General features: G+C 42.6%; 3 protein-coding genes across 3 annotated transcripts; all 3 read right to left on the reverse strand.

The window, feature by feature from the left end:
* Window positions 1–21,457: 21,457 nt before the first annotated feature.
* On the reverse strand, window positions 21,458–28,921 carry LOC147456557 (uncharacterized). Its single transcript, XM_086513861.1, has 6 exons — window positions 28,875–28,921; window positions 28,705–28,785; window positions 23,892–23,914; window positions 23,238–23,303; window positions 22,471–22,592; window positions 21,458–22,381 (listed from the first exon to the last, which is right to left on the reverse strand). The coding sequence occupies exons 1-6, from the start codon at window positions 28,919–28,921 to the stop codon at window positions 22,340–22,342; spliced, it is 381 nt and encodes a 126-aa protein (XP_086369987.1). The 3' UTR covers window positions 21,458–22,339.
* On the reverse strand, window positions 28,554–54,428 carry GB1 (GTP-binding protein 1). The gene is made up of 6 exons (XM_086514989.1): window positions 54,080–54,428; window positions 53,854–53,994; window positions 47,753–47,861; window positions 47,575–47,636; window positions 29,096–29,199; window positions 28,554–29,026 (listed from the first exon to the last, which is right to left on the reverse strand). The coding sequence occupies exons 1-6, from the start codon at window positions 54,170–54,172 to the stop codon at window positions 28,924–28,926; spliced, it is 612 nt and encodes a 203-aa protein (XP_086371115.1). The 5' UTR covers window positions 54,173–54,428; the 3' UTR covers window positions 28,554–28,923.
* Window positions 54,429–65,803: 11,375 nt separating this feature from the next.
* On the reverse strand, window positions 65,804–67,034 carry LOC147456559 (uncharacterized). Its single transcript, XM_086515503.1, has one exon. It carries the CDS (start codon window positions 67,032–67,034, stop codon window positions 65,832–65,834), a length of 1,203 nt encoding a protein of 400 aa, XP_086371629.1. The 3' UTR covers window positions 65,804–65,831.
* Window positions 67,035–72,089: the final 5,055 nt, after the last annotated feature.

The following is a 72,089-nucleotide window of genomic DNA, read 5'->3' on the forward strand; positions in this document are numbered from 1 at the left end:
AAAACGGGCGCATGGATAAATTTTTGCAAACAAACTCCAAAGTTAGCGGAGGTTTGACAGTTAGATTTTCCTCTTCAAGCTCTATCTACTGATATATAGCACGCCATGAGATTCCTCATATTTTAGAAGATTCTTTTTTTGATTCACTTATGATGTGACAACTCTGTCAGAATCTAAGTGAATCAATAAAAGAATCTTCTAAAATATGAGGAATCTCATGACGTGCTATATATCAGTAGATAGAGCTTGAAGAGGACATTCTAACTGTCAAACCTAAGTCAACTTTGGAGTTTGTTTGCAAAAATTTATCCATACGCCCATTTTGGTAGAGAGAGGTAAAGTCAAACTCCTTAAAGGGCCCCTTTGTGAGTCCAAATTTTACCTAATGTTCCCTCTCTCCCTCTTTCCCTCTACCTCTCTCTCTCCCTCTTTCCCTCTACCTCTCTCTCTTTCTTTCTCTACCTCTCTTTCTCCCTCTCTATTTCGCTCTTTCTCTCCCTCTTTCTATCTCTTCCTCTCTTTCTTTCTCTCTATCTCTATTCCTCTCTTTCTCGCCCTCTCTATCTACTCTCTCTCTCTCCCTCTATCTCTCTCTCTTTCTTTCTCTACCTCTCTATCTCTCTTTCTCTCTATCTCTATCTACTCTCTCCCTCCCTATCTCTCTCTCTCTTTCTTTCTCTCTCTCTCTATCTACTCTCTCTCTCTCTTTCTCTCCCTATTTCTATCTCTTTCTCTCTCTCTTTCCCTCTCTCACTCTATCTCTCCCTCTATCTCTCTCTTTCTCCCTCTATCTCTTCCCCTATCTCCCTCTATCTCTCTCTTTCTTTCTCTCCCTCTCCCTCTACTCTCCCTCTTTCTATCTCTTCCTCTCTTTCTCTATCTCTCTTTCTTTCTCTCTATCTCTATCTCTCCCTCTTTCTTTCTCTCCCTCTCTCTCTCTCTTTATCTCATTAATTCTCTCTCTATTTATCTACCTCTATCCCTCTTTCTCTCTCACTCTCTTTATCCATTTCTCTCTCTCTCTATCTAACATTTCTCTCCCTCTTTATCTATTTCTCTCTCTCTTTCTCTCTCTCTCTCTTTAATTCTCTCTCTCTATTTATCTACCTCTATCCCTCTTTCTCTCTCACTCTCTTTATCTATTTCTCTCTCTCTATCTAACATTTCTCTCCTTCTTTATCTATTTCTCTCTCTCTCTCTCTCTCTTTAACATTTACCTCTCTTTATCTAACATTTTTCTCCCTCTCTCACTCTCTTTATCTATTTCTCTCCCTCTCTTTAAATCTCTCTCTTCTCTCTTCATTTATCTCTTTCTCTCTCTCTCTATTTCATCTAACACTATCCAAACAATCATTTCCAAAACGTGCGTGACAAATCAATCATTTTCAAACGTGCGTCAAAGCAACCATCTTCAAAAGTGTTTAGCAAAACAACAATTTCAAACAAGCCATGCAAAACAACCGTTTCATAATGAACGAGGTATGTTATAATGGATTCTCTATTTTCTCTATTTTTTTATTTATGTGTGTGTGTGTGTATATGTGTGTGTGTGTGTGTGTGTATGTGTATGTGTGTGTGTGTGTGTGTGTAGTAGAAAACAAAAGGGGAAGAGGGAGGATGTGCTTTTGTGTTTACCTCTTCTTTGTAGCGCGATTGAGCTTCGAATAGGTTGAGCGTCCAAAGAAGATGGCAGAATACCCCCTTGCCGAAACTTGCACGAAACCTTCTTCGACGAAACTTAAGAAGCTTGGAGAAGGAGAGAGGGAAGGGGGAGGGTGGGGGGAGGGGGAGGCTTGTTGAAGGAGAGAGAGATGGGGAGTGGGGGGGAGGGAGGGAGGGGAGGGGAGGGGGGGAAGCTTGGGAGCGATGGCGGAGAGCAAGAAACGCAGGGTAAGGCAGGGTATGCTGCAAAAACGCGGAATACTCTCCCTTCTTTCCTTTTTTTAGCGCAAGTTATTACCGTGGCTATTACCGCGGCCAGTCATTTCAAACGGATACATACGCCGAATCCGAGGTTGCAGAGGGGGGGGGGGGGGGGTTACAAACCACCCCCCCTACCCTTAGCTATACATTATTTCATTTTTTAGCCTTTTGAGTTTTTTTATGAAAATTTTTAATTTTTTATGGATACTTTATTTTGTAGTACTTTTAAATATTTAATAATTGAATTTTTAAAATCTCTTTTAGTTAAAAAATAATTTTAACACTTATTGTCATTTATTCCCTTTGAATTTAACGATATGTAATTTTTATAATGGAATTAAGTGTTTTCTTAATTATTTATTTTTTATGACACATGACTAAATAAACAACCTTTCGCGTGTGCAGGACATCGATTAGGATGATCGTGGTCCTCCTAGAGGCCCAGAGCGAGATCGTTGGCTCAAGGAAAAATTACTTTGTCCTTGCGCCAAGTGCAAAAGGGCAATTCCTTGCTTAAGGCGCATTGCTTTGGAGCACATGGAGAACGAAGGGCTTTGGCATCCTCGAAAAAGCGCTCGGAGAGATGATAGCACAACTCAGTCGTCGCTTGAGGAGGTACCCCATTGGTCTGTGTTCGGTGGTGGTGCACCGACGCGCAAGGCCGAACGGCAGAGGCAAGAGCGACTGGGTGATTTGGGTGCACCGCATGGTGATCCTGTTGTTGGCTCTATGTTGGCAGCTCTTACGGCATCTTCTTCACACTTTGAGATAGAGGATGAGTACATGTTCGACATGTGTGATGAGTTACTAGCTCATGAGCGTGACGTATGCGAAGAAGATTGTCAGCCCTGCACTAAACGGGCTGCCGAAACGGAGGATAGATTGATGACGAGCAACGGTGCATGGTACTCGATGCTCCGAGCATCGTTGGAAGTACTCAACTTGCAAGCAATATTCGGTTGGAGTAATGCAAGTGTCGATGCAATACTTCTGTAAGTATGGAATGTGGCTTTTATATACTCTCTCCCTCTCTCTTTATGGTGTCGTCTTCTAGGAATTATACTAATACGCATGTTTGTTGTAGTTTGATGGGCAAAATGTTGCCAGCTGATCACCACATGCCTCCAAATCATCGACGAGCTAGATCGTATGTCACTGCACTTGGAATGGAGTATGAGCGCATCCATGCGTGCATCAACGATTGCATGCTATACCGTAATGAGCATGCACATGCTACCTCATGTCCCGTGTGCGGGGAGGCACAATACAAGACAGGTGTGAGCGGGGCACACCTACCTCGCAAGGTATTAAGACATTTTTCATTAATTTCTGACATCCAACACATGTTTAAAAGCAGGCCTACTGTGGAGCTTCTTGCGTGGTACGCAAACCATCGCTCAAATGATGGAATGATGCATGTCCCTGCCGATTCACCTGCATGGAGGCACATCAAAACTCAATGGCCAAAGTTTGGGTTGGAGCCTCGACACTTGAGTCTTAGGTTAGCAAGTGATGGTGTCAACCCCTTCGGCACTAAGTCTACTTCATGGAGCACTTGGCCTGTGGTGATCGTCAACTACAATATTCCACCATGGGAGACAACCAAGAAGGGCAATATACTTATTTCCTTGCTTGTGCCAGGAAAGTACAAAGTGTCAAATATTGACATTTACCTCGAGCCCCTCATCGAGGAGTTGGAGGAGTTATGGAGAGGCATTCCTGTTGTTGATGTCTCACTTGCAAAGGGGGGGAGAGACGCTCAAGTGAGGGGAATCCTTATGTGGACTATGCACGACTATCCTGGGCTTGGAGAGATTTCTAGTAACCCCCTGTCCTCTATCTCTCTTTCCCTCATTCCCTCTCTCCCTTTAGCTCCCTTTAGCTCACTTTAGTTCACTCATCTCTCTAACCATATAATGTGTGCAGGGTTGTCCACATCGGGCCACAATGCATGTCCTACTTGTGGGCCATCGTTGGTGACGGAGAGGCTAGATTCCTTACGCAAGGTAATCTATCCAAAAAACCATTGTATCTTACCCCAAGGACATATTAAGCACAAGGCTCCAACAAATGGGAAGGCTCCTCTAAAGCTCACAATGGCAGATTGGGCAACCATTTGGGAGGAACACCGCAACAACAATCCGGCTCCGTGTCCTCCACCAAAAGTATGTCAAGGTATTCCATATCTTTAAGGCTTCCATATCGGAAGGACTTAAAAATACAACACCTCTTGGATCCCATGCACATATTCAAGAATTTAGCCCAAACACTATGGGACCGCATTATTGGCAAGAAGGACTCTTTGGGTGCGGGGGATGATTTGAGGCTTTTAAAACGTCTCCCCGTCTCTCCCACTCCACCGCGTGCCCCAAATGGAAATATTGTGCTTCCTAAAGCACCATGGATGCTAGCAAAAGAAGAATTAGACAAGGTGAAGGGTACCATTGCCTCTATTCGCACACCAACAGGATACATAAGGTCACTAAAGGGAGCTTTCACAAAAGCGAAGAAGGATGGAAGTGTTCAATTGTATGGGTTGAAGTCCCACGATTGGCACAAGATGCTTCAAGTAATCTTCATCCTCCCTATTCTATCTATAGTTTGTGTGTATGACTATCACTCACTTTCCCTTTTCCTGATTTACATTGTAGTTCATTCTGCCGGTGAGTATGTGTATATGTCGGGACAAGAAAGTCAGGGACGCAATTTTCAAATTAGGAGAGCTAGTAAGGTACACCACAAGACTCCACTCGACTATACCTTTTTTATGTACACAATAATTTCAACTAGCACTTTGTGTATCCTTGTGTGTTTTCTTGCAGATTTGTGAGCTCCAAGGAAATCAAAATAGATGCTATCCCTGCTGCTCAAACACTTGCAACAGAAACTGTGTATGCCATTGAAGATGCATTTCCTCGATCGGTCCTTCTTAGTCAAATTCACCTCTTGGTTCACGTGGTGGAGGAGATAGCTATATATGGAGTAGTGCACGCATGATGGATGTTCTCCTTAAAGAGGTTTTTAAAGACTCTCAAAGATTTTGTGTGGCTACGGTCTCAACCAGAGGCATGTATGGCCGAAGGGTGGATTGTTCAAGAGGAATTTGTTTATATATCAGAGTATTTGGCACAAGTTGATCCTTCAATGCCTCGCATGTGGTCAGACGAGGAAGATTCAAGGATGACTTCACACTTGACAAGTGGAAAGGGGAAACTACTTAACATGGATATAAATCTATCGCAAGTGGTCGATAACTTTTGCGTTCTCAATGCAAAGATTATGACCAAATGGGTGGACTTGTGGACAGTGGCAAAGTCCACGCGTTTGCAAGAGAGGGAAGCATGGAAACAAGCACATGGAGGAAGGAGGGCACCCCCAGTGCCTAGACACCTTGCATGTTTCCCAGATCTCATTAGTGTAGAGTGGATTCATGAGAGAATGATCGAGGCAAAATCGCGCGGAGAAGACATCACCAACAAAGAATGGGAGTATGCACGAGGCTGCGTACCAAAGGTAGAGTACTCATATATCTAAACCATATTGTTTCTCTATTTGTTGAAATCATCTTTAATATGTATTTGATACATTAACATATATTTTTCTATTTTGTAGTGCTTTTCCTTTAACTCTATGTGGTCAAAGGGTCGTCACTTTCGTACGCGCCACATTGACGAGCGTAGAACCACCATGGATTGTGCCATCATGGGCAACTTTGACATAGACGGTGATGAAGCCAGGTACTGCGGAACTATTGAAAGGATACTAAAGGTTAATTTTAGAACCTTTCATAGCTTCATCTTCGAGTGCAAGTGGTTTTCAAATGTGTCTAGACGACATGAGAATGGCCTCTACATGGTGGACTCTAGTGTGCATCACACAGAGAGGTGTGACAATTTAGTTTTACCACGCAATTGTGAGTAGGTGAGTGACATGTACCTTTTTTATTCTTATTTACTTGTTGTAGCATTAGTTATACCAATCTTACTCACTTTGAGCTTCTATTTTATAGGTCATCTATATCCCAGCAATCCACCAACCAAAACTTTGGTTCGTAATTTCTGTAACACCTCGGGGAAGAACCATTTTTTCCACTAATGAAGTGGAGACTATCTTCGACCCTCTTCCACCTCCGACTTTGGATAAGGTGGAAACAGAGGAGAGGGAGGTCAATGAAATCAAGTCCGGCGGTAGCAAGTCTTAGCGAGGATGATTGTCATGATGATGAAGATGATGAGATAGAGGATGACGAACTCGAAGATGCTGAACCTGGCAATGCATCCACAAACGACAATTCCGTTTCTCTCTTTATTGATTTAGGAGCCATGGGCTTAGAATTGGATGATGCTTCATGTAGAGATCTTTTGGAAGATGATTCATAAACATTTTGCAGGTATGAAGTTTTTTGATCATGTAATGCATTCACCTCTCTCTCCCTCCTCTTCCTCTCTTTCGATTTGAGAATATTCTTAATTATGTTAATCAATTGACAATGATTATTTTAGTTGTAAACAAGGGTAATCTTAGGCTGGGTTCAGACGAGGCTGGAGGAAGAAAGACTTTAATTTCTGCAGGTCTACCGCCACCTCGTCTAAACGGTGTTGGAGAAAGAAGAGCGAAAAACAAAGAGAGGTGGAGAGACATTAGGGCCAAAAACGTCTAAAAAAGGGCTGTTTGGTAATCCACGGATTAAGAAATAGGCCAATACTCACTTGACACGTATACAAAAGTATGGCATTCCTGTCTCCTCTAGCTTGAGCTTTTGTGCTTCCACTTTAGCGGAAAACGTCTAAATGTCACTTTGATTTGGCTATATTGCCTATACTTGATGGCGTTCCTGTTATTTTTTATGTATAACATCATATTCTGGGCCTGATGTACAAGTGCTCTTTTCTATTTAATATTGTACAATACTAAGCTAGAAGATACGAAATCTTTCTTTTCAAACAGTGATGATGACGCCTATTAATAACATCATATTCTGGGCCTGATGTACAAGTGCTCTTTTCTATTTAATATTGTAAAATATTAAGCTAAAAGATACAAAATCTTTCTTTCGAAACAGTGATGATGACGCCTATTAATGACATCCGTATTCTTTTAATGTCTACTTTTCACTTAGCCTCTACTTCTAAGCACTGCATCAAGAGCTTGCACTCAGCACGTGCGTACATAATATCTACATCAACATGGGATAACACCTGAAGACATCCTTTCTCACATTGTTTTGAATCAATGACCACATTGTGCGATTGTGGCTTGATTGAACTACACTCTACCCCCACTCGCCCCGTTTCGTTAGTGTACCCACATCGTGCGCAAAAGGACTCAATGAATTTTTCACTCCTGCCCCTATCGCACAGGTCCAACTTTTGCCCATAGTGCTCTTGTCATTTTAGCTCCTGCCCACACCACGCGAAGAGGGCATCATACAGCTTGTCACTCCCCCCCTCATCGCGTCGTTCTGGCTCCATGCACACACCATGCACAAAAATATTGAGTGACCTTATTATTTGGACTATTTTTCTAAATCATGTGCAAAAGCGCTCAGAAACTTTGACACTCCCCATGTTGCATCATTTTAGCTCCTGCCCACACCGCGTGAAGAGGGCATCATACAGGTTGTCACTACCCCCCTCATCGCGTCGTTCTGGTTCCATGCAAAAAAAATCTTGAGTGACCTTATTTTTTGGACTTATTCTTCTAAACCATGTGCAAAAGCGCTCAAAGACTTTGACACTTGCCATGTTGCATTATTTTTGCTCCTACCCAAACCGCGCGAAGAGGGCATCATACAGCTTGTCACTCCCCCCCTCATCGCGTCGTTCTGGCTGCATGCACACACCATGCAAAAAAATATTGAGTGAACTTATTATTTGGATTCCATTGGTTTTTCTTATATATACAAGACATTAGCAAAAGGCCTATTTGATGCCACACGATGCCTTGCTTGCACAACGGGATAGGAGGTATTTTTTGAATCTCACTAACCCCTCATGTTGTGTGGGTCATTTTTGGAACACCAATTTGGTGCCACACTATGCCTTACTTGCACAACAGGATAGGGAGTTAGTTTTAGAATCTCATTACCCCAATCATGACATGTGGGTTATTTTTGCATTATTTTTGCTCCTACCCAGATCTATTAAGCATATTGGACCCAAGCATAGTCACAAAATTTTTACAATATATAACACTTGTAACTTTTAAAAGCTATATTATTTGAAACTTTTGAAATCACAGATGAGTCCGAAATGCCCAAAAATCTCAAAAACGACTGGCTATATGCCTCGTTCTGACACCCGGAGAGGTCGGTATGGCCCAAAAAGGCCTCCGGAGGTACTATCCCGTACGGTGCGAGGAGAGGGGTAGCCAGACTCCGGAGAGGTAGGTATGGCCCAAAAAGGCCTCTGGAGGTATTATCCCATACGGTGCGAGGAGAGGGGTAGCCAGAGTCTGGCTACCCCTCTCCTCGCACCGTATGGGATAGTACCTTCGGAGGCTTTTTTGGGCCATACCGACCTCTCCGGGTGTCAGAACGAGGCATATAGCCAGTCGTTTTTGGGGTTTTTGGGCATTTTGGACACATCTGTGATGTTAAAATTTTGTCATTTTGCTCTATTTGAAAGTTTTAATTATAAGTTGAGTCAAAAGAGCTAAAGCAACAAAGTTTTATTAACATGGCTTAAAGGCAAAGGGACTTTGGAGGGTGATGAAGATTCATATAATGATGGTGCATGCCAATGGTTTCTAGATGTCATGTTATAGGATCATGGTCACATGGAAGTCTACATAGAAGAGTGCAAAAATTTCAAGCTCAAGTTTGATCTCACACAAATGTTAGAATAGTTAAAGGGAAACTTGTCTTAGGAGTTATAGATGAGTAAAATGATTGTGTGGCAAAGGGGAGATAAAGTGTTAATCCTTATGTTGCAATGCTAGAGGAACATATGTTGTAACTTTACAAGGTATTATATTGTGAAAATGAATGTTTTGCAAGGAGATTGAAAGTAAATTTACAAGGAGATTTACAGTAAATCTACAAGTAATTATATTGTAACTTTGCATCTAAATAGTCTCCTCCTTGGAAGGATTGTGATGTTCACACAGCAAGGTGGTTGTTGTTGGCTCTTTGATCTCATCCTCTATAATTGCCTCCCTTGGTATCGACTTAGTTATTTTAGTGCATTGCTTCTTCTTTGTCATCCTCTCTTTCGTGTTGATATGAAAAATGAAGTTTGTGCTTGATAATGTGACTTCTAAGAAAACTAAGTGAATCTTTTAGCTTTCAAACCTCCTGTTGAAGAATCCTGCATAAAATTTTCTGTACTTTTAGAAATAGTTGGATCCTTCTCCAAATGCAGATGCCCACCATGAAATCTATTTATGAGAGTAAGGCTTCAAATTTTTCTATTTACCTTCGAGTTCGTGGATCAACAGGATACAAGTTGACTTATGTCCATATCCATTTTCTTGCTCTGTTGGCTTTGTAATGCTTGAGCTCGGACGCCTGCAACCTTTGATACACAACCCTCACGGTTTCTTACACTTGGTTGAGCTTGATTTTCATATGGAACAACTTAATGAGTTTCTAGGCAGAGTGCAAATGGTGAAAAAGCTTGTGAGGCTGAAGGGAGCTTCTAACCAGAGCAAACTAGTGAGTTTGGAAAACTTGTGAGGCTAAACTGAGCTTCTAGGAAGAGCAAGACTAGTGAGAAAATTTGGAAATCTTGTGAGTGTGACGAGAGAAAAATGGTTTCCATGCAGAGTAGAAATGATGGGAAAAATTTGTGAGGTTGAAGCGAGCTTGTGACCCAGCAAAACTAGTGAGAAAAATTGGAAATCTTGTGAGGGTGAAGAGAACAAAATGGTGGTTCTCTTGCAATGGTGAAGAGAGAAAAACCACAGTGGTCCTTCTAGCTAGACCAGATATGGCAGTCCTCTTGCGAAGGTAGAGACATCTTGAAAGCTTGTGAGGGTGAAGAGAGCCTAATGAAATGGCTTGAGAGAAAGAGTAGTGAGGAAAACCATCATTCAAAAGTGAAAATTTCGTATTTGCCGCCAAGCCAACAAAATAGGTCCAGTAGGGGAGAAAGTAGTGTGAAAATGACATCTTTTGTTCATATTGAAAGATCTGTACCGGGATACTCTTTAAATGCTCAAGATATGCTTTGAATACCCAAAACGGTCAAATTTGGAGCCGTTTTGACCGTCAAATGCTCCGCTAATTAGCAAGCTAACGAATTCCTTACACAGCTCTTTTTGAGGCCCTTTTGGCCCTAATGAGGCCAGCAGCTCTTCCGGGGGGGGGCGGAAGAAAATGGCGGGCCAGGAGGAAGGTTATATCTACTACAGCAAATAGGCTTTTGCCACGCAACTTAAACGCCCCTATGGAAAGCAATTCCGCCGTAACGTCTAGACCGGGCCGTATATCCCCCGCCTCCTTCTCCCCCCCTCTTTCTCTTTCTCTCTCTCTCTTTCTTTCTCTTCATTTTTATATTTGAAAATTACATACAATACTCTTTAATTTTTATTGAAAGGAGGGAAACACCAAAATTTGAAGGGGGGGGGGGGGGGGGGGGGGGGGGGGGGGGGGAGTTAATCCAAATTTTGAAAGTTTAGGCGCTAAATTTGGGTAGCGGATATAACGACGCTAATGGACACGGTAATAACAGCGGTATTTACGTCGGATACAATCGCGGTAATAATTTAAACACAAACCTCCCCCCGCCCTCCTCTCTCTTGTTTCTCTCATTGAATTTACACCTTCTCTCTACAAAACGCGGTAAAACAACGGTGTAAACACTTGGAGATTTTCATAGTGAAGCCAGTCTTTAAGTCAAACCATGAAGGCAAAGGAATATGAGACCATATAGTTTTGGTTTCCAACTTTACCTATCCTTGTGAATGCAAAAGTACTGTAACACCTTATCAAGATACCCAGTAACGAAATAAGCCCAGTAATTGTAAGCAATCGGGCCAAAACCCCAAAACAAAATAACTAACAACAATCCAATACTTGTAAGCAGCAGGATCAAGCCCCTTAGTATACCATAAGCCAGAACGTGCATGCATTGTAACCAGTAACGAGTTTTAAACAAGAAGAAACCCAGTGTAAACCCACCCTCATTAGAGGTTCCTTAGAATGAAAATGGTGTTTAAGCAGCAAGGTTAACCACAAAGAAACCCCCCAACCATTGTTTTTAAAAAAACCCGTAACATTACGCATTTAGGACAAAACCCCTATTGATTAGATTAATATTGTGCGACCTGTAAAAAAAGCCAGTAAAAAACACAAGGAAACCCGTCTGTACCATAGATTATGTTGCTACAATAGTACTCTATCAACAATCAGGGCCCTATATTGCCAAGCCATGTGGTAACAACATAACCCAATATTGTAAGAACAGTAAAACGCAGAAGGGTAAACAAGCAATGCCAAAAATATCATCATCATATACACTCATCGACCAACCAGGACCATAACCAGGATCCGTTTATGCAGGGCTACAGAAACCACATCAAGAACCACCATATCAAAACAGGCTACAGCATCATTAACATGGTGAAATCGCACCCCTCTCTTTTTAAAAAAATTGGTCTGCAAGAAAATATGCAAGGGCGGAGAGGCCAACCTAAGAAACCTATGTTGCGAGCTCATACTTCAGTGTAAAACAGCCACACAATTGCTACTTAATGTAAGCAGAACAACAACCAAAGCTAAGTGAGGGGAAGAGATGCGTCCTCACTTCTTTAAATAGAGGAAGGAGCACGGCCGTCAGTTCGATGTAACGAGCAGAGCGCCATGAATGGAGAGACCCCCTCAGCTACAGCGAGGCCGCCTATAAGCAGAATGAGAGAGCTACACAAAGCACCTTCACGGCAAGTAATATTAAAGGTAGTAAACCATCCCCCTTTTGTAAAAAACCACCTTGTATCCCAAAAGGGTTAATTCCCATGGTGGACTTCTAATAAAGTGAAGCTTAAAGTTATGCTAATGGTCCTTGAGTAATACAATGTGTGTGTGTGTGTTGGGGCGGGGGGGGGGGGGGGGGGGGGGGGGGGGGGGGGGGGGGGGGGGGGAGGAGAGAGGAGAGGAGAGAGAGAGAGAGAGAGAGAGGGGGGGGGGGGGGGGGGGAGGGGGGGGGGGGGGGGGAAATGTGCAAGTTTACCTGTTTTGCTAAAGCACCGAAACTCAGATCTGAGATCTGAGTTTTTGACGTTCTCGGTTTATTTTTACCCCTGTCCGGCGTCGCTATGAATGTCGATATAAACGTCGCTATGCAACAAAGAAAATAGTGACGCCGTGGATTTTAACTTTTGAACGTCGCACTGCTAGCGTCGCTAATATGAAGAACCTCTTGTGTGCTTCAGTTGCATTTTGAAGGCATATGACAATAAAAGAAGTTGAGATAAGGGGAAAAAGTTCATGAGATGAGCTGATTAATATGCAAATACATTTGAAAAGAAACATCAAGCTTGGTGAATCTTTGGTTGACATATATGCCAAATGTTGTTTAAACAGAGCTACTAATGCTTCTCTTCTTTGTCTGAAGGACGAATCACATACTACATACATCTTGGAGCACTGATGGATCGAGCTATGCAGATACACATTCTAATGCATAAGATTAAGGCTTGGAGATCAAGCTCAAAGATTGCGAAAGAGAGGGAGAGGACACAAGAGATATAATATTATTTTGTTGCTATGGGCAGCAGGTTATGTATTAGTGCAATTTAATAAATATACATGTATTCCTTTTTTTTTAATTCTCCAATGCACTTTGTACTTGTTTACTTCAGCTAGTGCTAGAATGCTTGAATATGTCGATCTATGTATGTTATGTTATGTTCTGTTCTATAGGAACACACACCAAGCAAGACTAGTTGTGGCATCTTGTGTTATTCCATGAGGACATATTCCGATAGCTTGGTCGTGATTGTCAATGATACTCATGGCAATATCGGCATTAATGTTAATACAAAAACATAGCTGGTCGTGATCAGCAATTAGTTGCACATCGGCAAGTTGTACGCAAAGGTATAAAAGCGAGATCAATAATGATGGATCGAGGGACACCCAGATGCAGAGGTATCTCCGGTCAGGCCTTCTTATTTAACTGCTCATACAGCCCGAACGTCCTCCCGAACAGCCTCCTTTCCCAGCTAGCAAGCCCGCCAACCTAGTGTTGCGCTGGGCGAGATGATCATGTGCCTGCTGCTAATGAGATTTCCAGGTACAACTATCCATCAAAGTCGACGTGGCTAGCAGCGAGTAGCACCTGTATTTCAGATACATCAAATCAGCTTGTCATCATCCTTGTCGACGTCGCTGCAGTACCGTCAGCTCCAGTAAGGAATTAGACGTGTTGCTTACTGTTGATGAAGGCACAGCTATAATGACCCGCCGGAGTCGCAAGGTGAATAGCCACGACTCTGACAAGCAGACGTCCGGTACTGCTCCGGCCGCTGCCATAAGGCCAGCTGCAGTCAACAGCCCTGGTTCGCATGTCCAGGACCAAATCAAAGCTGCAGTGGCTCCTGCACGTAGAGAATTCCAATATTGGGTGGTAAAGCATGACCCGCGTCCAGCTGTTGCACCTCTGCAAAACAGTACAACAACGTCACAACAAGTAGCGGTCGCGCATGCACAGCAGAGGCATGCGAAGCCCAGCAACAGAAGAGGCAGCGGTATCACGTCGTCAAAGGAGCATATGGAGAAGCACAACAATGAAAAACGCAGCATTAATACCACAAACGCAATGGCTCTACCGGATCTTCAATCTACTACTCCCATGCAAGCTGGCGGACGCCATCCTCTCTTGCAGAATATCGTGTGTCAACCAGCAATAGCAAGAGCATCTGCTGCGCATCCGCCAGCTAAATTAGCTGGTATTGATCGCGACGATCTTATTGCTGCGCCTAGACCTAAAGCCGAGAGAGAGATCATGATGGCTAATAATGCTCAGCAGCAGCTGTACAAGCTGGCGGCCATGCAGGTCAGGAGTCCCTTGGTTGTAATTACCAAAGAAGCGCAGGAATGGACGCCCTTGGAGACAGCATGCAGCAGTACCGTTGACAGTACGTGGTTGCCCATGGTCACCATATCCAATCTGCAGATAATAGGATCCCTTGGAGAGGGAGGCTATGGGCAGGTATTTAAAGTCAGAGGGAGTCATCAAATTAACAGCAGCGGCGAGCTGGAGCTGCTACCGTGCGGGGCAGTGCAGATCATGGCCTGCAAGATCTTGGTAAAGGAGCTCTCTGCTCATGAAACGCTCCGCAAGCACCAGCTTCGGATGGCTGGAGCAGAGATCCGCATCATGAGGCGCCTATCCACTCACGCGATCGCAGCAGTAATGCCGATGAGGCTCCGTAGCGTGCATGTGACAGACGGCGATGGGAGGCCTTGCGTGGCCATGGATTTATGTGAAAAAGGCGGAACCCTACGTGACATGATGAAGGAGAGGAGGAGGCAGGGGCTGTACATGACGTGCCATGAGGGGGCGCTGGTGGTGAAGGCCATGGCCACCGCTCTCAGGTTCTGCCACGAGGAGAACGGAGTGCTACATCTAGATGTGAAGCCAGAAAACATTCTGCTGCAGAGGAAAGGGAGGCTGGACACGGCTAAGCTGGCGGACTTCGGGCTGGCGATAGAGCTGCCTGCGCTTGCAGGCGGCAGCGGGTGGGCGAAGTTTGTAAAAGAAAATCATGAGAAGGGGGCCAGGGGCACGCAGGGATACTGCGCCCCAGAAGTGATGAGAGAGAGGATATATTCGGCAGACGCCGATGTATGGAGCCTGCTGGAGATGCTCACGGGAAAGCAGCCTCCTAAGGACATTGTGACTTGCTGCAGCTGGGACGCCATCGTCGACGAGGCCAATCATGATGAGCAGCAGGCAATGGTCATCAGACGACAGCGCATTAATTGGGCTATGCACTTGGGTAAAGTAGATCTGTGGCACAAGCTCGTACCTCGCACCCGCGACCTCCTCACAGCCATGCTCTGCCCGCACCCTCCAAAGCGAATCACTCTCGCCCAGATCATGAACGATCCCTGGCTCGCCACGTTCTTGGAGCCTTTATGATTAATAATTGCCTTCATTTTCAGTCTTTCAAGCAGGAAGAAAATTGATTCCCCTCAAGAAAAAGATTAGACTGTGTGTTCATGAAGTCTCACTAGATCGATCAAACCAGAACGGTACCTCCAAGTACTGTTATGAGCCAAAAAGGGACAACTTTCTGGGGAATTATTGAAGAAAAGGGTGGGCATGGAACGGACCCCCTCTAGCAAAAGCTACTTCCAAGTGGTGCTTAAGGCCTTCATGCATTTCTTTCTGGTTTTTTCACTCATTAGCCGGCCATTTGGAGGTCTGTGCATGCAATTCTTATGTAAATGTTCTTGATTCCAATCGATGTAATATAGGTTAGGCCCTCTCTCTCTCTCTCTCTCTCTCTCTCTCTCTCTCTCTCTCTCTCTCTCTCTCTCTCTCTCTCTCTCTCTCTCTCTCTCAAATATGAGGGCACCCGGACAAGGTGGGCGGCCGGACAGTGCATAGAAAATGCATATGCAAAGGATGGCCACCTCGGAGGCACACTAGCCAAACATGCATGCCCTAGACCTGTGAAGCAGTAGAGTGGTGTAAGTCTAACACCCCCTCTCAACACCAAATGTTGAACAAACCGCGTCAACCCAAAGATTGAGGCAAATGATGAAGATGTCTGTTGTGATGTCCAGTGAAGGATACTCCATGAGTGAGCAGCAGTCTGGGGTATCCCGACCATTAAGAGATCTCCATGGGAAAGTGTCGTCACGAACAGTGTAGCAAACTGCCATATCCGCCAATACGGGGGGAAGATACAGCGTAAAAATCCCGAACTGAGTGTGAAAACAACTCCTTGTCATAAAAGAAGTTCCAATAGACCTGTAGGTGTCCTGCCCAATAGGATCTATGGTGATTGTAGTCAAACCATCTGGAGAAAATGGGGAAGCCTAGGAACCGACATTAAAACGACCGGTACGAAAGCCTGTCAATGCATGAACCTGCAACCCAGTGTGGCCAAGTGGCTAAGCTATGTAAAAATCCAGGAAGGCTAGATGTAGCAATTTGTATTCTAAACGTCCTCCAAAACAAGGAAAACCAGACTAAACAGTCTACATTGTTGAAGCTCTCGTAGGATACAGCAGTCACCGAGAGATCGCACGGACCACCATTGGATGGTGTCCTGTCAGTAGGTGTAGGGTAATTCAAGATGAGGGAAAAGCTAGACTCAACAGTGTGCGCTATGAAGGGCCTTTGAGAAGAGGTGTGGTTATACCAAGCTGTCTGCACAATAATCATCCTGGAGAAGAAGGGAAGCTAGACTGAGCAGTCTGCACTTGGAAGTGAAGTGGCCAAACCAAGATGTCTGTGTCATCTTGCCTATATCTCCTGCCTCTGGTCCTCCGGTGTCAACCAAACAAATCCACCCCACCAATGCAACCAAACTGCATCTCGTTGTGGCTCTCAATGTGAATGAGCTGGGAGTGGCCTATTGCCCAGGTCGGGGGATAAGTCTAAGGTTACCGAGGGTGAATGTAAGTAACTTTGAAGGTAGCAATCCAAATGATCGGGAGTGTAGAAGAGCAACTGCACTACCATCCAAGCCAAGCTTCGGGTGAGACTAATTGTAGTCGCATAATGATGCCTGATCTCCCGCATCTAGCAGGTTCACTCTCAAAGAGAGTCCAAAGAACTAAAGTCCCACTCCAGTATGTAGATCCGAGCAATAAATTGTTGAATCGGAGGGAGAAAGAGAGAGCACACTGAGCACACATATATAGTGGGGACTCCTAGCGTAGGGGTTGGTATATATAGCTCCAACACCCCCACTCAAATAGGAGTCCCTAATTGTGGATGAAAAAAACCTTGGGGGTACAAGGGAAAAACCCACAGCACCATATACATGGACTGTTATATTAACAATTATCAAAGTTTACAAAATTCATTTTTGAGGAGCTACATCACTCCATAATATACAATGTGCGCTTTCAAGCATCTTTTAATGATTCTACATATACAATTGAATTGATGGAAAATCTTCAATAACTTTGAGCAACTTCAATATCTCTGAGCCCTGTACATGCTACTTGATGTGACTTTTATCCTGTAAACAACATCAACTCAAGAAACATGTCGAAATATGAAGGTTAGAAATAATTACATCACATTCTCCTTAGAGACGGTTCGCGACGTCGCTCTAGAGATGACGGAGAAACAAATACTGATGCCACGGGTACACATATTGTTGGAGCTATATATACCAACCCCTATGCTATATATAGCTAGGAGTCCCCACTATATATGTGTGCTCTGATACCATGTTGAATCGGAGGGAGAAAGAGAGCGCCCTGCACACTGAGAACACATATTTAGTGGGGACTCCTAGCTATATATAGCGTAGGGGTTGGTATATATAGCTCCAACATAAACCTGTCCAAGAAGAGATCCAGGACCCTCTCCCTAAGTCCATGTAGAGGCTCTGGTGTAAGCAAGTGATTTGATGTGTCGAGGTCAAGTGGTAAGTGTCTGTCCACCCAAGATGGTGATGTCCTCTCTGGGAATGTCGGAATCCCATATGCCATGAGCATGGCCATATCTCGTGTGAACTCCTCTAATGAGTGCATAGGTGTTTCCATAGCAAACCAAAAGTCATCACTCCCCTTTAGAGTGCACAACAGTCGAATGATGGCTGGAATGAATGGATATCCCAAGGATCGTACGCTCGTAGATGATCAAGCGGATGTCGAATTAGCATGTACAACAGCAGTCAGTGATGAGAGATCACAAGAACCACCATCGGATGGTGTCTTGGCAGGAGGTAACTTCATTCGTTGTGAAAAACACAAGCCAAGAGGGTGTTGTCCACCCACAACAGCTGCAAGGTGATGAAAATACTATTGTCCAATGATTTTCGACATGCTCATATGCTGCCCGTACGCTCTAGAGCGGTGCAAGGGGTTTGGAGAGGATGGTGAATCCTTAGCACAACCCTAAGAGGGCTGAAAATAGAGAATACAACAGTGAATGCTAGCGGAAATTTGATGTAAATGGAGAGGATTTTTTACGACGATGCACCAGATGATGTAGGGTCCAGAAGCTCAATGTTGCCCCTCCATGCTGAAAACAATGATGCTCACAAAAAACGCAGATGGGCTGCAAAAACTGTGATGGATTGAAGGGGATTTTCAATGACAGAAATGTCCAGAAAGTGTAGCGCTGATAGTAGAAACAGCAGATCTGATGGTTGCTTGCAAAAACACAGATGGCAAAGCGTTCCTTCACGATGGAAGTTTTCCACATGGTGGCACCATCCTTTCTTGCAAGCAGATTTTCAAAGGTGTTGATGCTTTCCAAAAATGATGGGTGTTGTGATCCCTTGGGAGGAGAACCTATTGCAAAAGGTGATGCACTCGGTCCTAGACTATGGAAAGCTCTTTGTTGATACCATGTGAGAGTACGTGTGTGCAAAAGAGAGAGAGAGAGAGAGAGAGAGAGAGAGAGAGAGAGAGAGAGAGAGAGAGAGAGAGAGAGAGAGATGCTAGGTATGGTGGAAGGGGGGGGGGGGGGGGGGGGGGGGGAGAGAGATCAGCCCCCATGACTACCATGAGCAAAAGACCCAATACAACAACCAGATGATGGAAGTGGGTACCCCCTTGGCCCATAAAATAGGTGCCCAAGGGGAGGTAGGGCAAAGCCTGGAAAAATCTCGCACAAACCAACAAGAAATAAATGAAATGTGAGGGCACCTAGACAAGGTGGGCGGTTGGACAGTGCAAAGAAAATGCATATGCAAGGGGTGGCCAGCCTAGAGGCACACTAGCTATACATGCATGCCCTAAACCTGTGAAGCCGTGCAAAGTGGTGTAAGTCAAACAATGACAACGTTGACCACCTTTTGTCCTACCATATATGGTCACAATCCCTTTGACATAATCTTTTACTTTAACAACATCCAATATGCATGGAATCCTTTGCTTATAAACTTCTTGATTTTTATCATTTCTTTGGCCAATTTTGAAAGGTCTTCCCCACTCACTAGTAGCCAACTTCCTCCACTTATACGAGTTTCATGGCAACACTCTAGATGTTGTTTCACCGAGCTTGGGAGTTGGTTTAAGGATTCTTGCATGCTTTAGTTTTACCTTATGCAAGTTGGTTTCCTTCAGTATATCTTCTCTCTTTAAGGCCCTTGATGCTTCCCAAACCTTACGCTTGCTCCCTTCTAACTTTATTGGCTCTAATATAGTGTTAATAGATTGAGTGAAAGACCCTGCCATGCTGAGAGATAGATTTTATAGGGACAGAGAGAGACACATTTTATAGGGACACACAAGCGTGCGCGCGCGCGCACACACACACACACACAGAAGCAGCAGCACGGAACAGCAACAGCACTTCATTCTGATGCTTCAATTTGCATTATATTTCCTCAATTCTAGCAATTTCTCCTCATCCTTTTTATCATTAAAGATTAGGTATGATCTTATCTAAAGTTGGCCACAACTTTTAAATGCATATGTACTTATGCAAATCCACTCACTCGCAAGGGTGAATTTTCACACACACCCACTCTCTCTCTCTCTCTCTCTCTCTCTCTCTCTCTCTCTCTCTCTCTCTCTCTCTCTCTCTCTCCTACTTCTAACAAGAATTTTTGTCAAATGCCACCACTTTAGTTTGTACATCTATCAATAGCAAAAGAGATGAGGTGGAGTACCTCTGGTTTTATTTCATTTCTAAATCGAATTAGCTGCCATCCAAGTGGTGCTCTGTAAAGTACGTTTAAGCTCCAAATAAAAAAATTGGTAGAAAGGATTATGCATATACTATACAAACTTGAAAGTTTGCAATGACCATTTGTAAGAGCTTTGAAGGTGACCAAATTATAGCATCACATTCAATATATACAAAATATAGCTTTTTGCCAAAAGAAAATTTGGTAGTTGATGAAACAAGAAACTATAATATCCATGTCCCCTCAAACGAGAGCAATTGACTCCCAAATGAAAAATCACTCTTTAGACAACTATTAATTAATGGACATCTATGAATAAAATTCATTTGAGAGTATTCTTAATATGTAATTAAGGCTATTGAGAAAATCTCAATCTCTCTCTCTCTCTCTCTCTCTCTCCTCTCTCTCTCTCTCTCTCTCTCGCGTGCTATCACTTGTCAAGCGGAAAAAAGCAAGTGAGGGGCCTAAGATGAGTGATGGCAAACGAGCTTCACATGTGGTGAACTTTTTGACATTTACCTCAGTAAGTATTATGTTCACAAAGACAGACGTGGATCACATGTACAAATAGTAACAACAAAGCACCTCCACTTGTTTAAACCAAAGAATAAGCATAAAGCTCCACAATTTTTTGAAATTATATGCACTCATTCACCTCCTAAAACAAAAGGATGAAAAGAAAACCATATAGAGTATCAAATTTAGGTTCCCTATTAGTGAGATGGCAATATAATTTTAGACTATACCTCGAACAAGCATTCACATGTGATGAGATTTTGGACATCTAACTCTGTAAGAATTTCTCCCACAAAAGAGCTTAAAGCCATAAATGAATTGCATGTGTATATTACGAAAAGAAACATCAAAGAACTTTCCTTGTTTAGACGAAGGATAACGATAAGCACTATAAAGTTGTATAACTCCTATGCACTTATTCACCTCTTAAAGATGTGGGATGAAAAGGAAACTATGTAAAGTAGCCAAACTAAGGTTCCCTACTAGCAAGAGGGCAAGATATCTCTAAATTATACCTCCACATGTCACGCGATTTTTGACTCGGTAAGTATTTTGATCACAAAAGAATTTGAAACTATATGTCAATCAGACTCCATAATGCACTTCTTCAGTTCCTAAATCAAAAGGCATAAAGCAATCAACTTGAGGATCCCTACTATTGAGATGAAAATATTTCTTTAAAGTATACATCACACAACCAAACACGTGTGTAAGAAGCTTATTAAGTATTTTTTCAACCAAGGAACTTGAAGCCATAAGTGATGATACATGTGTATATTATGAAAGGGAACACCATAGCACCTCCCCTTGTTTAAAGCAAAGGATAAGCAAAAACCACTAGAAATTTGCATCACTCATATGTACTTATTCACCTCCTAAAACAATAGGATGAAAAGGAGACCTATTAAGTAGCCAAATTAAGAATCCAACACCAAGCACTCCTACACTTACTAGTGATGAAGATATTCGTTGAGAAATCTTATATGAAATGAAGCATCTTTGGAGGTTTATTCAATAGATTATTTTCAACTAGTAGTGAGATGGCAAGATACCTCTTAATTACACCTCACACAAGCATTCACAGTGTTGAGCTTTTTGGCCTTACCTCATTGTCATATTTTGGCCACAAGTTAATCACATAATTATGTTTGGAAAAGTAACAACAAAGCACCTCCCCTTGTTTACCAATGATAATCATGACGTACTACAAAGTTATTGAGCTCAAAAAAAAAAAAGTACTACAAAATTGTCAAAATCATGAGCCAAGTTAGTTTTTTGGACTTTTGCACAAAATTATAAAGTGAGCATCCACCTTCCTCACACTCATCATCTATAAAATCACATTTCATTTGTTTTCTTTTTGAAGCAACCTCAAAATCATTATTGCATGACTCATTTTGTGCCATTGCTTGAGCCTCCAATTCTCCATAAGAAGGAAGTGTATTAAAAATGTGCTCCCAAAAAAGAGCAAGTTATTCAAAGCTTGGTGATGAACAAAATAGTTCTTTGAAAAAAGTGAGAATTGATCATAAAAGTAGACATCATAATTATTTGAAATAAAAAAAGAAAGGCATCATTATCAGCCAAAATACTAGAGAGCATGAAAAGGGTACATTAAAGAGCTATCCCATGCAAAATCTTATTTCTAAAGATGTTATCACAAGCTACTAACGCTCTCTAATGAAAAAAATTTACTAGTCATTCTCCATAAAAGGATTTCTAAGTGCCTTACTTCAAACTCCTTTGTGCATCCTCTTTGTTACATTGCTTTTGACCCATTTTGTCTCTTCTCTCTAGACAATATGGCAGGCTCCACCATATTTTTCACGATGGTTGCATCATTGTCAAAGGCAAAGCATGTATATCCTAAAATCATTACAATATATGACAGTGGTGCCATGCCACAACCCATCTCAATTTCCAATCCACTTGGAGCCTAACAAGTGCAAAGTACACACCCCATAAAGCCCATGCTCTTTTAAACGGCACCATGAACCAAACAAGAAGAGTGTGGGTGTTGGGTCTCCTTACTCTCTGACATATAATGAGCCCGAAAATCTTCTTCATTTTCAATGAGTGCGCTTTGAATAGACCTTGTTGTTCTCAACAAACAAAGATGGAGAGTAGCCTATTCTATGGGCAAATAAGAGTATGTTGCAACACACCTACACTAGAAATTAAAATGAAATATATTAGTCCATAGCCATTGAACATACTCATCTGGAGCTTAGCACACACAAAGCTACTACAAATACTCACACTATAGGGATTCTCCATTTGCATGTAGCCTCCATAAGGAATCTTGTTTCCTATCACCACTCTCCTTGAAACCACAAGACCTTGACAGTATGCATACTTCTCTATCCAAGAGAGACATATACCTACAGACTCATCAAACATGATGAATGTAAAAAGAATGCACATATACATCTAAGCAAGAGGTAATGCAAAGACGAGTGCCTTGCAATGGGCTGATAACAAGCCTTCCAACAACATATTCAAGACTAGAATGTAAAATTGAGATCATGATCCTCTATCAACGCATCCCAATCAAGAAGATCTTCTCCAACATTTATTCCCACCATGCAAAAAGTCTATGAGGACAAGTTTTGCAGCCCACTTGATAGTTTTTCCTCCATGATGGTAATCATAATCCGGACTAGCGTGCAAACAAGAAAACTCATGCAACTTCCCATTATCTTCATTTCTTTGTCCTTTCTCAAAGTATGTACCCGTCTCAATGTGGTCACCAACACAACATCCAAAGATGGAAGAAACACTTGTCGCCTTCTAAGGCTCTATCTAGGAAGATCCTCCATGAATGGACGTCGCAACCTCTTTTGCAAGGCTTACATCACGTGAAAATTATACATATTAAAATACTGTAATATATGTGTGAACAACACTCATGTCACATATTAGGACATGTATGTGTAAAGAACACTTACTCATGTAAATATACCCAAAGACTAAAGAGACGCGTTCCAAAACACTCACAAAACAAAAGCATTTCAAATACAACTCACCAAATGTATCCTCTTCTTGAATCATTTGTAAAATCTCTTTGTGAGCCTTGTCTTTATTTAAGTTATCTACAACAATACAAAAAAAGTTCAGCAACCCCTATATTTTGGAGAGCATTTGGAAACGCTATCAAAACATAGCGGTGAGGACTACTTGCTCATCGCTATGTCTTTTATAGCATTTGAAAATGCTACTTAAAAAAGGAGTGGTAATGAGGACTACATCCTCACCGCTATGTTTATTACAGCATTTGGAAATGCTATTGAGAACATAGTGGTGAGCAAGCCATAAACACAAAATTAAGCTTAAAGAGAATTTGTAGTCCAACAAATTAAACATAGCCAATAACGAGCCTTTTAAGACACTCTTTCAAATTGATACTGTCTTTGAAAATGTCTCAAAGATGATGCACTGACCACTATGCCCTCAAAAACTTAACAGTCTGGCCTTCATGCTATATTTGGAACAAAAGAGTGAGAATGAAGTGTTCATCACTATATTTTGGATCGCGTTTGGACACGCTTTCAAACTAGCCATGAGCATTCCATGAAAACATATCTAGATCAAAATTCAAAGATGTTCCTTTGTTTTACGATTTGAAATGTAAAGGATGAAGTCCTCACTACTATGTATTTTACTGGATTTGGAAATGTTACCCAAAACATGGTGGTGAGAACTTCTTCAACAAAAGCATATTGACAAGACTGAAGTGCTCACCGCTATGGTTTTTATGAGCATTTGGAAATGTTGTAAAAAAAACATAGCATTTTATACATGTGAGGATTCTTCTACATGTGATTTGAAGTGTAAAAAATTGTTTACTTGTCAAGTTTTTCTTCTAGTTAGGCGTCTTTTCCAATCTTTGCTTGTGTGTTCTACAACACGTTTGTCAGTTGTGTGGTTGTTGGTCTAAAAAACATAGCAACCTAAAAAACATACTTGCATTGGAAATTTTGGAGCCCTTTTTAAATTACAACACATACTCAATCTTAGGTCTCAACTTTGGATTGTGTCAATTCAATTACAATGCAGTTATACTGACCTATAGGGCATAGCTCTTCATGAGTCTTCCCTTGTATGCAAATGCAACATCTCCTTCGGATTTAGGGACTGATGAGGCTTCTTAAGTTTGCAAGTCTCTTTAATGGATTTAAAACATAATCTAAAACGCATGTACTTTGTAACAAGTCCCCCCGCCCGCCCCCCCAACACACACACACACACACACATAACTTTGCAATAACCTATAAGATTGCAAGTGACATGAGATTCTATGCAGTCTTGATGAAGCCTATTCCATATCCACCAAAAGTGAAAATGGTGAATGCATAATATTATAAGAATGGAGTCATCGATTACACCAATCTAGAATTTTTCTATAATCAAGTCTCTTGAATGCATCCAAGACATAATCTTAAACACATGTACTACGTAACAAGCCCCCCCCCCCCCCCCCCCCCCCCCCCCCCCCCCCCCCCCCCCCCCCCCCCCGCCCCCACACAACACACACACACATGAAAAACTGAGCATTTACCTAAGCGACTACAATTCAAAAGAGATTCTATGCAGTCTTGATGATGCCTATTCCATAGCCACCAAAAGTGAAAAAAAGGCATGCATGTACTCTCTCTTGTAATTAAGAGGAATTGTATCATATTGGTGAATGCATATTATCATAGAAATAGAGTCATGGATTACATCAATCTAGAATTTTTCTACGATCATAAACCATAATCTTTGCTTTGAAAATGAAATTTGTTCGTCTTTGAAGAACCAACTCTATGCAAAAATTTACATGTTGCCCTCAGATTTGATGTCCACGGGCTGATTAATTATATGCAACAATTCCTCTCCAATTATGAAGTGATAAACACTTATAAATAAATCCGTTTGCAATGATTTAACCTTGAGCAATGTTTTTGGGCTTAATAGCAAAAAGTTTATTTTTCCAAAAGTGCTCATAGCAGGAGGCTACTACTTTGGTAGGAGTAGTAAAGGTCAGCAACTTGATATCATCATTTGACAAGGCCAAAACTCAAATGTGCCACTAATGTTTTTAGTAATTTCCAAGTTGATTGCCCAGGTATTCTAGAGATAGCACCACCATTGGCTGGCTAAGAGCATTGAGGCACCCCATCCCGAATGTTTAATTTGATACACATAAGCTAACTCGGTTTTTTTTTTTTTGGTTTTTTTTTGGGGGGGGGGGGGGGGGGGGGGGGGGGAGAGCTTTGTTAGTGCATGGACACATTAAGACTTTGACAAAGAGCTTCCCTCAGATTCGATGTCCACGGGCTGATTCACTATATGCAACAATTCCTCTCCAATCATGAAGTGATGAACACTTATAAATAAATAAGTTTGCAACAATTTAACCTTGAGCAATGTTTTTGGGCTTAAGAGAAAAAAGTTTATTCTTCCAAAAGTGCTCATACCAGCAGGCTACTACTTTGGTAGTAGTAAAGGTTAGCAACTTGATATCATCATTTGACAAGGCCAAAACTCAAATGTGGTTTATCACTAGCCACTAATGTTTTTAGTAATTTCCAAGTTGATTGCCCAAGTATTCTAGAGATAGCACCACCATTGGCTGGTTAAGAGCATTGAGGTACCCCATCCCGAATGTTTAATTTGATACACATAAGCTAACTGGGTTTTTTTTCCTTTTTTTTGGAGAGGTTGTGGGGGGGGGGGGGGGGGGGGGGGCTTTGTTAGCGCATGGCACATTAAGACTTTGACAAAGAGCTTCCCACTAAAAATAGTACTGGCACGATAGCTTTCTCTACTTGCACTATCCATCATGCAATTTACACAAGGGGTTGAATGCGAATTCAATCCTCGTACATTTAAACAAATTTGACAATTGAGACGGCCCCTCCCACTCTCGGTAAGACTTTTTAGACTCTCTATATTTTCTACCTTAAGCCAAAATAATCTTTAGAGTAATTCTATCTCAATAGTACCAACATAAGGATACCTTGCTATACTATGGAAGGAGGTGAATTTGAGCTACAATGCCTCGAGAGGGCTCCTCTCCATCAAAACGCCCATGTTCTTGGTTGTGAAGTCTTCATTGTTTGGCACATAGGGCCCTAGATTGTGCTTCCTCTTCATTAAATTCAACAAGACTTGACAACTTTTGGCATTATAGATCTTTGGGCTACTTACTCAATATGGATAATTTATAAGAAATTACATCTCTAAATACACTCTAATCCCAAATACTTGCATTGGAAATTTTGGAGCCCCTTTTTTATTCACAAGACACACTCATTTTTATTTTTAAGTCTCGATTTTGGATTGTGTTTCTTCAATTACAGCGCACTTATACTCACCTGTGGGACATAACGCTTCAATATTTTTCCCTTGTATGTACATGCAACATCTCCTTTGAATATAGGGACTAATGGGGCTTCTTGAGTTTGCACGTCTCTTGAATGCATCCCAAACATCACACACACACACACACAATCTCTCCCTCTCTCTCTCTCTCTCTCTCTCCCTCCACAGAACCAGAAAGAAAGTTGTTCCTTTTCTATTTATCATTGATTTCAAACAGGTTACCCCGATTATCAAATTCCTTATTTCGCAACATCGTTGAGGTATCAAACAATTCCCAGAATGGAAATTGTGAAATCAAACAAACAGTACGGCCCAAGTAAAAGACTTTATTTTTTTTGGTAGTAATGCCTCGGTAGTAATGCACCGTCAAAGTCCAAGGGCGGGGGACGGAGAACTGCAGCCGTCCATCTACTGAACATTAAAAGCCGTAATCTGGACCTGTATCTTGTCGATGCTCGCTAGCTCAGCACCCAGAACGTTCAGAGGCCGGTACAGTCTGCAAGCCTTGTCGTGCTGACACATCAACTCAAAGAATCCTCTATCGTGCTAACACATCAGCACATAGAATGCTGAAAGCGACGAGCGAATGCTTGATTGCTTGCCACAACCGCAGTCGGAATATATTTTGCATGCAATTCTTCAGGAACCAATCATTTGTGCTCATTAGCAGGCGGAATGTCTTGGCAGGTGTGATCTGCATGTCTGCATGCCCCCCTCGGTTTGACGGCCGGGAATGGTCTCCAGGCCATTCCTCTGTAGTAACATTGGCAACCGGAGGAGGTGGTCACTCTTATTACAAGGAATGGCCTCCAAGAGACCATTCCCTACACCGTCGCAGGGCAGCAAATGGTAGACACACATCTACTTGGCTTTCCTCAGCGGAATTTCAGCTGCAATCATCAGATTCTTGACACATCACCAAGCAAAATCTGGCAGTACATGGCGTGCAGGGCTGCACAACCAAAGGGTGACACCTCCAAAGCCAGAAATGACGTGCAGGGCTGAGCAACCAGAGGGTGACACCTCAGCAGCCAAAAATGACTAGTGCTGGCGTGTTGAAACTTGTGTCAATCCCTTGGATTCTTAGTTGGCCCCACTGCCCCCGATTGTGACGGGAGGGAAAAGACACAGTCCTTTCCTTCAGAAAACCGCTCCACCATGGCTCCTGACCTCCGCCAATTGCCATTTGGGGTCCCTGTTTTCTGAGGAAAGGACACTGTGTGTGTCCTTTCTATACCACAGAAAGACTTGGCAGTCAGTATATTCTTTGTACATTCTCGAGCAGTGGGTTGGTAGAAATTTGGGCAAGTCCCCCTCTTCCAGAACCATTGACCTAGCAACATATATGGTTCTTTTTGGTAAACTTTTCTTCTGGTTCAAGAGACTTCACACGGGTAGTGAATCATAAGGAGCCATTATAAATGATTCAAATCAATGACTTCAGCAATTTTATGGTGTGAATAATAAGAGGAGACTGAATAACCTTTCCATCACCACCCTGTGTGGAAGATTAGTAATCTCAATTCCCTCCTAAGTAACAGGATTTGAGTTCAAGACTCACCAGATAGATCTTTGAGGTCTCTTGGGATTGTTCCTACGACATTAAAAGCCCAAGCGCTCTCTCTCTCTCTCTCTCTCTCTCTCTCTCTCTCTCTCTCTCTCTCTCTCTCTCTCTCTCTCTCTCTCTCTCTCTCTCTCTGCATGCATGCAGGCAGTGCACCCATTTACACATTGCACTCGTGTGCATGCCTATGACATTGATTACCCTCATAAGAATACATCCAATTAGACAAATGATGCAAGATCGGATGCAACAATATTGCAACCATGAAACCAAGTTGACCTCATCTTCCACAATTCCAAAAATCGCCAGATTGAAACCCTGGCATTTGCCTTCACAAGTCCAAAACCTGAGATTAAAACTCATCTGTGACTGGCTATCACTAGAAGCTTTTGCGACACGAATGCTACCAGCAGCAGCCAAAATGCTATTCCATTTCTGCTGTATTGATTACATGCGTTAGTGGCAAACAATGTACCATCCCATGACCAGCAAGTGGATGTACTATTCCATGAGCAGATTCATCCATGCAGAACCAAACTTATGTAGAGCTAATGGTGTCTTACATGGTTAGATTGTGAAAGCATGCCACGTAATTGCATATCAATACATAATGGCAACGGCCAGCTTCAGCCACATGAACCAGGCTGTGTAATTACAAAGAATGGCAGCTAAAGATACAATGTATACGTATGACTATTTCCACTCAAAAGAACCCCATATCAAGCATATTTACCCAACGCACATGCGCACTTTCACCTCTGCACTCCAAAGGATTGTCATCGTCATGCTACAACCACAGCATCTGCACGATGCCTCAGCATCTCTGTGCGCTTGCTTTTTCGCATGGCCTCAACAAGCCAAGAAATTCCGTCTCGAATACCAGACCTAAACAGGACAACAGTCATCAACAAAAACAGTCATCTTGTGCAAGAAAAGTACACTTGCTGTTCTTACCCATCAAAAGCTGAGATGGACTGAAAAAGATTGGGGCGATCATTTAGTTCTTTCAAATCAAGATAGTTTGCTAACTCATCAGCAGAAAAAGCCTCTTGCAAATCCTGTAATGCAAATCTCTCTCTCTCTCTCTCTCTCTCTCTCTCTCTCTCTCTCTCTCTCTCTCTCTCTCTCGCGTTGAAAGAGGAAACCGTACTCACAGTTACATGCTTGAGCCTATCCCCTTGTCGGCGATGTTGGGTTAAAGGCCTAAATAACCCCTTTTTGTACATTTTTATACTTTGTCCAGGTTCAATATGAACCTAGACACATTTTTTTAAAGTCACTTCTAATAAAAGGGGAAAAACCTAAAAGTCACTTGTTAAGTTTTCCCCAAAAACGTGAGCTCTCTCTCTCCCCCTGCTTCGATCCCTAGCGCTTCCTCTCTGCTGCACTCCGCCTCCTGCTTCTTGCCCCAATCCTGCACTACATCGCGACGCGCACCTACCGGTACCTTCTGCTTCGCGCTTTCAATTGGTATCAGAGTCCTAGGGTTGCAAAACAGCCCTGCGCAGTCTGTTGGACAGCGAGTTAAAATTGCTCTCCCGCGATCAATTTCGCTTCCATCGCGAAGCCCCTTGTTTCCGAAGTCAAAAAGGTCACCAAAACAATCCAAAACAGACTGTTTTTAGGTCAAAACAGGTGATTTACAGGTTATAACAGGTCAAAACAGCAATACGCAGGTGTACCAAAGTTGTGGGATCACATGTATTGATGTTTGTCGCGACAAATTGAGTGAAAAGCCAAGTACAAGTGCTTAAAATTGCACTTTTCAGCTGAAATTTCAGATTTGAACAGTTTCATGTAAAGAAATTGTGGTCTACCGTATGCAAAGTCTTGTGGTTGCTCCTATTTGCTGAAATTTTCATCCTATTGCATCTCTCTTGTATACACACTTGTGGTTGAATTAAAATGGCTTCTTCCTCTTCCGCATCTGACACTAAAAGTTTGATGGAAATCAAACAGTTCGATGGTCAAGGCTTCGACCTCTGGCAAGAACGCATACAAGTTATCCTTTTCTTAAAGGATTGTGAAGATGCATTGGAAGAGAATAAGCCAACAGGTTTGTCTGACGAAGAGTGGGCCAGGTTGAATAAGAAGGCTATGGCCTACATCAAAATAGATATCAATGATGACATTTTGATGGACATCAAGCGTTTGGACTCTGCTTATGCAATATGGCAAAAGCTAAAGTCCAATTATGAAAACACGACTCCTGTGAACCAGGTGCATTTTGTAACTAAGTCAGACTTTGTAAATAATTAATTTATTTACGAGAAAAGAATTATCTAATTAGTTGTGTGCACATCAGAATAGATTTAGCAGTTCTGGGGCCTGAGGTGCGCCCAAGTTTGGGCCAGTACACCTCAGGGAGACCCTAGCAAAAAATACCATGAAGCCCTAACGATTGGGAAATCGGGTCTTCAATGAAGGGGTAGATAGTAGCCTCAGATTTCAGGTTCAGAAAATTACGCGCGCTAGTGCAAGCACAAGAATGAGATGGGGTCCTTAAACTATTAACCCTAAGGCTTGATTATTTTACGGCCTTAGGATAAGTTAGTTAAAAGTATTCTTAAGTGATTTTACACTGGACCAAATGGTCGGACAAGTGCGAACAGGTAATGCCAAAGCATTGCTGGTACGGCAATGCGCTAGGGAGCAAATAAAGTTAATAAAGTTTTCATTTGTTGCATCTATGTGTGCAGTTGTGCACTTAATTGCACATTTCATTAACTAGCATAGGATTTTTAAAGTCAAAAGTTAAATGGTTTTTAAATTTAAAGTACGTGTGCCACTTGGCACACTTTCCCATGCAATCTCTCTCTCTCTCTCTCACTCCCTCTCTTCATGCTAGCGCCCCCTCTTCTGGGAGGCTATAAGAGAGCAGCCCCTCCCCCTCTTGCCAGGTTGGCAGTGCACTACCCCCCCCCCCCCCCAAGTTGACCATCCTCTACGCAGTGAAGCTCTCCATTGAAGCTTGAGAGCAGCACCTTGTGGTGTATGTGGAGCCTCTGAGCACCCATCACCTAGAACAAGGCCTCTCATGGTTGCTTACAGCTTTGGGAGAAGTTTCATCGCGTAAAGTAGTAGAAAACTCTCTTTCTCCCTTGTCTAGCTGATGCAAATTCCCTGTTTTCAGCCCCTAATCACTTGTATTAGGGTGAATTTCAGCAAAGTCTTAATAGAATCTCATTCCCCACTACCTACTAGTACTACACATACACCAAGTTTGGAGCATTTCCATCGCGAAAAGGACCTCCAATTTGGCATTGGAACACGCTCAAGTAACAATTTCTGGTTATGTGCAGCAAGCGTGTGTGTGTGTGTGTGTGTGTGTGTTTTGCATGTTTCTGTGGTTGGTTAATTGCAAGAATGATTACCTCCAAAGTGGCAAAGTTAGCGGAAGATAGACCCTCATTCGTGAGAGCTTCCGATGAGTTTTGTGGAAGGTAGACTCCCCCCTACGAGAGCTTCCCAAAATCTCGCAGAAGAGGATAGATCCTCTCAGTAGTCAGAGAGCAGTTCTTCTACTCTCTCAGTCAGAAGCAGAAAAAGGACAAGAAAGAATAGAGGACGGGCTTTCGCCCTGTTCCTGTGCTTGTAAAGATTCTCCCTTCGTAATAAAGATATTCTCTTTATGGGGGGGGACCAACCCATCTTCTGATCCCCAATGAAGTGTCAAGCTTTCTCTCTCTCTCTAATTCTCTTGAGTATTTGAAGTGCAATTAAACGTCAGTTTACGCTTTCGTATTTTTGTGACAGTGGTATCAGAGCAAGGTCATCTCTCTCTTCCTTAAGGGATTGACGACTCTTGGCACACTGCAGAAAATGGGAGGACGCGAGATATAGTTCTCTCTCCTTCAACAGCAGGTGGAAGAGTTACAAAAAGCTCTCTCCCATCCAGAAGTCCAAAAGATTCTCCATACTCTTGAGAAAGGGAAGGAGAAAATGCCGATGGGGTCGGGAGAAATCCCGCAGAACCCAAAGGCGCCAGAACCAAGGAAAGATCCTTTGATTGGAACCTCCCGCATGAACGAGAGGCAGAGGAAACCTCCAGAACGTCATGTGCGGTTTAACCCAAAGGTTCAAGAGAAGGATCCCCCTGATTCCCCTCAATTCTCTTTCATGAAGGATCTGGATGACATCGTTGCTCCGGAAGACATGTTTCTTGACAATCCGTCGCAGCAAGAAGTGCATTCAAGGGAAAAGACTCCTGTCCATAAGGAGTCTAAGCATAGAAAGAAGGAGCACCATAAGAAGAAGCCCAACAGGCAGAAAACATTCAAGTCGGGACACAAAGATGTGAAATTCGACACCTACAATGGACAGCGTGATAATGACAAAGCTTTGGCTTTCATCAGCCAATTCGAAGTTGCATTTGCTGAAGGGAATTTTAAAGAAAGATCCAAGCTTTGCCATGTTAGTATGTACCTGAAAGGCACCGCCAGCAGTTGGTGGTTAACCCTTATCCTAGAAGATCGTAAACCCCAAGATTGGACTGCTTTCAAGAAGGAGTTCTACACACAGTTCCTTCCTCCAGACTATGAGGAAGAGGTAAAGAAAGAATGGGATCGACTTTCACAGTCAGAGAACGAAACTGTTCCACGCTATGTGGATAGGTTTTGGGACGTTCTCTTGAAAATCACTCCATTCAAGAAGATTGACGATTCGGAGAAGATGCGCAAGTTTGAAGCAGGTTTGCATGAAGCCTTGCAAAAGGCTATGAAGCTTTACCCTCAAGGTAACTTGCAGATACTTATGGAATCAGCCCGCATAGCTGATGGAATACATGACAAGGGTACTCCCAGGAAGATGGAGCAAAGCACTTACCATGCCAAGCAGAAGGCTCTCCATGAGCAGCCTACCTCTACTTCTTCTTCGCAAAGAAGAAAAGAACCGCCTCCGAAGTAGAAGCAAAGCCAAATCAGCCCAAGAAAGGGAGATATCTCTCTCCTGCTGAGTTGCGAACCTACATTAGTAAAGGAAGATGCTTCAAGTGCGGACAAGTTGGTCATATGAAGGGTGATTGTCCTACCTCCACAACCACCCTCTTCCAATGCAGTCCCAGATGTGAAGGGAAATACAACCAAGGATGGAAAAGAAAGAGCTCTTCTTAAAGCATGGGGTAGCATCAACAACCAACGGGCTCTCATTTTGTTTGACCCTGGCAGTGCAGACAACTTCATCTCTACCAAGCTAGCTAATGACCTGAACTTGCAGCCCAATCATTTTGGAGTTTCTATTCAAGCACAATCCGCTTTCAAAGGGCAGAACTCAAACTCTACTCCAATCATAGGGAAGTTGAATCTAAAGGTCGACGACTACAAAGATCAAGAGTCTTTCTTACTAGCTTCACTTGAAGGATGCGATGTTATCTTGGGAATGCCTTGGCACTACAAGATGCATCCCATTCCGGACTATGTTCAGAAAACCTTATCCTTTGCTCATAAAGGAAAGGAGTATCTTGTACTTGCAGATGCAGGTGATTGGCGTATTCCTATCGCCAATCACATTGCGATTAAGAAAGAAATGAAAAAGTGTGTTTCAGCGTACTTGATTTTTGCAAGAGAGAGAGATGTGTCTGTTTCACAACTTTCTTCCTCTTTAGAGCAAAAAAGACTTAAGTTATTAGAAAGTTATAAAGATTGCTTTGCAGATGAACTTCCAAATGAACTCCCACCTTCGCGACATGAGGATCATACAATTGATTTGATCCCAAGAAGTTCTCCTCCAAATCAGCCCCCTTATCGAGTTAGTCTAATGCAGCAAGAGGAAATTCTCAAGCAGGTTAACGAACTTTTGGAGAAGGGCTTAATAAGGCCTAGTACTTCTCCATATTGTTCACCTGTCTTGCTAGTACAAAAAAAGGATGGCACATTCCGCATGTGCATAGATTAGAGATCTCTAAACAAGATCACAATCAACAATCGATTTCCAATCCCTCGGATTGACGACATTCTTGACAAGTTACAAGGAGCAAGTGTTTTTAGTCGTATAGACTTGAAGAGCAGTTATCATCAAATCCGCATAGCTCCTCGGGATGTGCATAAGACTTCATTTAGAACAACCTTCGGGTTGTATGAATTCTTAGTGATGCCTTTTGGACTCACTAATGCACCAACCACATTCAACAGAATGATAGATAGAATCTTCCACTCATATAGAAGCTTCACAGGCGTTTTCTTTGATGACGTCTTAATCTTCTTAGAGACGGAAGACGAACACTATAAGCATCTCGCCTTAGTGTTTGAAGAATTACGCAAACACAAATTATTTGTGAATGCTAAGAAGAGTGAGTTCTTTTTAAAAGAAATCCACTATTTGGGCCATATAGTGTCTCACAATCAGGTGAGGATGGACCCTGATAAGATTCAAGCAATTGTAGAATGGCCTACGCCAACTACAGTACATGATGTACGAAGTTTCCTTGGCCTCTGTTCCTATTATCGGCGTTTCATTCGAGCTTTTGCCGCGATAGCAGGTCCCCTCCATGACGTGACAAAGAAGTGGATTCCATTCCATTGGGGGTTTGGACAAAAACAAGCTTTCGAAAAGCTTAAGTATCTACTCAGTCACGGACCTGTTCTCACCGTCCCTGATCTTCACAAACCGTTCGAGGTATACTGCGATGCATCTGGAGATTGTGTAGGAGCAGTTTTGAACCAAGAGGGTCACGCGATAGCCTATGAAAGTCGGCGCCTTAAAGATGCAGAGTTGCATGTTTCCATATACGAGAAAGAGTTAATGGCAGTAATCCATGCTCTTTCCATTTGGAAACACTATCATTAGGAGCTGATTTTATTATCAAGACAGATCATCAAAGTCTTCGCTACTTTCTCACACAGAGAAAGTTATCAGAAAAGCAGATGAGATGGACAACTTTCTTTCAATGTTCCATTTTCATATTTTACATACTTCTGGAAGGAAGAATGCAGTTGCAGATGCTCTCTCCAGGCGTCCAAAGATCAATGCACTAACAACAATTTATCATGAGGAACTAGAATCTCTCAGCGAGATGTATCCTCAAGATCCAGACTTCGCCACAATTTGGGCAGATCTTCAAGCTGGTCACTCAAGGCCACCTTATTCCATTAGGGATAATACACTCTATTGTCAACAAGCAATATGCATAGCTCAGCCCTTACGACAGAAGGTGATGGATGAAACACATAATTCCCCTTATGCTGGGCATCGAGGAATTGCTTCCACCACTAGTGCCCTCGAAAGATATTTCTTTTGGCCAACACTCCGTGCGGACATTGAAAAACATGTACGTGAGTGTTTAGTCTGCCAAAAAGTAAAATATGACAGACATAAAGTTTATGGCAAGCTTCAGCCGCTCCCTGTGCCTAACACGCCATGGGAAAGTATTGCCATGGATTTTATTACGGATCTTCCTCGATCCAAGAATGGAAATGATGCAATCTGGACTATAGTAGACAGATTCAGTAAGCAAGCACATTTTCTTCCAATAAAGAAGACGATCAAAGCTGATCACATGGCTAGAATATTTCTAGCTCAGATTTTTAAACACCATGGATTGCCAAAGACTATTGTCAACGATAGAGATCCCCGCATGACTAGTCTATTTTGGCAGGCATTGTTCGAAAACTTGGGAACTAAGCTTGATTTTTCATCAGCTTATCATCCTCAAACAGATGGTCAAAGCGAAATCGTTAATGCCACTGTTTTAGATCTCCTCAAGTACTATGTTTCGGAACGACAATCCGAATAGGAACAGTACTTACCAATAGTTGAGTTTGCGTAAAATAATACCATACATTCCTCAGCTGGTAAAGCTCCCTTCGAAATTATTTATGGGAAGCCACTCTTACTTCCTATTATGGTGACCACAGAAAACATCTTCGCCGCAGATGAATTTGTGCGCAATATTGATATTGCCCATCAACAAGTAAAGCAAGCGATTCTTCGTACTCAAGAGCAACAGAAGAGAAAAGCAAACAAGCACAGAAGGAATCTCAATCTTGAAAAAGGACAATATGTCCTGCTTCGGTTTGAGAAAGCTAGATTGAAAAAGCGGGTCGGCAAAGGGAAAGTTGTCAAACTTTCCCATAGATTTTACGGCCCTTTCAAAATTACAGATAAAGTCAATGACATGACTTTCAAATTGGATTTGCCTTCTAACTGGCGCATCCATAATGCTTTTCATGTCAGTCTCCTCCGACCATATGTTGGACCTCCTCCAGTGGCGCCAGTACAAGAAGATCCTCCATAAGTCGAAGAGACTGAGGAAATCCTTCAACCTGAACAGAAAATACACCACTCGCAGAGACAACTCAAGTCGGGGAGTCTACATCGAAAGTATTTAGTCAAGTTCAAGAATTACACTCCTTTAGATGCAAAGTGGATGACTGAGTCCGATCTTAAGGACTACCCAGACATCTTGCACAGTTATGTTGACGCTCTACAATTGAGGTCAACTGTTTAGAACCAAGAGGGATGTAACTAAGTCAAACTTTGTAATTAGTTGTGTGCACATCAGAATAGATTTAGCAGTTCTGGGGCCTCAGGTGCGCCCAAGTTTGGGCCAGTGCACCTCAGGGAGACCCTAGCAGAAAATACCCTAAAGCCCTAGCGATTGGGAAATCGGGTCTTCAATGAAGGGGTAGATAGTAGCCTCAGATTTCAGGCTAAGAAAATTACGCGCGCTAGTGCAAGCACAGGAATGAGATGGGGTCCTTAGACTATTAACCCTAAGGCTTGATTATTTTACGGCCTTAGGATAAGTTAGTTAAAAGTATTCTTAAGTGATTTCGCAATGGACCAAATGGCCGGACAAGTGCGAACAGGTAATGCCAGAGCATTGCTGGTACGGCAATGCGCTAGGGAGCAAATAAAGTTTTCATTTGTTGCATCTATGTGTGCGGTTGTGCACTTAATTGCACATTTCATTAACTAGCATAAGATTTTTAAAGTCAAAAGTTGAATGGTTTTTTAAATTTTAAAGTAAGTGTGCCACTTGGCACACTTTCCCATGCAATCTCTCTCTCTCACTCCCTCTCTTCATGCTAGTGCCCCCTCTTCTGGGAGGCTATAAGAGAGCAGCCCTTCCCCCTCTTGCCAGGTTGGCAGTGCAATACCCCCCCCCCCCCCCCCCCCCCCCAAGTTGACCATCCTCTACGCAGTGAAGCTCTCCATTGAAGCTTGAGAGCAGCACCTTGTGGTGTATGTGGAGCCTCTGAGCACCCATCACCTAGAACAAGGCCTCTCATGGTTGCTTACAGCTTTGGGAGAAGTTTCATCGCGTAAAGTAGTAGAAAACTCTCTTTCTCCCTTGTCTAACTGATGCAAATTCCCTGTTTTCAGCCCCTAATCACTTGTATTAAGGTGAATTTCAGCAAAGTCTTAATAGAATCTCATTCCCCACTACCTACTCTACACCTACACCAAGTTTGGAGCATTTCCATCGCAAAAAGGACCTCCAATTTGGCATTGGAACACGCTCAAGTAACAATTTCTGGTTATGTGCAGAAAATTACAGCAAGTGCGTGTGTGTTTTGCATGTTTCTGTGGTTGGTTAATTGCAGGAATGATTACTTCCAAAGTGGCACAGTTAGCGGAAGATAGACCCTCATTCGTGAGAGCTTCCGATGAGTTTTGTGGAAGGTAGACTCTCCCCTACGAGAGCTTCCCAAAATCTCGCAGAAGAGGATAGATCCTCTCAGTAGTCAGAGAGTAGCTCTTCTACTCTCTCTCAGTCAGAAGCAGAAAAAGGACAAGAAAGAATAAGGACGGGCTTTCGCCCCGTTCTTGTGCTTGTAAAGATTCTCCCTTAGTAATAAAGATATTCTCTTTATGGGGGGGGACCAACCCATCTTCTGGTCCCTAATGAAGTGTCAAGCTTTCTCTCTCTCTCTAATTCTCTTGAGTATTTGAAGTGCAATTAAACGTCAGTTTACGCTTCCGTATTTTTGTGACACATTTGATGCGAAAGTTGGTGAATATGCAGCTTGATGACTCGAAGTCAGCTTCTGAGCATTTGAGTGCTTTTACAAGTGTTTGAGTCAGTTGCAAGACAGTGGGCTTTAGCAATTCGATGATAAGTTGAAAGCTATTTTCTTGCTTATGACATTGCCAGATACTTGGGAAACCTTGGTTGTCTCTTTGAGCGATAGTCCCACCCTCACGTATGACGGTGTGAGAGGGTCTATTCTCAATAAAGAGATTAAACGCAAGTCTAGTGGGGAAGGTGGCAATTCTGCCTACAATGCAAGAGGTAGAAATCAAAAGTGTGATGCGGGCAACAGGACTCAAAATAGAAGTAAGAGCAAGACAAAGGATAAGGATGTCACTTGTTATCAACGTGGCAGAAAGGGTCACAAGAAACCCGATTACAAGTATTTCAAAAAAGAGCAGGAAAGGAAGAAGGAAACGCGAGATAAGAAGAAGAGATCAGAAGAAAGGGGAAAAATCAGCAAGTGATTCCTCCAGGGATGCTAAGAATGCAAATGTATCCTCTAGTGTGGTCATTGAGTTATCAGACGTTGAGGAAATCTTGGTTGCGGGGCTTCATGCCCCTCAGATTTGGTGATAGCTAATGCAAAAAACATGCTTATCTCGAAGAAGGATGTCATTGATGCATTGCTTAGTACTAATGATGGCCTATCCCAATCATGGATAGTGGATTCTAGTGCTTCATTCCATGTGACTCCATCTTTGGAGTGTTTTGCTACATATGCTACAGGCAATTATGGCAAGGTGTACCTTGGTGATAATTTTGCTTGCAATATTGAGGGAATGGGTACTATGTGTTTGGCTCTTAACAATGGTCAAGAGCTTGTGTTGAATGATGTCAGGTTTGTACCAGGCATTAAGAAAAGTTTGCTATCTGTTGGCCACTTAGATGCACATGGTTATACTACCATCTTTGCTGGGGGTTCATGGAAGTTGCTTAAGGGCTCTATGCTTGTTGCAAAAGGGTCTAAAAGAGGTACTTTGTACTATCTTCGATGCAAAGCTTTGCCTGGCAAGTTTCTTGCTGTTGCTGAAGTTGCTTCACACACGGAATTGTGGCATAAGAGACTTGGCCATATGAGCCAAAAGGATATTGATGTGCTTTCCTCTCTGAAGAGGGTTGATGTAAAAGGCAAAAACTTGGATTTTTGTAACGATTGTCTTTGTGGAAAGCAAAAGAAATCTTCTTATTACTCAGGTGTCTCTCGCAAAGCTAATTCTCTTGATCTTATTCACTCCGATGTATGCACTATGCATGTTAAGTCTTTTGGTGGTGCATTGTATTTTGTTACATTCATTGATGACTGTAATAAGAAAGGATAAGTGCATTTGTTGAAAAGTAAGAGTGAGACTTTTAATGCTTTTAAGAAGTTTCGTGCTTTTGTCACTACGCAAAAGAGTACTAAGATTAAATGTCTCAGATCTGATAATGGAGGAGAGTATGTATCTGCTGAATTTCAGCGTTTTTGTGATGAAAATGGGATTAAAAGGGAGTTGACAGCCCCTTATAATCCGTCTTCTAATGGTGTGGCTGAGAGGTATAATCGTACTTTATGCGAAAGAGTACGTTGCATGTTGTGCACCGCTAATCTTTTCCAAGAGTTTTGGGGGGAGGCATTGAAAACTGCAGTTCATATTTGCAATCGCTCTCCTAATAGTACGCTGAAAAATGACATTCCAAAGAAGGTTTGGTCTGGCAAACCTGCCTCTTATGATCATTTGAGAGTATTTGGCTGCGAAGCTTTTGTTCATGTACGCAATGACTTGAGAACAAAGCTTGATATGAAGTCCATTAAAGTAGTCTTCCTAGGTTATGGGGAAGAAGGTGAAATGGGCTATAGAGTGTGGTTGCCATTGTTTAAAAAGGTAATACGCAGCCGAGATGTAGTGTTCAATGAGGCAAAATTGCTTAAGAGCGCTACAAAATCTGATGCTGACAAGAAAACAATCAAATTTCAACCTTCCGTGCCACCCATTGATGTTGAAAAAGAGCCTCATGATGCATTATCGCAAGCTGAAATTGATAATCAGCCGGTTAACCTTGAGCCAGAAGAGGTAGGACATGATTTTGATGCTCCTAATGAGGATGGGCAGCCACCTGAATTGGCTGAAAATGATTTTCAGCAACATGATAGAGCTGAAAATGAGTTGGCTTATGATGTAGAACCGTTGCCTGAGAATGTAGATCATTGGGTACGCAGGTCAACTCGTTTGAGAAGGCAACCGCAGAGATTTAACCCCTCTTTGGATAATGTAATGTTGACAGATGAGGATGAACCTCTTACATATAAAGAGGCCAAATCATGTACATATAAAGAGGCCAAATCATGTGAGTCAAGCAATAAGCGGAAGCTTGTGATGCAAGAGGAAATGAAATCCTTGTATGCAAATGATACTTGGGATCTTGTGTCATTGCCTAAAGGGAGAAAGGCTCTTCCTAACAAACGGGTATATAAGATTAAGATAGTGGATGAAAAACCCAAGTACAACGCAAGATTGGTTGCAAAAGGATATACACAAAAAGAAGGAATTGATTTTCAAGAAATCTTTTCTCCTGTTGTAAAGCTTACAACTTTACGTGTCCTTTTTGCTCTCGTTGCGGTGCTTGATTTAGAATTGAATCAAATGGATGTAAAGACAACGTTTTTGCATGGTGACATTGAAGAGGACATATACATAAAACAGCCTGAAGGTTTTGTAGTTCCTACACGCGAGAGGAACTTGTATGCAAACTGAAAGGGCTCTAAATGGTTTGAGACAATCATCACGACAGTGGTATAAGAAGTTTGACACTTTTATGTTATCTCAAGGCTTTAAACGCAGCCATGCAGATCATTGTTTGTATACGAAAAGGGATGAAGATGGTAGTCCCATCATACTTGTTCTCTATGTTGATGACATGCTGCTTGCCGGGAAACATAAGACTAGTCTTGATACTCTGAAACGTAAGCTAAATTCAACATTTGCTATGAAGGATTTGGGTGATGCAGAGCTTATTTTGGGCATGCGTATTAAAAGAGATAGAAAGCTGAAATTGCTATTTTTATCTCAAGAAAGGTACATTGCAAAAGTACTTGACAGATTTAATATGGCTGATGCTAAGTCTCTTCGGGTACCTTTACCTCCATACACTAAGCTTAGCAAAGCAAATTGCCCATAGGGTGAGGTGGCATTGAAAGCAATGAAGGGAATCCCTTATGCATCGGCTTGTGATTCTCTTATGTATGCTATGGTTGCCACTCATCCCAACATTGCTTATGCAATGGGAGTTGTTAGTCGATACATGTCGAATCCTGGCAAAGCGCATTGGGAAGCTGTCAAATGCATTCTGAGATATTTGAAAGGTACACAATCAAAGTGTATTTGTTATGGCAAAAGTGACTTAAAGTTGCAGGGATATTGTGATGCAGACATGGCAGGTGACATGGATACCAGGAAATCTACTGGTGAATATGTATTTGCCATTGTTGGTGGTGCAGTCTCTTGGTGTTCTAGGTTACAGAAAATTGTGGCATTGAGTACTACTGAGGCTGAATATATTTCAACCACAGAGGCTTCAAAAGAGGCCATTTGGTTGGGCAGACTTGCAAAAGAACTTGGCATGCCTGTTCACACCCGTGTTGGGTTGTGATAGCCAAAGTGCTGTCTATTTAGCCAAAAATTCCATGTTTCATGCGCGTGTCAAACATATAGATATACGGTACCACTTCATACGACAAGGTATTGGAGGATAGTCTAGTCACCTTGACTAAGATCCATACACAAGATATGTTGTTGGGTTAAAAGCCTAAATAACCCCTTCTTGTACATTTTTATACTTTGTCCAGGTTCATATTGAACCTGGACACATTTTTTTAAAGTCACTTATAATAAAAGTGGGAAAACCCAAAACTCACTTATTGAGTTTCCCCCAAAAACGTGAGCTCTCTCTCTCTCCCTGCTTCGATCCCTAGCACTTCCTCTAATGCACTCCGCCTCTTGCTTCTTGCCCCAATCCTACACTACATCGCGACGTGCACCTACCGGTACCTTCTGCTTCGCGCTTTCAGGCGATACGCACTATCGCAGCCATTCGGCTTAGCTCCCATTTCCTTCGATGCGAGATAGGGCGTTGGGACAATGGAGAAGAGTCAAATCAACTGTGCACATTATGCTCACTGCAAGTTCAAGAGTCTGAGTACCACACACTACTAGAGTGCTCAGCTTTTGGTCACATCCGAACTTGCTTCCCTCACATTTTCAGCCATAACTTAAACCTACATAGTGTCGGCTCTCCATTGCGACTCTCATCACCACAATTTTGGAGCATCGAGAGTCACTCATTAGCCATACACATACTACATCACATGTAACTTTGGTCCCATAGGTCATATTTGACCTCCGAGGACGATAATAAAATCTCTCTCTCTCTCTCTCTCTCTCTCTCTCTCTCTCTCTCTCTCTCTCTCATATAGAGAGGCTGATTTCTATCACTCCAAAAGTCCCTCAGAACACCCAAACGGTGCTGATTCTGAGGGCAAGTAAATCACTAGTTACATAGCAAACCGAAGGCGACAGTTTGAAAACTGTAAAAACTGAATACAACTTGCGACACGACAAATTGTAAAATGCCCGTAAGCCAGGGTCAAAAACCTCTCCTAAAGAGAGTACAAAATGCCCTGGCAAGCTAAGTGGACAGAGAATGACAACAAACTCTGAAAGATGGGCACTTCTACTAAAAGCATACTCAGTAACTGTATATCAAAAACTTGAACCACCAAAAGCCACCATTGGTGAAAACGACAAGGAACATCAGCAATAGCAAGAGCTCGAACGTCGGGCATTGCACGCCAATTGGTAGCAAGAGGCAATGGATAAACAAAAGGGAGAGAGCAGTTGATGACAAAGATGAGGCAGAATAGGAAACTGACATCACCAAGCAACTATAGGATGGTGACAAAAGGTGAGCAACAAGGAGCTATCAGCCAAGATAGAAACCAGTCCACTTGCTGAAGGTGACTCCTGAGGACCAAAGGTAGGGAGGGAACTCCAAGAAAACAGTGAAGGAGACTCTAATGACAACAACCATTGAAAACCAGATGTAGAAACCTGGTAGAGCCAACAGAGAGCAAAGCAACAAGCCAACAGCAGCAAACCCAAACATGAGAGCACAAGAAAGAGAGAACAAGGAGCACAAGGAAACTAACAGCAAAAAAAGAAGCCAATGAAATCAAACGAACAACATGCTCTAAAAACAGACTTTGCTTACACCTACACACCCCCATATACACTCGCACAGACACGCTCTCGCCCAAAAGTCAGTTTATAGAGCACAAGGAAAACAAAACCAATGAAATCAAACGGAAAACATGTCTAAAAATGGACTTCACTTACACCCACCCATACACACAAGCCAATGAAATCAAATGAAAAATAAAGAAGCCAATGAAATCAAACAAAGGCATGCTCTAAAAACAGACTTCACTTAGATCCATACACGCTCGCACAAACACACGCTCACCCAAAAGTCAGTTTGCAAAGTTTGCAGAAGCCAAACTCCACACACACACCCGACACACACAAACTCATACACCCACACATAAAGCAGAGTAAGGAAAAGCAAGCCAAAAACCACAAACAAACAAATCAAAAAGAGGAAGGCAAAAGGGAAAGCAAACCAGTCCATCAGCCTATATCAAGGATTTGCCTGGTTGAGCAATTGTTGCCCCTCCAGTTGCAAGGTTCACTGCAGCCCAATTGAAGCACGATTGGAAAGCCCCTCCCCGCTGTTTCCACTACACTCAACTAAAGAGTCCATCGATATTAGACGCACCCTCATACTCCAAAGAGAGTGCGTTGCGGGGTAAAAGTCGCCCAAACAAGGTTGAAAACGCCAAGTAACTAAAGGGAATGGAAGGACAGAGGCCAGAGCAGGCCGACATGCACGCAACTTGCAAAGCAGCACCTCTCTCTCTCTCTCTCTCTCTCTCTCTCTCTCTCTCTCTCTCTCTCTCTCTCTCTCTCTCTCTCTCTCTCTCTCTCTCTCTCTCACACACACACACACATAACAGGTCTTGAGTTCAACTCTCCTCGTCGGATAGATCTTTAAAGTCTCTTGGGATAGTTTCCTACGAAGTTAAAACAATCTTCTTCTCGGGTGTGTGTGCTAATAAAAAGAGGAAAATGGTATAACCTTTCTATCACCCAAGTGTGGTAGATTGGTTATGACATTTCCCTCTTGAATAACAGGTCTTGAGTTCAACTCCCCTCGTCGGATAGATCTTTAAGGTCTCTAAGGATAGTTTCCTACGAAGTTAAAACAATCTCCTTCTCTCTCTCTCTCTCTCTCTCTCTCTCTCTCTCTCTCTCTCTCTCTCTCTCTCTCTCTCTCTCTCTCTAAAAAGCACATCTATTAATTTGCCCCCCTACAACGGCCTAGAGGGTGCCTACCTACAAGGAAGTAAATCGGATACAACGGCCGGAAGGCAAACTACAAGGCCGCCCGAAGGCATGGAACCTGGAAAGAGCTGAGACTCAGCCAAAACTGAAGAAACTGAAATATAACGCCCATAGGCTAAAACAACTATATAACTGAAAAAAACCAGGGGGAAAACCCCTCTTCATGAGGGTAAAAGTGCCCTGGGAAATAGGGGAAGAGCCAAGAGGAGAGGGCATCCACCGATGCTAGGCGCCTCATTGCTGTCAAGCGAAGAAACCTCCAACTGGTTAAGGGGGCAGCTAAGCTACCCGAGACCGCCGGGCAACCAAGAAGAAACTAAACCGCTAGAAAGAAGGATGAGAGAGAAGAAGCACCAGAAGACACCTGAGAGTTGTTACCGAGCTTGGGGAACACCACTAAAGTGCACCACAAAACCATACATGCACACACAACACATAAGGAGTACAAGCAAACACACACACACACATCCAAACCTACGCAGACACACAAGGACATTCCACACACTTAGAAACACGAACTCTTAGGCAGACACACATATACAAACACACTCACAACACCAGAACAAGAACCAACAAAACCACACACTTGCACAATAGACAAACACGTGTTCGCGCACACTCTCAAAAAAAAACCCTCAAAACACACACACACACACTCTCTCTCAGATAATCACACTCACACAAACACACACAACAGAAAACAAACAGCACAGAGGCCAACAGGTCAGGCCGAATGATTGAAGCTGGGAAGGGAGGTGAGAGATTGAAGGCGACGTTCATAGCGGGGCAGTGTCACAAACTGCTGACGTGTCAAAGCCTAAAGAATGGAGCCAACTTACAGATGTCGGCCGAAGGGCCTAAACCCTAAGAAGAACAAGTAGCAGAAGAAGAAGAAGTCCTACCAACTTATGGGGACCCCGTCCGATGGGTCCCCAAGTGACATAAAGAATTAAAATAAAGACACACACACAAGAATTGCGAAGCTAGTTGATGACATGGCAGATTTCCAAAAATCACGTTGGTTGATGACGTGGCATGTTGTACGGATTTCCGCGTTTTGCACTGACTGCTGACGTGGCAAGTTGTACGGATATCCGTGATTTACGTTGGCAGCTTTTTGGCTTTGCTTTTGGACCAGATGCTTTTGAGTTTGAAGTCTTTTTACTGTAAACTGCTTTTGGGGCCTAGGGCCTTTAAATATGAGGTTAGGGCTCATTCTCTGGCATGCTTCCTGGAGAAGGTGCAGAGTTTGGAGTACCGGCTTGTACTGTGTTGATGCAATATAAAGAAATACCGAAAGGGGCGCCAAGGTCTAGGGCCAATACTCTCTCGGGTGGAATTCCACCACTCCGTGTCGCGTGTCGCCTCTCTCTCAGTTCAATTGTTATTGAAGTGCTTAAAGTTTGTTCAATCTGTTCTTTTCTATTGGCACGTGGTGCCCGTCTTGTGACAGGCAATGGGCAGGGAGTAAGTGGATGCATGTTGCCACCATGCTGGAGGGTTGCAACACGCAGAAGGCTGACAAGAGGGCCTACATGTGGCACGAGCCTGGGGCATGACGACTACGGGCAGCAGGTGCCAGGAACACAGTCCCGAGAGCACCTCACGCAAGGCATGGGTCCAGCGACGAGGAGGTTCGGGGCGAGACAACAGGCAGCAACGGTGAACAGGGCTGAAGGGGCAGCAGGTGCCAGGAACACAATCCCGAGAGCACCTCATGCAAGGTACGAGTCCTACGACGAGAAGGTTCGGGGCGAGACAACGTGCAGCAACAGTGAACAGGGCCGAAGAACACCTTGAGTTAGAGGGCGAGGCACGGAAGCTATGAGTTCTCCGAGAGGAGGTACACATCAACTTCAGCTAGGGTTTCCACCGACAGCTCTCTCTCTCTCTCTCTCTCTCTCTCTCTCTCTCTCTCTCTCTCTCTCTCTCTCTCTCTCTCTCCCCTTTTGGTGGAGAAGGGTCTATATTTTGTGTACATAACAGACCTCAGGAGATGCTACCACCCAAAGGAAGTACAAAAGAGGAGTGACAATGTGTAGACTATGTAAACATCAAGGTGGTATGTACGATGAGTGTAGAATGAACCATTGTGGGGGTGCATAATGCCATGTGATGTGTGACCTTGACCTTGTAACCCACCCGTAGACTCGCTAGAGGGCGGTAGACTTTAGCTTTCACCCGATCATTGCTTTAACTTTACGACACACAGCAACTTCACAAATAAACCTGTAATTGGAATTTAAAACTTCAAACAAAAACACGGCTTGGCAACAAGAGTGCTTCCAAGTAGACAGCGACACCCTATCGATCCCAAAGACTGGAGCCCCTTTCGGTGTTTCTTTATTCTTATTGCAAATAGACGATCCGGACGCTTTCACCTAACTCTCACCAAGCTGTCCAAACCTGTCCATGGCTGTAATTGCAGGTTTTTGACCGAATTTCGCCAGATAACGACGCAAAACCCCTATAGGTCAAAAGTACATACACTTCAAGGACACTTTCCCTTGATTTTTGGAAGCTTTTCGGTGAGCTGCAGGTCAATTTCAGCGTGTTGTAATTCTCTAAGTTTATTCAGCAATTTGTAATCAACAACTTATAAGCATGATCAAAATCTTGCAGTCTCAGCATAAAAAATGCTCTCAGCCATCAAACCATTCCCTTCTACCTTAAACGAACAATTTATGTTAAATGTATAACAATTTTTCCCTTTCGTCATTGCAAGAGGTTTATCCAAGAGTTTACTTTTGCAAAACTGATATTTGTTTGATGTGAAAGGATTGTCTCCTTCGTCGTTCCAAATGGCTTATACACGATATTATTTTTGCAAAAACAGAAAAACCACAATTAAAAGGAAAATTACATCTCTCCTCAAACGTGAATCAATAGATAAAGGATGTTTGGAGGTCTTATCAGGACCACTAAAGCATAAAGCCTAACAATTAACATGCGGAAGCAGAAGTTGATATCACATGAGCATAACAACTTGATGAAGAAACTTTTCTCTATCAAATAGCATAGCGAACCTGTTTGTTTGCAAAGATCAGAAATGGTGCATCATGTAAATCCTCATGCCTAAGCACCTTTTCTGTAAAACAAAGTCCTTGATTACTTCACATAAGAAAGCTTTTTCTACAACAAGTAGCAGCGACTGAGCCTCCTCAAGTCTTAATAGCAGTCTGTGCCACCTTACAGAGAACGTACCCAAGGCAGACTTAGTGTCCTCAAATCTTGATTGGCAAGCAGCATCAACAACATAGATTACGGCATGAGCCTCTTCAAAATACTTCTCCCAAATTGTGCGCAGACCTAACTGCCATGGCACCAATCACTGTTAAGTAAGAAGAAGACAGTAAAGCCCCACAATTTCAATTTTTAGAAAAGGAAACCACTGCATGCACAACAAAGAATAAACTAGAAACCCTGTATGCCACACACACACACAAAAAAAATCTAGGTTTCCGCACAACGGATGGACCTAAGAGTTCATAAAGTGGCCATTACATCAATTGAATGAGGAACGGTCAGAAATTGGAAAAGAAAAAGTTTGGCTGGCTCTCTTCTTCTTCTATCAATGTTACTGTTCTTCATAGAGTGTGCAAGTTCAGACACCAGAACAAAATCCATGTTCTGTATCAAAAGCATTGCCCTCTACTCAAAATGGCGTTGAGTACCTTAATCTAAAGTAGTAACTTTATTGGAAAGTTACCACCTTGTATTTCTCTATATATAGTACATAGAGGTGGCATTCCACAAAGTTGGTTGCCCTTCAATTTTCAAAGTGGGTTAGCCTTCATCACCCCACGATGCTAGATTGCATCTCATGGTTGTATGGACGCAATAGTCCTACATACGTCTGTTCAGTCCAATTTGCCCTTTCTTACTTTCTATGCTGATGTGGGACATTTTTAGCAGACGTGGCTTATTTGTTAGCAGTTTTGCCATGTGTCACTATTCCATATGATGACATTCTTATAAAAAGCAGTCAATTACAAACCTGAGCAGACCTATTTTGTAGGACTATAGGTCACATTAGTATATAACTGACCCTCTGTCCCCCTCATTCTCACAATGCAATTGTATGAGCACTCTCTTGAGTTACGAGTTATTGGATTTGAATCATTCTCTTTCTCTCACATTGTGTCTCTCTCCTCTCTTATGTGCTCCTCTCTTCATTCCTTCAGTCTAGTGGTTCAAATAGGGCTACAGAGTTCAAACCCCTTCCCAAAATAATTTATTCTCCGGGTAAAGTGTAACCAGTGAGCTACCTAACAAGGTAGTAAATCATTGCTATCTGACATCTTCAAACTTCTGCTCAAAAGCAGGCAAACCATCTTCTTCCATAAAATTGACACCAAAAAAGCATCTAAGCGCCAAATCAGCCACGTCATCTCAATCCGTACGCTGCCAAGTCAGTATGTCTGTATACTCCTACGATTTGCGGCGCCAAATCAGGCTGTTGCTGTCCCAAATTGATGACATGGCATGTCCAACTGGAAGATAAGTTGTCACAAAGTGATGATGTGGCATGACCACCCAAACAGATGAACCAGAGGACCACCAAGAGATAAGCCAGAGAGAGTAACAGAGCAGCAGCCGAGCGCAGAAGAAAAAACGAAAGAAGTACTGCTACCAGATTTTGTGGGACCGCCGCCCCTGATCAGATGAAGGAAAGTACCAAATTTTGGAGAGCATGGGGCAAAGTGCATACCATAGAGAAGCTCCCCACATGTACCTTATCAAGTACTTGCCATTGGTGGAGTTTGCTTACCATCATTCATATGTCTTCAAGGAAGGCACCATTTGAGATAGTCGAGGTTGGTAAGAAGGTTCCGCCTATGTTGCAAGATCTTTCACACAAATCACTTGCAACGGATAAGCATCGACGCGTCTTACAGTTGAAGGAGATTGGGTGCTTCTCAAGTTTGAGAAGGTCCTATTGAGAAAGATAAATGGTAAGGAGAGGCAAAAGCAAAGTATAAGATATAATGGACTCGTTCCAAAACAGATTTTAGAATTAGCATTATTTTGCTTTAAGAATTTATGAAACAAAACTTTTTGGAAAATGATTTTAAATTTTGAATGAAACTAATGTTTTATGAAAGAATCTGTTAATTATAGAAAAGGAGCAACATTAAGAATGAGATGGAGCAGTGACAGCTCCAGAATAAACCTGATAACAAATCATGAATCACGACTAATTCAATGGAATGAATGATTGGACCACTCTATTCAATATGAACTTAGTGATGGATAGGGATCCCCGGAAATGACTCTCGCTCACGACAATGCTTGGCGGCTAGATTCTCGCACACGACAGTGCTTGAGGCGACAGATTCTCGCACACGATAATGCTTGAGGCGAATGACTACTTGCACACGACAGTGCTTGAGTTGAAAATCTCTATAGACATGATCACAAAATGGGATTAGTTAATCCAACATCAGTGAGATCCGGAATGGATCTAGATGCAATTGCTAAATACGTTGCTCGCAATCGTCTCAGATTTGGAATGAAATTTTTTATATGACTTGTCATGTGATGTCCTGTGATGTCAAGTGATGTCTTGTGATGTGTCGTGTCTAGTGTGTCGGTACTAACAGTAAGTGTCTACTAAGACAGTTTATGGCCTCTGTTTGTTCTGCACGCGTAATTGAGGGCAATTACAATTCTTTTAAGAGGGAGGTATGTACATACTGGTGACGTGGCAGGCCCCCGAACATAACACACACATACCCTGCAGATTCCCACAAAACGCGCCGACAAGCTGATGCGGCAAATCTCCGTAAAACACGCTGACAGGGTGATGTGGCAGCAGTACGAATTTCCGCAAAACGTGCTCACAGGGTGACGTGACAACAATACGGATTTCCATAATTGGCGCTACTTGCTTTATTGGGTAGTTTTTGGAGCCTGAAGCTTTTGAAACTTTTGCTTTTGAGTTTAATTGATTTTGGGGCTCTGCTTTTGGCATCCCTTGTAAGAATAAAAGAGCCTAAGGGCCTCACTCTTCACGCAACAGGACGCAAAGCCTAAGAGCGGAGGATCGCGCGGGAGTTGTACTTTGCTCAAAGATTAATATAAAAGAAATACCGAAAGGGGCGTCAGTCTTTGGGGCCAATCTCTCTGGGCATGGAACTACGCCGAGCCGTGTCGACTAAATTGAACTATGATGTCAAAGTCGTGAAGTATTTTAAGTGAATCTCTCTCGTGTCGCGACAGATTCTAGACTTGGGGTGCCCAATTTTGTTACACATTGTATCAAAAGCACTGCAAACCCAAAAGCATCTGCTCCCAAAAGCTACCAACGTGAATCGCGGAAATCCATACACTGTCACGTGTGCACTTCACTTGTGCCACATGGACAAGCTTCTACTAAAGTCTAGCGTCAGTCTTAGCCTTGCACTTTGTGAGCCTCTAGCAAGACGTGCATGATCAGGCAGGTTATAGTTGCATACTCTCACTTGCACAGTTAAGTCACTTAAGCATATAGGCATACGAACAGTCACTTAAGTCCTTTATTAATAAGTGACTTTGACATGACATGACATTTATTAAGTGTAGATAGAGCAAATGGCTAAAAGACCTATAAAAGAAGCCCTTTGGGTGCCGGTAGAGGACAGAGGAGCAGTAGCAAAGCCTCTCGAGAAGCACCGATGGGACCAGCGTTTTTGCACCAACAAAAGCCAGCCTTTTCCTTCAGCCCTCCCATCAGCGTTTTCAGCCACCAAAACGCCAGCAGCCCATCAGCGTTTTTGGTCAGTTTTCAGCCCTTTCGTCATCATCAGCAGTTCCCCATCCCAGTAGTACCCTCAGACTTTTCGGTTTTCAGCCCATAGCCTCTTCAGAGATCTCAGTTTTCAGCCCATCGCAGTCCTCGGTGATACCAGATCAGTCCACAGCCACCGCCTCCTCGTCATCGTCACAGTACAAAGCATCTCCAACATACCCATTAGCACCTCAACAGCACCGCAACACAAGTACACTCATCATCGTCGTCGACGCAACACCAAGCATCTCCAGCAGTACCGGCAATCCAAGTACCCAGAACCCGCAGTACCCTTCACTTTTCCCGTATACCAAGCATCTGCATCAAGTCCCTATTAGCATCTCAACATTTAGTAATTGTATCAACAACATTTGTGCAAGTAATAAAAAGCAAGTACTTGCTCTGGCAACAGAGCAAGGGGTCCCTTGAGGGTGGTTGGGACCCGACATTCAATGTCGTCTGTTTTCTCTCTCTCTTTGCATCTCATTCAATTTAAATGTCATAAGTTGGAACCAAGGGACACATGAACATTAAAATAAAGCAATTGTGTGGACCTGCTGATGTGGCAGCGTTGTACGGACAGCTCCATGATTTGCGTTGGCTGCTGACGTGGCATTTGTATGGATTTCCACAATTTGTACTGGCAGCTTTTGGCGCTAGGAAATTGAGACCATATGCTTTTGAACTTGAAGCTTTTCATGTAATTGCTTTTGGAAGGCCAAGAGCCTTTATAAAGATTGCTAGGGTCTCATCCTCTCTCAGATTGGCTTGGGAGCACTGTGCAGAGAGAGGACCCTCGGACATTGTACTTTGCCAAAATTAATATACAAAAGAAATACCGAAAGGGGCGCCAAACTTTGGGGCCAATAACTCTGGGCACAAAACTACGCACCGCCGTGTCGTCTCTCTCAATTGTGCTTAAGTTTATTTGGTGGTTTTCAGTTCCTCTCACATGTGTCGTGTCAAATTCTCGACTTGGGGTGTCCAAGTCTGTTACACCATTGACCTTGTGCACCACAAGGGCAACCTCTATATAACAAGAGAGTGAAACATTGATGCATAGTAATCTTAGTTCCTATCCCAGCAAGTCTTGGAACACCCTTGACCCAAGCTTCTACCAAACCATTGTGATTTGCCATACAGCCTGCCATCACAAGAAAGAAGACCTCACAAGGCCGGGCACAACCACAAAAAAAAACCTCCCCCTAGATCTAGCAAAGGAAAAGGGGGGTGGTGGGGGGGCGGGGGGGGGGATGAGAGAAAACGCTAGTGGTAGAAGAGGGCGTCAAGCCCATACTATGACCATGGCGAGGAGGGTGTCCCCCCATAGGAGCACCTCCTAACAGATACAACATTTCCACAGAGAATAGGAAGGGGCTGCCTATGTTGTTACGACGAGTTGTCATTCATAGCAAGACGGTTTCTCCTCATGCTGCATACCATCACACGGTTGAAGTCAATCTTAGACATAATGAGCTCCATGAATGACCACTGACTAGTTACCACTGACAGCTTAAGAGCGCACGACAAAGATTCAATCACGAACTACAACAAAGACCTGTGCCCCACATCAAAGTTTAAAGCACACAAAAAAGTACAGGCTACAGTCTACAACTTTTACATTAAAACTTAAGAGTGTCCAAACTGAAGTAGATCAAACCTGACAGATTGCATCATACATGAATCATGAGAAAACAAAAATGATCCAAAAGGCCAAAGACCCTGACATCTCGTTTCTACCCTTGCTGGCTGCCTAGAACATGGCGGAAAACGCGTCTCAAAACACGAAACGTTTCACGCTGATCCTTGAACTGCCTATACATTGTACCATAGTAGTTTGTGCAGGCTATGGAAATCCCTAAATTCCTTGGAAGGTTGCATGCTCCTTACTCCATATCCATGAATTTAACTATAAAAAGAACTCCCAAAACTTTTGCTTCATTAACTGGCTACTGTTTCCGACCTTTTAGATTTATCTAGTCAAATATGAACAGCCAAGCATGACCCCTGCTGGCAAGGAATTCTCTTTGGTGCAACTACTACTGATGAACCAAGTTTTAGGAACAACTCTACGATGAGCCTTCACTAATCACTGCAACAACCACGATAGTAGCAACCATGAAGGCATTGCAGTGATCCCCCTAGTTGTGCTGTAACCAGTAAACAGAGACACAAATATTAAAACTTGGTAGCGTCAATCATCTCCTGCTTCAATACAAAGCCCAATAGAAACTCAGGATTAAAAAACCATTCAACCTTCTTTAATTGAACTGTTCTTAGATAGAGAATCAAGTCAAGTTACTTTCTTGAACAAAAAATCAAGTGCAGCCTTCAATGCTTTAATGATACAGCAACATAAGTTGTGATGAAAAATTCAACTTATGTTGGCCGAGTCATATGCTCAGTTTTGCTAAACGTTTATCCAGATCGTAAACGCAATTTTGTCAAAATGCCAACAAACCTGACGCAATGCAAGCTTAATCACAACAAATACATCTCAGTTGTACTGTCAAAAATGAGCCTGCTATGCACATACCTGGCCACCAAGATCCCAAAAGATAAGCTTTGCTTTGTAAGCTTCAGCCCGTCCAATATTAAGGCCAACAGTAGGCACTATTCGATCAGGTGGCAACCCTTCAATCTCTGAATAGAGAGTTTTCAGCTTCTCTAGCAGGGTCTATACGCACGAAAAAAAGGCTCTTCAACCTTAATAGAACACAAGAACCAAATGCATAAATAGAGCAAGTGGGTTATTGACTTACAGTCTTTCCTGCCTTATCAATGCCTAGAATAAGAACATGGAACTCTGCTTTGCTAAACAAGTACTTCCACAAGCCGTATAATAGAGAGAACATCTCTCTGTCTTTTGATGTACGTGTGAGCGGCGGAGCTCAACACGGAGACACAGATCTGACTTACAGTAGCTCTTTGCGCATCATCCCGTCCTTGCAAGCGAGCGCAACGAAATCACCGATGGCTCTCAAATCTGCACACAGTGACTTCTCGAGGATGTCTTTAACAGCCATGGAGAGTTCGATTAGCTCAGAAATAATCCTAAATTAGCCAAGAGTAGCTATCGGGAATCACAAACAAAAACTAAGTATATGTATTACTCTTTGCCTCTGTCATGATACAATGATGAGTCGGAAGGTACCTTAAAAAAAACATTAAAGCTCGTGAAAGGAACCTAAAAAACCTATCTATATCTATACTAATAGATAAAGGGGGAGGGAATTCCGGTTCCCCCCTACCACGTGTCAGCTTCTCCTTCAACCAGCGCGTGTCGCCTACAGCGCCCGGGAACACAGTGACACAGAGAGAGAGAGAGAGAGAGAGAGAGAGAGAGGCGACGAAGCCGCCGGCTATACTAGTTAAAGCTAATAGGGGGTACCAACTGGGAGAAATCCTTTAAAAAATAGGAATCAAACGAGGTCCCTTTCGACAAGAATGAAACATCTCATGCAACGCAGCAAGCGGTAACTCTCTCTCTCTCTCTCTCTCTCTCTCTCTCTCTCTCTCTCTCTCCCCCCCCATGGCTCTCACCTCCACCCTTATGTCTATTGAGTGTTTGTTCCTTATTGTCGCTGCACGGCAGCAATATTTCATTGGGTATGAACATGAGAGGGTCTCTCTCTCTCTCTCTCTCTCTCTCTCTCTCTCTCTCTCTCTCTCTCTCTCTCTCTCTCTCTCTCTCTCTCTCTCTCTCTCACACACACACACACATGGCACGTATTTCTCTCTCTCTCTCAAGAGCAGTCACTGCCTACGTAGTTCAACTAGGCGACACGTGCAGAGGTTGTGTGAGTTTTTTTTATGACTGAAGTTACAAGATGGTGCAACCAAACGAAGGCGCTCGAGTGGATACAGGAGTTAGTGCGGAGAGCAGTCGCCTGATGGTATGTGTTCGAAGCTTGCAACTTTTTAGAGAGGGTTGTACATCTCTAGTAAGGGGTATAATAGAGAATCTCAAGGAATCTTGGGGATGAATTGAATATAATATCGAAGGAGCCACTATAGTAGATGATTCAATTTTGTTATGTTGCACACAATGTAAAAAAGAGTTATTAAGCTCGTCAAAGGCACCTAAAAAACCTATTAAAGCTATTAGGTCTCCCCAATCTCAGAAAAATAAAAACTCTTTCAAAACATCTTTTGTGATTCAGCTTAAAAAAGAGTTATTAAGCTGAATCACGAAAGATGCGATTGAATAGCAGGATGGACGCAGGTGGCGAGAGGCATGATGCGGCAGCAAAGGAGTGCACAGGCATGCGCAGGTGGCGAGTGCAAGGCCAGGAGGAGAGACGCGACAGTTGAGGAGTGCACAGGCCTTTGTTGCGGACATGCCCTACTGATTGTTTTTTCTAGTACTGATATGGTGTTAGTTTCAGCATCGACGAGGGCCTGACTTGATGGTTAGAGCACGCATGTCCTCTCCCCACTCGACCACCAGAGTTCAAATCCGCTTTTGCTTAACTTGAGGTGATTGATGTGGGGAATAGGAAGGTTGGGAGTTGAGGAATCTTCGTGATGATCGAATAAAAGTTGGAAATTACCAGTATGTACCAGTAAGTTAGCTAGTCCTCCTCCATTCTTTAACAACTTGGCCACCGCACATGTACGTCTCATGACTGTCCATCGATGATTGTCCATCTTGATGGCGTGTGTTCAATTTCTCCTACCTCTTTGGCAATTGGTCGGTTGGTCATGTTTGCTTCATTTATGAATGAAGTAAACAAAAAGGTCTTGCATATTTTATCAATGGATCAATTTTGTATGCCAAGACAGCAAGGGGGTTGGGACATATTACATATACGGTTTCATTTTATGGCAATCAAATCCACTTCATTGTTGGTGCTAGTTGAGCAAAAACAACCTTGGGCAAATATGCTTGCCCATTTATGTCATGTGCTCCACCATTGCTTTTGGTCACTAGCAATCTTTGTATTGGGAGGTAGTATTCGGAAAGCTTGAGGGCAAGATACCTGAATGTCCTTTTATATCAAGCATGATTGCAGATTGGCATTTGATAACAAAGGCATCTATGGTGGCATGTTGCACACCAACGTAATTTTGAATGTCCTTTTACATCAAGCATGATTGCAAATTGGCATTTGATAACAAGGCATCTATCTTGGCACATTACACGTCAAGGTAATTCATTGAGACTTGAAAACATACACAGGGAGTGTAGTTTTTACAAAACCCTTGTTCAACATTCTTCTCCCCATACTTATTGCCTCTCTCCAAAGGGAATCGAAATTATTGATGATATGATCGATAATAATGAACATGCATGAATTCACTCTTCAATTTTTAATTTTAAAAATAAACTTCGATATGGGTATGCATTATAGACAACTTTAGCATACTATTTCTGAAATGTTTGCTCCTGTGACCTTAGGCAAGCTAGGGCTGACCTTGAGTTGGGAATCCTACCCAAGCATGAGATGTTTGTCGTGCTTGCTAACTAAAGTGCTTAAAGTGTTTGTGGGAACCTTTCCCAAGCTTGAGGTGCTTCTCATGCTTAAATGAGTAAGGTTCTTGAAGTGCTCAATTCAAACATAAACTCTCAAGAGGCATAAATGGTTTCCATGCTTAAATGACTAGGTGCTTGAAGTGTTCAATTCAAACACGATATCTTAAGAAGCATAAAAGACACATGTCAAGATCTTCCACATGTGGCCCTCATGATGTGCTTGAATCCTATTGGATATGCTTTAAAGGGGTCCAATGAGCATTTAGATGCATAAAAATAAATAATTAAGTTCTTTCTCTCAAAGAGGAAAAAGAGGACACGTGTTGAAGATTTCTATCTTGCTTTCGTTATGGTCTCATCTTGATCTAACTGTGTCTCTATGGAGGGTAGCTTGAGACTTTGTTTTCTAATCTGACTTTCATCAACAGATTTAGTTGGCAATGCATGATTGATCTTTGGACTTCCTATTTCTTCCTAGTTGTTTGCAACCCCATTCCTTTTGACTTATGGCTTTGGTGGCATCCAAATGATGTAATTAAATAATACAAGAGAGAGAGAGAGAGAGAAAGAGGTGGACAAAGCATGAGAGGGGGTATACTCTCCCACACACACACACACACACACACTCCCATTGTGGGAAGTGCAAAGTGCAAGAGCTCCATCTCCTTCTCCAAGCTTGTTGAGCAGTTGAGAGCCTACACCAACACTCTTGGTTATGGAATGCAAATCCAACCAAGAGCCATGCTTCAATGCTTAAGCTTGCCATCTTCTTCATCTTCATTACTATGCTATCATGTTGTGCTAAGCAAGAAGAGTGATGATAAGTGAGGAACTATTTCTTTCTCCTATGACTGATTCTTCTTTCTCTTCCCTACCCTCATTCCCCGCTAGCTCTCTCCACCTTCGAAGGTGTTTGAGGCCTTGTGACTGAGGCTTGGGATAGTAAATGCTTTTTGCAAAGTTTATATTATGCTTGTGATGCATGAAGCTTTCCATCTTCATTGCATCACCTTAGTACTTAGTTAACTTGGCATGAACAGAGAGTATTAGAGAACATGACAATAGTCGAGGATTGGATTTACTTGGACCGGTCCCCCTCTAAAAGGCGTTTGTATTATAGATTCTCCCATCAAGAGAGACTTGGTACAATACAATCTTTGTGTTCTCTGTGACCTACTTGAGAGAATTTTGCTATGAAGCGTCTAGTATGCGTACATACCAATAAAGCTTCTTAGCTCATGTAGATTCCTTGGATTAGGCCATGCTTTTATTACCTCTTAACTTTGATGGATCCATATGGATGCCATCTTGAGAGATAATATGACCTAGGTATTGAATCTCTTGAAGGAAAAATTCGCTTTTCTTTTGGTTGAGAAAAAGCTTGTTCTCCGTCAATGCTTGAAAATCACTTGGAGATGTTGCTTATATTCCTCCAAAGATTTGGAGTAGATGATGATATCATCAAAGAACACTCCAGTGAATTTTCGATAGGGTCTAAAAATTTTCTCCATTAGACGATTGGACGTGGCCGGTGCATTAGTCAAGCCAACAGGCATGACTAGATATTCATAAAGACCAAACGTTGTGCGAAATGCGGTCTTTTGGATATCGTCATTCACTATCTTTATTTGATGATAGCCACTTTTAATGTCAATCCTGCTGAAGTAGGTAGAGCCTTGTAGCTTATCAAACAGATCTTTTATCCGAGACACAAGAAATCTTTTTTGATAGTGGTATGATTTAGTGCTCGATAGTCCACACACATAAGGAAAATCGGCTCTTAAGTATCTACACCCATGGCTCAAAGTGGTTAATTATAGAGAGTAGTGGAGTGGATCTAATATTGCAGAGTTGCCGAGGGCTAGCTCCTTTCGCACTTCTTATGGCTCAATAATGGTAAATCCGTAGGCAAGTCTAAAAAGACTTAATTAACAAAATCAACCATCTATAGGCTACTTAAGGACCTCTCTTCTTAAGCAAGAAAAGAGAAACCAAATGCTCGGATACCAATGTAATGAAATTGGCCTATTAACTTGAGAGTAGCAAAAATTAGAGAGAGTACTTTTGAGAAATTACCTTGTGAGCATAGCGGGTGAACATAATTGAAGATAGCAACATAAACATAGCATTTAGTTAACTTGGCATGAACAATACTTTTGCAAGAGAGAGAATTTAGAGAACATGAGAACAATTGAGGACCGGATTTATGTGGAGCCGGTCCCCCCTCCAATAGGCATTTGTATTATGATTTCTCCCATCAAGAGAGACTTGTTACAATACAATCTTTGTGTTCCTTGTGACCTAGGTGATGCAATGAAGATAGAAAGCTTCATGCATCACGAGCATAACATAAACTTTGTGGAAAGCATCAACTATCCCAAGCCTCAGTCCCAAGACCTCAAACACCTTCGAAGGTGGAGAGAGCTAGTAGGGAATGAGGGTAGAAAAGAGGAGGAAGAAACATTTCATAGGAGAAAGAGTTAGTTCCTCACTTATCTTCACTCTTCGCTAGCATACATAATAGCATAGTGATGAAGATGGAGAAGATGGCAAGCTTAAGCATTGAAGCATGGCTCTTGGTTGGATTTGCATTCCATAGCCAAGAGTGTTGGTGTAGGCTCTCAACCTCTACTTGCTTGGAGAAGGAGAGGAAGCTCTTGCACTTTGCACTTCACACAATGAGTGTGTGTGTGTGTGTGTGTGTGTGTGTTTGTGGGGGGGGAGAGTATACCCCCTAAGCAGGCCCCCTACTTGCTTTGGCCAACCCCCCTTTGTAGCTCATGCTTGAAGCTCATTGGACCCCTCTAGGCCTAGCCAATCACAAGCAAGAGTCATACCAAGCAACAAGGGTAGCCTTGGGACAAGTGTCCCTCTTTCCCCTTCGAGAGAGAGGGCTTGATAAATGCTAAAACAATTAATTAAATCCACTAAATTATCATTGGACCCCTTGGAAGGCCAACTAATAGGCTTTAGGCACACCATGAGGGTAACCTAGCTAGGGGCTTGACATGTGTCCTACTTGCCTCTTGGGCAAGGGGTGCCCTTTGGGGGAGAGAGTGTGGTCAAGCAACCACCCCCCCATCTTGCATGGCTCGCCCCCTCCTTGTAGGGATCTACTTTGACTTTTGTGCCACCTCAAGCCCCTCAACCTTGGGCCTAGTTCTCACCGCAAGCTTGGCCCTTAAGCCCCTCAAGCTTGGGTTGGGTTCTCACCTCAAGTACAGCCCTAACATCTCAAGCATGACAAGCACCTTAAGAATCTCAATCATCAAGCACCTCAAGAATCTCAAACATCTCATTCATCAGGCATGACAAGCATCTCAAGCTTGAGGCCGGCTTCCCACCTCAAGCACAGCCCTAGCTTACCTAAGGTCAAAGGACTTTTGACACTAACTATTGGAGGTCTTCAATGAAGTTAACCCTAAGGTCTTTATGCTCTATTGGTTAGCCTTGCTCTTTGATAGACCATCTCTCATTTGGGCCCCTTTACCATTGGCCCCGTGTTGAGATAGATCTATAAGCACATGTCTATATCCTAACCCTTGTTCCCGTTTATTATCCCACATTAAATGGTCAGTTTAATGTGAGAAAATCATTTGGGCTGGTTAGATATTAGATTTTATGACACCATTGAAGTACATGAGTGCTTATTGACACCTCCAATGCGGTAGTAGAGCAACCAATGGGTCCCCATGATTTGGTTTGTTTCATGGTTATATTAATATACACAAGATGTATATATCCATTTACGATGGGGCAACCCATAACTCTCTCAATTATAAACACCTTCAATGTGGCAGCAACTAATGGGTCCCCATGAATTGGTTTGTTTACATGGTTATATTTAATAGACACAAGGTGTGTATATCCATTTATGATGTGGCAACCCATAACTTTCTCAATTATGCTTTGGTTAAGTGCTTGAAGCTTCCACAAACAAAGAGCACTCACATACATGGTATCTCTCATGCAAGGGCAAGGGGCAAATATATGAGACACTATGGTTAAGGACATTCCATTGAAAGTCCAGGGCCATCCTATGAGCATCAATTTCCAGGTTATGAACATGTCAAGAGCCGATGTGGTTCTTGGACATGAATGGTTATATAGCCTAGGACCTACTTTGAAACGTAGTTATCAGCATAATACTATATAATTTGAGGTTGATGGTAATCATGGGTTACCATTTGGATAACAAGATGTCCCTTCTTCTCTTATTATATGCACAACTGAGTTGGAGTTACTCCAAAAAGAAAATAGAATAAAGGATATTTATTTGTGTTATAGCTCGTCCACTCTTTCTGTACAAGAAGATTAAAAAATTGAATTTGTTTCTCATGTGATGAACTTAATCGAGTGTTTCATGACTATCAAGATGTTTTTCCAAAAGGACTACCTTTGGGTTTACCTCCAAGGGCTAAAGAGTTGGAATGCCAACTAACTGAATATCTCAATAAAGTTTTCATTAGACCTGTTTCTTCTCCATGGAGTCTCCACTACTTTTGGTGTAGAAGAAAGACGGTTCTATGTGTATGTGCTAAGACTATCATGGTCTTTATGTCTTCTTGAAGGTTTTTGAGCATTCTGACAGGTTAAAGACTGGGCCTAGACCTAAACTTTCAGCTAGGTATTGTGGTCCATTTCATATTCTTAACAAGAGTGGTGAATGTGCTTATAAACTCGATTTGCCAACACGTTTTAGGGTTCATCATGTTTTTCACATTAGCCGTTTGAGAAAATGATTAGGGTGGCACACTGATAGTTTCATTGACCCACGCATTTTAGCTGACATTATTGAGCCATTCGCTCAATCTCATGAACCAAAACAGATTTTGGATCAACATAGTTACACACACATAATCATGTTCATTAGCAAGTCCTCATTAAGTGGAAAGATAGACCTGAGGAGGGTGCCACTTGGGAAAATAGTAGTGTGCTTAAGAAGTGGTTTCCAACTTTTCTTTTCGATGTTTTGAGGAAGAAAATTCTTCTCCTAAGGGAGTAATGTCACAATAAAGGTAAGACCGGGGGGGGGGGGGGGGGGGGGGGGGATGGCCCTAAAGATAAGCCGGTTTAGGGGTTCCTTAAAGATAGGTGGCATGGTAGAGAGCCTATATAAGGAGATGATTGGGTGAAGAAACTAGGCTAAGATCCCCTCTTGCCCTTTGCGAGAGCCTATATAAGGAGATGATTGGGTGAAGAAACTAGGCTAAGATCCCCTCTTGCCCTCTGTGTGAGAGAGAGAGAGAGAGAGAAAGAAGAAGAAGAAGAATTGAATATAGTAGAAATAATGAGAGAGAGAGAGAGAGAGAGAGGTTGTTGTATTAATCAAATTAATTAGACACAAAAAACACCACGTTTAAAAGATAGTTGGCTCTAGACATCAAGGAATTATTTGTACAAAAAACATATTTGTATTTGAATCACTTTTGCACAATTTCGTTAGAACAAAGATTTATTCTAAAATACATTTGACAAGAAGTAAGTCTATGGATGAACTAGGTCTTCATTTTCAAGGTTGGATTGCATCTAGACTAAATCTCTTTAAGCAATAATAGGACTCTCATTGACATCCATATAACAATTTTCTTAAAGAGATTTAGTTTAGCTGCAGTCCAACCTATTTGCTTAGCTTTGGGTATGCATTACAGATGTCAAAGACCCTATCGATTCTTATCTTTGTCAAAAATTAACAATTATTAGCTTAACTATATTCACATTTAATACAGCATATTTGCTTAGCTTTGGATATGCATTACAATTGTCAAAAAGCCTATCGATTCTTATCCATGTCAAAAGTAAAAAATTATTAGCTTACTATATTCCTATCCAATACAAACTTCAGTAGCTTTGTATCTAGCTGAATTTTTTTGCCAAAACAATGTTTTTTGAACACAAAATGAAGTACAAAGAGGCAATAACACCCTTAGAGATTCGAGATAGTTTTGTCTTATAGTAGTGTTCATAATTTTCCTTATCTCTTAAATGTAATTAGAAGGAAAGCTAAGTTTCATTTTCGGTTTTAGTTTTCATCAAAATGCCATCACCCCTTTTGATGGGCATGGCTATAAGTGGTTAGGTATAAAAGAATATTTACTTTTTTCACGATTAATATCTATCTCTTGATTTTTGTAACATTCAAAATTTATGAAATATAGAGATTGGTAAGTTCTTTTGTGGAAGAGTCTAGAATCATACCAATATCACAAAACATCATCAAATAGAAGACCTTTGTATTTGAAAAAAAACAATACCATTGCATCAATCAAAGTAAACATGGACTCATTCCTCCCTCTCTCTCTCTCTCTCTCTCTCTCTCTCTTCTTTAAAGAAAACCATAGGCATTGGTCCATAGTATTTAAATGTTAATTTGTAGAAGTGGTGCTATGCATTGAGACTTCAAGTATCTATATCCCAAATTTTAGTTAAAGAACCACAAACGACTATCTATTTCCTCTTTTTTGAAATTTTGAACCAAGACATGCTTTGGCAATAGAGGAACTTAACACATCTTAGAATTTAAGCAAAGCACAACACATAGTCAAACCATAATGAAAGTCAATAGAATTTACCTTATCTCAACTTTTTATAGTCCATAAGTCAAAAAAAACTATATGTGATAACAAGACAACAATTCATTAAATTTTTCTAGATCTTAGTGTGATAGGAACTTGGATTTCTCAAGCCTAGCCAAAAACCTTATAGATTAAGTTCATAAACACAAAACAAGACCGTAAAAAATTAGGGCACTTTAAACCACGTAGCATTTATACAAAAGAGCTATAGTTTGCCTTTTTTCAAAAAAAGAATTCCACCAATCACCAAATCTTTACACATTATAGTCTTTTTAGAGAGAGCACAATCATTAATATCAGATTAGTAAGATTAATTGGTACTGCCAGCACCACTTTTCTAATATGAAAGTAGTTGTCAAACTACAATTGATAGGCCGGGGCCACATGCCAAAGATACTAGAATCTGAGATGAAAGATAGTTGCAGAGTAGATAAAAAAACAAAGAAATTTAAACGAGGAAAGAACTAAGGACCTTATCCAATCTTCACACTTTTTCTCCACCAAGTGCAAGTGCACAATTACTAGGAGAGTGTGCAGGTGCAGGTCCACCAAGTGCAGTGATAATCTGCAACAAAAGTGAGTGAGAAGAGAGTTGGGGATTTGAACCCCATGACCATGGGTTGAACCCAATGGCTACACCAAGCTCTCCGCGAGAAGAGGATAGTTGGCTCACTCCATTCACTCCATCCTTTAGAGTAAAAGAGTGATCCGACTATTCTCCTCCCCACTCAACATGAAAAACCATTAGTAGGAAAATAAAAGAAACTATAGAAAACACTAACGAAATGGAAAAGAGAACTCAAAAACCTTACCAAGTACCTACCGCTGGTGATTGCACAATAAGGAAGCAATACCATTGAAAACCAAGGACGGGACCTCACATATAAGCATCCCATTCATAAACATCCCCCAATCATAAGCATCACTAGCTATGAGCTACACAATCATCAGCATTATCCCACTGATAAACATCAATAACCAATATATTGTATCACAACCACAAACATCTCCAACCATGAGCATCATCATCCAAGCCATAAACAACACAATTGTAAGCATCATCCCAGCCATAAATGTCACCAGCCATAAGCATCATCCCAACCATAAACGTCACCAGCCACCATAAGCATCACAATTATATCATCACCAACCATAAGCATGATGGCCATGGACATCCCAACCATAAGTATCACAACCATGTCATCACTAATCATAAGCATGATGGGACTTAGCCATAAACATACCAACCAAAAGCATCACATCCCAACCATAAGCATCCAGCCGCACTAACATACATAATAGCAACCATCTCCATATCAAAATCCAGAACACCTGCTTAAAATCAACAAAAAAACTTGCACCATCCAACATCAGCTCTCCATCATTACCCCATTCACTCTGCAAAAGAGAGAAAACCTTGTTAGTGTTGACACCTTACATCATTCCATCATCAATCAAAATTTTCATCATTGACTACCTTTTAGACTCGCTAAAGATATGCCGGCTAGTCTTTGCTCCGTTTCTCCACAACATGACAGCATCTTCAAATGCATAAGCTCTTAGGGGTGGGCCTTCAATGGATATGCGTATGAGTGCATCTAGATTCCGAGTGCTCAAATGACTGCGTAGTCTAGTTTTGATCAAATTTTGCACACTAAAACCTCGTTCACATGCAGCTGTACTAGCACATTGCAACATAGAAAGTTCAGCAAGTTTCAAAAGCATGGGATACTTTTCTCTGGTAGTAGGGTTTCTACCAATAGAGAGCCAAGTATCTTTCAAACTCCAACCCTTCCACTCATACGGTGCTTGCTCTTTGAAGACCTCAAATTCTCTTTTTGCACAAACCTTGTCAACGAGAGGCTCAATGATCTCTCCTCTCAAAACTTTTGGCTTGCCATAAAAAGCCAATAGCTTATCAATCATGTCATAACCAAATTGCTTATAGGCAATACCATATGGAAAAGAACAAGGAGACAAAGCTTTGAAGCATCCAAGAAGACTCATATCAGAAACCTCTCATGCAAATTTTCAATTATAAACTGAGAGAACTGCTTTTGAAAGGCTATTGCATTATCCAAATCCTTACCACATATCTCTCTCTTTATCTCAAGAGATCTATACATATTAGTTCGTATAGATGCACAAAGTGTCGCAAGCTGTCCAATGCGTGGTCCATAGTCTGGAATGATTGGATACTTCAAACGATCAAGAACTGAAGCATTCATATCAACAACAGGTACCTCTATAAATTGTGCAGTGATTAAACGTACTTTAGCTTCAATGAGACCAACCACAACTGTCACATCAACAAAAGTACTTTGAAAGACTTTTGACAAAAGAGCAAGACGCTGTAAAATGTGAGCCATAAAGTGCAAGCTGTACATAAACTGAAAATCTGTCACCTTCTCAAAGAAGGATGGACTATGTGCTTTCAAAAAGACCAACAATGGCTCCAAAGACTCACACTTTATGAACACATGATGATCGGCTCAACCATCTGACTTTATGTATGCGGCTCATCTGCAACACTATACATCCAAACTCAGTCTCTAATTCTTTCAATTTAGCACTTTTGATGGCACTCTTACTAAATGTTGATGCAATCTCATTGACAATGTGATCAATAGATTGTGCATATTCACTCCCTTTTATAGCGTCAACTAAACATAAACTAGCCCGATGTGCTATGCAATGAATAGAGGTCATAAACAGATTTTCTCGTTTGAAACGAGTTGTCACCCCATTCAAGCAACCAGTCATGGCTGAGGCACCATCTGTGCCTATGCATACCATCTTGTCACGATCTAATTGCATCTCTGCAAAAAAAAAACTTGCACGCTCATACAAATGGTGGGCTGTACCCTCCTCAACCTCCATCAATCCTAGAAAGACTGTAACAGGCTCTGAATCCTCAATGAAAGATGCATAGACAATCATATGTTGATCTAAACTCACATCGGTTGATTCATCTATCGTTATGCTATAAAAATTCGAAGCCTTAAGACGTTGCACAATCTTTCTTAACAAATCCTCGCTAATATAACACACAAAAGAGCTACATGACTTATCATTTTGATAAAGATCCCTCATCAAATAAGGACATTCACAAATTTCTAATAAGTCAAGCGTAGATGTAAACTTACTGAATGCCAAGTCCTCTTTTGCCACATGGTAGGCTGCAGCAAACAGTCTCTTGGTACTCACCATAGCCACATCTGCTCGTTTTTGAACCCCATCGTCTATGGTCATCTTGCTTTTCCCGAACATGTAGTGTGCATCTTGATGCGCCCTAGTACCTGCATGTTTGGTCAATGCACTATGCTGCATATTGATAGAACCATTCTTACCAAACTCACTCCTTGAATTCTTGACCTGCCTGCAATACTTACAAAAAATTCTAGCACTTAAAGGCTCAAACTCTGCCCATTCAAAAGCACCATTACCTCCAACCCAAGCAGAATTCCATGCAAGTCTACGTATTGCTTTTTGAGACTCAGAATCTTTATTGTCACTTCCTACCAAATTAGTGCTTTCTTGCACTTGCACCTCTTGCACCTCCTCGATGGAAGAGCCATCTTTCGTATGACGTCTCTTCTTGGTTTTCTTGGAAGGGGGTTGCTCGGTCGTGAAGCGTGGCATAGCCCATAGTGTTCTTTGAGCCATGATAATATGCACGCAATAGAAGAGCACACCTTGCAATCGAATACATGAGGCCAAGCTGTGCAAAATTCACATTGTGCAAACTTTGTAAACTTTGAATTTACCTTTTGCCAAAGCTCCGAAGGCTGTTATTTGAGAGTGCGGGGCAGCGAGTGAAGGCTGCAACGCAGCAGGTGGGTCTTCAGCAATTCCTGCCGATGCGCACCAGGCCTTTCAAAAGCAGGAGTCAAGACTCTTCGACTCGAATCATGACTCACCACTTGGGTCACTGGGTGCGGCACAGCTCTTAACAGGATTTCAATTGAACTTGGCTTTGCAATCAAACAAAAGTTAAGAGTCTGGCTAACCTGGAGTTTGCAACTTTGCGCAGTAGGATGGCCGCTGAGTCTGAGGCACTGAGCAAGTTTCACCAAGGCGACGGGGCTCGGCAGGCAGCACTACCGTAGGCCATGATTCACTGTCAAGACTCAGCCCCGCAGCCCGCCTTCGAGTCTCTACTCTCACTGCTCGCAGCCTCGCTACCCTCGCACAGGCTCGCAGCCTCGCTGTCCTGACTCCTCGCACTGTCGCACAGGCTCGCAACCTCCCTCGCTGTCCTTGCACAGGCTCGCAGCCTCGGCCCTCGCTGCCCTCGCACAGGCTCGTCACTCGCAGTCTCACAAAGACAGGACGCCTGGGCCCTGGAAGCGCACCAAACCCCCCCCCTCTCCCCTCCCCCCCAATTTTGGAAATTACAGTCGCGCCGCGCGAGTCGCGACTTCAATTACAACTGAGAGAAAAATAAAAGTAATGTTTAAAATTAAAATTAAAAAGCTAAAGCCTCGCATCATGCATGTGATCCTTTTCCAGACTCCAGAGGCTCAGAGCTCTTAAATCCAAGATGGATTCAGTCTTATAATAAAAAATATCCAGAGTCTTCCGAGGCTGGAGTCTGGAGTCTGGACTTATATATATACTATATAGTTAAAACTTATAAATATTTTACCTACTAAACTATCATCATTCCTTGAAAATAAAGACATCTATTTTTTCAAGCCTTTAAATCAAAGGTGTCTTCGGTCCAACCATTGAAAATAAAGGAATTAGGATTTTTTTGACCGGTTTTCTTCAAGGTATGGTTCTCACGAGAACCGGTTTTCAAGAATTTGAGCCGGTTAAAATACATTGGACCTCGGTTTTTTTGGGACACTGCTTCACTGCTTCCCGATGCCTGCTGCCAGGATTTGTCATATATCGGCTCACCACTCCCATTGCAAAAGCAATGTCTGGTCTTGTGGCCACCATAGCATACATGAGACCCACTGCCGAAGAATATGGTACCTTAGCCATTTCTACTCTCTCAGCATCACATTTGGGTGCATCTTCCTTGTTGAGTTTCAAGAATGCCTGCATTGGGGTACTCAATGCTTTCCCCCCTGCATATTGAAACACTGCAAAACTTTCTCAATGTATGTTTCTTGAGATAACTCAAGAATACGACATTTGCGACCTCTTTTGATTCGCATGCCAAGAAAGTGCGTAGCATCCCCCAAATCTTTCATTGCAAAATTGTTGCTAAGTGTTTTCTTCAAGTTGGCAATTTCCACAATGGATTTCCTAGCTATAAGCATGTCATCAACATACTGAACTAGAATGATCATTGAGCCATCATCTAGCTTTCTTGTGTACAAGCAGTGATCCTCTTCACTCCTTTTATATCCTTGAGACCTCATACATGCATCAAATTTATGATACCACTGCCTTGAACCCTGCTTTAAGCCATAAAGTGCCTTTTTGAGCTTACATACTAGCTCCTCACGAGATGCTTTCTCCTGAACAAACCCTTCAGGCTGCTGCATGTAAACATCCTCATCGAGATCCCCGTGAAGAAATGTTGTCTTCACATGCATTTGGACAAGTTCCATGTCCTCGATCACTACAAGACCAAGTACGGTTCTAAGCATTGTCAACTTGACCACAGGCGAGAAGATTTCATCAAAATCGACTCCCTTTTGCTATTTGAACCTTTTGGCTACAAGTTTAGCCTTGTACTATGGATTTGGATCACTTGAGGTAAATTTCTTCTTGTAAACCCATTTGCAAGGTAAAGCTTTCGCATCATTTGGCAGTTCTACCAAGTCCCAAGTGTCATTAGCCAGAATCGAGTTATACTCAGATTCCATAGTCTGCTCCCACTTCACCACATCATCCGTCATCATGGCTTCTTGGTAGCAGCTTGGCTCACTGCAATCAATCAACATGATGTAATCAAGACCTGGCTTTAAACGCGCAAGTGGATGAGAGACTCTAGTAGACCATCTCACTCCTTGACCATTGCTATCCTTCTGGAGCATTGCTAGTGGAAGGTTCATCACTAGCCCGTTGAGTTGATTTCATTGTCTCTGAGGCAACATCCTTAAAAGTGACTCTCCGAACCTCTATTTTCTTGATAGGTTGTTTATGCATCTTCGACTCATTGAAGATCACATCTGAACTACGGATGACTCGACGAGATTTCGGGTGCCAGAGACGATATCCCACCTCTCCATCTACACCATATCCAATGAAAATACATTTGTGTGACTTTGGCTCTAACTTCTGTCGAAGTTGTTTAGGCACGTGAGCATAAGCTTCACAACCAAAAACACGTAGATGGTCATAGTGGGGCTTACGTTTAGACCATAACTCTTCTGGAATCTCATATTTCAATGGCTTACCAGGCGAACGATTTATAATGTGCACTACGGTCAAGACGGCTTCTGCCCAAAAGCCTTTTGTGAGATTTGCCTTAGAAAGCATGGCTGTGACTCTTTCCTGAATCGTACGATTCATGCGCTCAGGTACTCCATTCTGAGCTGGTGTGTATGGTGCAGTAAACTGCCTTTTAATCCCCCTTTTAGCATAGAAATTTTCAAACTCCTTGGAGACATACTCTCCATTGTTGTCAGTCCGCAACCTCTTGAGTTTCTTGCCAGATTTTTTCTAAACGAGTGCTAAAAATTTTTGGAACACAGGAAGAACTTGATCCTTATGTTTCAAAGGATATTCCCACACCTTTTGAGTAGAGTCATCTATGAATGTCACAAAATATCTCCCCCCCCTAGAGATTTGGTTGACATAGGACCACAAACATCACTACGTACTAAATCTAGCGATTCAACACGCTGGTGCACCCAAGCTGTGTCGACCCATGGAAGTGCCAGCAGCAGAGCAGGCAAAGGGCAGCAAACAATGTGATAAGAGAGGGCTTCGACAAGTACTAGATGCAACCGGGAACAAGTTTTGCAAAGTTGTGTATGCCAGATGTGGCACATTACACGTCGGGGCCATGGTTTTGGGCTTCTCATCATCAGGATGTTTACGGGCACTTGAAGCCTAGCCTCAGTGTACTCTATAGCTCTTCGGCTTTTGCGGCTTGCCATTCGGAATGCTTGGGAAATAGCTATGCCAGGTTAAAGTTGGAGCCCGATATGTTTCTAATCGGTGGTCGATGACACCACTATAGTATGTGTGTCAGATGAAGCATCATGTTGTGCAGCAAGTGGGGAGATCGACCATGTGACCTCTTCGAGGATCAAATCGCTAAAGTTCGAGGATCAGGGCCATGAGGCGCGTGGTCAAGCTGGATTTTTTTGAAGTGAAGTTGAAACTGGAAATTACAAGGAAAAAAAAAAGCTATATGCATGGAAAGATGGCGTGGACTGCAGAGTCGGCGCGTTGCATGAAGGAAAGGGCCGCCATCTGAAGGGCCAGCAAACCGGGAGTTGCACGAGGCAAGTGCGCCATCTGTTGGCGAGGAAGGTGAGGCCAACGGTGGCTCTTAAAAACGTTGGAGTTGCATTGCATGGGGGCTCGGCCAGTTTTCCAAGGGGATGACCAATAGCGAGGTCTCTAGTGGCCAAAGCAAGGGAGACAGGGCCAGAGGGCAGCCAATTGAGCGGGGCTGTGGGCTAGGAATGCTACTGAAGGAAGGTAGCACTACTTGAGAGCGCAAGGAGTTCCATCGAGTGTCAAGAAGCATGATACAGAGGGGAGCCGCTAAAGGATTGGCAGAAGGAGGGAAACCAATCGGAGGAGAGGGGCCGCCAGTTGCAATATGGGAGAGAGTGCCAAAGAGCACGTGAACAATCTATTGCAGCCAGGGCCGTGAGCAAGAGCTGGATTGGAGGTGGCGGTTATGGGGTTTGTGCAGGGCTGCCAGGCCATGTAAAACAAGAGACGCTAGTGGTTGGAAAGCTGAGCAAGAGGGAGGCTGCCATCTGCTGCGTGGTGAGAGCCATGAGCTGGGGGGCCACCACAAGAAGGGAGAAAATCAAGCTGTTGTATGTCGCCAAGGATCCAAGAATCGGCCACTACTGCAATCAGAAGAGGCCGTGGGTGATTGGAGAGTCCTCAAGCAGCTGTACTTTGTAGGCCGATAAGCGGTCAAAAAAGGAGCTTTAGGTAAGGTTCCAAGCTGCTAATAGGGGTGCGCCATCCACCACACAAGAAAGGAGCAGGAGGTAAGCACTTTAAGGATTGGTTGCAGTACATGAAAGCAAGAGAGGAGGTTCAACACGGTTCCATCATTGTATATGTTCCTTTTAAGGATTCTACCATGGTTTTTTGTCAACTCTATCCTAAAATCTGTATCAACGTTCTCTTCGACCTTCGTGTCCAATGATGTGTCATAAATGTGAATGATATATGTGTGAGCATCATGTGTAAGCGGGTATGCACTAGCTTATAAACATGCTTGTCATATGTGCCAACCTCGGGATGTCTGAGGGTGTTTCTTTCTTTGGGTGATGGTGCTCTCAAAGGATCAGAGATTGAAGCTATGATTATATGCTTTGCGACTGGGTCTAGACAGTTAGGGTTGGTCGGGTTTGGGCATGGACATTGATTGTTTGGAGATTGGGAGTCTAGGTGTGTGTTTACTAGGGGATAGGGGTGCTGTGAAATCGATGGGCTATAGAGAGGCATTCAGATTGTGTGCTGGTGGTTTTCTCATTTCCCCCTTTCCAGCGCTTTTGACGCGATGGTAAGTGCACGGACCTAGTATGTTTGCCATAGATACATTTCTCACAAACAGGAAAG

Source organism: Adiantum capillus-veneris, chromosome 6, assembly GCF_014529385.1.
Source record: "Adiantum capillus-veneris isolate H3 chromosome 6, ASM1452938v2, whole genome shotgun sequence".
Taxonomy (NCBI): domain Eukaryota; kingdom Viridiplantae; phylum Streptophyta; class Polypodiopsida; order Polypodiales; family Pteridaceae; genus Adiantum; species Adiantum capillus-veneris.

What these genes read in the sequence shown, in the direction of transcription:
- LOC147456557 (XM_086513861.1), bottom strand. Translation starts at nt 28,921, where the DNA reads ATGACAATCCTTTGGAGTGCAGAGGTGAAAGTGCGCATGTGCGTTGG. An exon ending in TGCTTTCACAATCTAACCAT is followed by an intron (nt 23,915 to 28,704) that starts GTAAGACACCAT and finishes CTTTTGTTGAAG; the next exon opens with AAGTTCTCACCACCATGTTT. An exon ending in AAATGGAGAATCCCTATAGT is followed by an intron (nt 22,382 to 22,470) that starts GTGAGTATTTGT and finishes TTTAATTTCTAG; the next exon opens with TGTAGGTGTGTTGCAACATA.
- LOC147456559 (XM_086515503.1), bottom strand. Translation starts at nt 67,034, where the DNA reads ATGGCTCAAAGAACACTATGGGCTATGCCACGCTTCACGACCGAGCAA.
- GB1 (XM_086514989.1), bottom strand. Translation starts at nt 54,172, where the DNA reads ATGTTCTCTCTATTATACGGCTTGTGGAAGTACTTGTTTAGCAAAGCA. An exon ending in TTTGGGATCTTGGTGGCCAG is followed by an intron (nt 47,862 to 53,853) that starts GTATGTGCATAG and finishes GTGCCATGGCAG; the next exon opens with TTAGGTCTGCGCACAATTTG. An exon ending in TCCATCTCAGCTTTTGATGG is followed by an intron (nt 29,027 to 29,095) that starts GTAAGAACAGCA and finishes TGTCCTGTTTAG; the next exon opens with GTCTGGTATTCGAGACGGAA.